The 72089-nt window shown below is 38.3% G+C and overlaps 3 protein-coding genes across 12 annotated transcripts; 2 read left to right on the forward strand and 1 right to left on the reverse strand.

The window, feature by feature from the left end:
- Positions 1 to 1394: 1394 nt before the first annotated feature.
- AANATL7 (Arylalkylamine N-acetyltransferase-like 7) lies at positions 1395 to 31933 on the forward strand. Of its 2 annotated transcripts, none has more exons than XM_067780922.1 (4): positions 1395 to 1479; positions 12510 to 12792; positions 12856 to 13125; positions 29990 to 31933. In XM_067780922.1, the coding sequence occupies exons 2-4, from the start codon at positions 12595 to 12597 to the stop codon at positions 30161 to 30163; spliced, it is 642 nt and encodes a 213-aa protein (XP_067637023.1). In that variant the 5' UTR covers positions 1395 to 1479; positions 12510 to 12594; the 3' UTR covers positions 30164 to 31933. The 2 variants fall into 2 exon arrangements, with proteins under 2 accessions (XP_067637023.1, XP_067637024.1); XM_067780923.1 differs by lacking the exon at positions 29990 to 31933 and adding an exon at positions 13199 to 13350.
- Positions 4103 to 48344, reverse strand: LOC137249437 (protein GUCD1). 9 transcript variants are annotated; one of them, XR_010952377.1, is made up of 9 exons: positions 48198 to 48303; positions 47658 to 48144; positions 47342 to 47475; positions 47171 to 47277; positions 29982 to 30195; positions 29768 to 29918; positions 11712 to 12772; positions 9023 to 9192; positions 4103 to 4426 (listed from the first exon to the last, which is right to left on the reverse strand). XR_010952377.1 is itself a non-coding variant. In XM_067780921.1 (4 exons), the coding sequence occupies exons 1-4, from the start codon at positions 48202 to 48204 to the stop codon at positions 47189 to 47191; spliced, it is 717 nt and encodes a 238-aa protein (XP_067637022.1). In that variant the 5' UTR covers positions 48205 to 48301; the 3' UTR covers positions 47056 to 47188. The 9 variants fall into 9 exon arrangements, 1 of the variants encoding a protein (XP_067637022.1); XR_010952378.1 differs by having other exon boundaries at positions 4114 to 4426; positions 11712 to 11884; XR_010952383.1 differs by lacking the exon at positions 11712 to 12772 and having other exon boundaries at positions 4111 to 4426; positions 47342 to 47427; positions 48198 to 48307.
- Positions 48345 to 56776: 8432 nt separating this feature from the next.
- On the forward strand, positions 56777 to 57264 carry LOC137247749 (uncharacterized). The gene has a single exon (XM_067778706.1). It carries the CDS (start codon positions 56962 to 56964, stop codon positions 57172 to 57174), a length of 213 nt encoding a protein of 70 aa, XP_067634807.1. The 5' UTR covers positions 56777 to 56961; the 3' UTR covers positions 57175 to 57264.
- The last annotated feature ends 14825 nt before the right edge of the window (positions 57265 to 72089 follow it).

Genomic DNA, 72089 nt, shown 5'->3' on the forward strand with positions numbered 1-72089 from the left:
ATACATACATATGTACCTTTGTATATGCATGCATGTATGGAGTACTCGCTATGGACCAAGCGAGTGCTCGAAAATAACCCACAAACAATATGATCCAAATAACATTGCGATGTCCTAGGTCTGAACCATATACTCCAGCTCAGCATTACATCAGAGTAATCCATGGAGTACTACAGTATGACATAAGTGGCCCACATGATCCAACGATTTTTGCAGGGTGGATGCAGCAATACATCATCCGTAAAAACTAGTACTTTTACAAAATAACCGTCATTAAAAGCGCGGATATGTGCGAACTTGTATCCGGGAAAACTAGTTATCGACGCAACTACAAAAGTTTCAGAACTACCCCCAGTATTTTAAACTACACATTCACCTGTCTCATTAAATCGAAGGATGAAATTTGAATTTCAGCGACAATTTAATTGTCACTCATACGACACGTACGCCTCCCAATTTCTTCTGTATGCTACGGGATCTGAGCATATACATTATGTAAATACACCCATATGTATGTAAATTCATATCCAAACCTACATACAAGTGTACAAATTGCAGCATACCAATTCAAATGTTGCTAACAAATATCAGCACAAAGTCGAAAATGTTTGGAGACAACAATTATATACCTGCATACACATATACATATGTATACCTGAGAAATAGAATGGCTACGCCAACAGAAAAAGCGGTAGCAGCAGCAACAGCGACAGCGGAAATCAACAGTTGTGTGGCTGTCGGTTTCTTTCTTTGCTGCTGTCGGTTGACTTTTGAGCTTCGGCACCCAAGGCAATTGGTTAGTGTAAATATGTTAAGGCAATTCGTTGATCCATCTACATGTATATGCATGTATGTGACTTGATTCTACATAGTTGGTGTTAACCATTTATGCCTTAATCGTTTATAGTATTTAAGTGCTCTTAACAACTGCTCTGTTGTTTTCATACGCACGAAGTCATGTGAAAGCGAAATCAAAGGCAGAGTTGATAGCAAATCTTTTAGCATATTTACAGGCACAAAAAAAATGGCGTTGTTTGTGTAAAAGACGAGCAGCATGATGTTTGAACTACTTTAGTAAACAAAATATGCGTGCGCAATATTGTATTTTTCGTTTGTTTTTTGTTTATATTTTGTTGTCAACAGTTAAATGTTAGAAACAAATACACACTATGAAAAGTGGGCTTGTACCGCGACATATACATACAAAATCATCATATGGTACATATAAACAAAATACAAAAGCATTCCATGTGTTGCGTAGCTTAATGTCCTTCAACTGTAACTATCAGCTATCATCATAAGCAACTTTACTCTGCTCTGATGCCACGGCCGCAGCTGCAGCATCATATTCCATTCACTTCATTGAGATTTATAGTTAGTACATTTTTGTAAGTCACTCGTAAACGTTCTCTTACAAAAATCTTTCATATATATCTTGTATTGCAATTCTTTAAAATTTATTGTAGTGTGAAGTAAGAGGTAAGTAAGAAAGTTAAAGTGAAGCTAAGGGGTATTAATTAAAAAAACAATATAGCAGAAAAGCAAAATACATTCAAGATGCAATTTAAATTTGAAGCCTTTAAAGCAACAAGTTATTGCTTTTAAGTTTTTCAACATCGCTGCTACAAACACTCGTTTTAAGAGTGACGCTGTTGATTTTTCTTTGTGAATGTTGTTAGCTGTGCATTACCAACGATTTTTGGCTATCTATCAGTAACTCCAATTGTAGGGAAATTTAAATGGGGTTACACAATTTAACCACTGCTACGACAAAAACAACAGGGGAATTTAACCTTAATTTTGGGACTCGGGGAAAAGGACAGATTGAATGCAGGGAATTATATGCAAATATCTATCATCTTTGTTAAAAAAAAAAACCTCTTTAATCATCTGTATTGAAGAGAAACGCAGCACACCCCATGGATCACATAAAGGTCCTACGCAGCTCTCAAGTAAACGCTTAAGAAATATTTTGATTTATTTCTGTTGCATGGAAATATCAGCAGCCAGAAAATTTTAACGTTTGACGAAGCATGGTGATTCACGCACAGTAGACACAAAATATTGAATTTTAATTGATTTTAATAAATGTTGAACTTAGTTTCTTTGTTTGCCTTCCGAATTATCACTTTTTCCTAAAGAAACAGTGCACCATCAATTACTGCTAAGCAAAACCAGAGTTGCCCGGTGAATTTGGTATTAAAAATGTTTAGAAAATAGTGGTAGAAATTTCTTAAGAGCTGCGTAATGCATAAGAAAATTTGACAAATGAAATTTTTATTAAGCATTTCTTGGGTCTTATTTTGTGTGGAATTTTTGCATTTTTTAAGAACTGCATACGGCTCCATAAGATTTGTGATGCAGCATCGTGAGCGGACAGATGCGTAGATTGCACGTATTTGCATGGTGGGCGAAAAAATAGCAAATCAAAATAGCGCCATCTGACATGCAAAAGTAGCCAACTTTCAATTTTTGTTGCAAGGAAAGCATAAGAAGAATAATTTGGCATTTTATTTGGCTAAGGCCCGGTTTTTCAGTGCGAGTTTAAGCTACAGTGAAAGTTGACTATAGTTTAGCTCTGCCACTTGGGCCGCTTAAGCTGAGATGAGCAGAAACAATTTTATGTTATCGATGGCAAGGTTAAACTCTAGCCAACTTTAACTGGGGTTTAAACTTGTACTGAAAAACTGGGCATAAGGGTGCTTTCACAATTTGCAAATGTATTTATTTTTCCCACTCGCTGGTACTTTTCTAAAAAAAAATAGGGGACAAAATATGTCAATAACTATTTTTCTTGTATCGTGAAAATTTATATAACAGTGATTCGCGAAATTTTTTACATGAGTGTACAAGTCAAAATAAGCTTCACGTGCTAAGTCTGAATTGCTCTTTATATTTACAAACGCAACACCTTACGTGATTGGAACGATGTTCGGTTCTGCATAAAAACTCATGAAAATGAGGAAATTCATTGTGACGTGGCCATAACTATGTAGGCTCTTTTACATAAAATATAGATCTTATGTTTAGTTTTCTGCGCTACATGCAGGCTAAACACAACGTCTACGGCTTCTCAGACTGAGAGAACAATCCTATTGTTTCTATGGATTTATCAATGTTAAATATAATTAATCAGTTTGAATCAGGCATGCTTAACCAACGAACCGATATCATTTCGTTAAGAACGTCAAATTAACGAAATGATTTTGTTTCGTTTTCTGCCATATCAAAACGAAATCAAATCGTTTATGTTGATTATTAATTTCAAACTATGCTGGCAAAGCTGATTGATGACGGAGTCATTAAGGTGAAAGCATTAGCCAAGCTAATTGCAACTTTTCTCATGAATTTTGACAGTACGACCATTTCTCAGAGTATTTTTGACATTACCACCAACGAATTACACAAACAAAGTACATGGAGTTTGTGTGTATGTCCGCTCGCTGTTACCACCTTACGGCTTCACCACGGCTATAGCATTGCCAGCACAATTCAAACATAAAGTATCACGTTTTTGTTAACGTTGCTAACGTTAACGAAAGCTTTTCGTTTCGGTTAAAAACGAGATACAATTTATCTTGATAATTTCTTTGTCGATAATATTTCGAAGTGTTTCAACGGAAACGGTGGAAATTTTTTGATAAACGATTAGCTAAACGTTAAGGTGCATCCCTGGTTTGAATTCAATGACTATAACCGTTTTAGTTAGTAGTTAGCTTGTCATCACCCCATGCAAAAAAGGGTTAAAACTACAACAGTGTAATTTTTTTATCAAAAAAAAAAAAAATAAAATAAAAAATATTGATATAATAAATAAATTGACAAAAAAAAAGTTTATTATACAATGCATGTAAGGATAAAGGAAGCATTTTGCTGTGTAGAAGAAAGCAAGGATTTTTTTGAGGTGCTGTGCAGTTGTTTGAATAAATGTTGGCAACACTGCTACGTATAACAGACTTGATTTATTTTTTTGCTTTTCATACGGATACACACCCAACATGAATACATACATACTTATTTTGACGCACACAATGAATAAAAAAAAATACAAACGAAAAAATCAGACGTTCAAAATAAATAATAATAAAAAATTTCTGGACTTTTTTCAAACACAACAATAAAATAAAATAAAATGCAAGGCGAATTCAGTACCAGGTGTTGTTATCCCAACAGCTGATTGCTTATTTTCCATACAGCGTCTTGTACTTTAATATGTCAGTTAATCGAAAGCAATTAAAATTTTCTTTTCACTGACATCCTTCTACACAGCGAGTTGGTTGAATTCGCTTTGCCACCACCTAGCATCGATTCGCCTTTATACAGCGCCTTGTACTTTAATATGTCAGTTAATCGAAAGCAAATAAAATTTTCTTTTGACTTGACATTCTACTGCACGGCGAATTGGTTGAATTCGCTTTGCCACCAACTGGTATGGATTCGCGTTGATAAAATGAAATAAAATAAAATAAAGCAAAATAAAATAAAATAAAAAATAATATAATAAAGTAAAATATAATAAAGTGTTATACAATTTAAAAATAATAATTAAAAATAATGAAACAAAATAAATAAAATAAAAAAACAAATTTAATTAACGTTTCCTACGCCGATGACTGCACGATAACAATTATCTATCTTGACAGTGTCTTGCCTTGCGAAATTTGGCACTATCAACTACCAAGTCTTCAGCGACGTGGACGGAACAAGTGTTGGAAAAATCTAATATCCACTTCGATGGCATTACTTAACATACACCCAAAAATATTTCCTTGGACTTCCGTTAGGTCATATTGTTGGCGAATTCATTCCCTGGAGTCGTCTTGTAAAAGTCGCGTTGCACAGAGAATTTACTATGAAGTTGCAATGAAATCTGTTATATAGGCACTTCCTTTCAAAAAGATATTCCACGATTAATAATATTTTCCAAAATCTAAAACACTTGAAGATACTATAATTACGAGAATTAAAAAAATTTTTTATCAAAACCCCTGTGAAACATTAAAATTAATCACCTCTAGATATATGTATGTACGTACAGTCATACTCTAGCAACCTCATGCGACCATTTCCTTATTATTTCCTATCCACACTCGTACACATTTGTGAAACAGGCATATGGGCATTGAAACCTCCTTTTTACGTTGCCATTCTAAAATATCCATTAACCATATGCCATATCAATTTCAAGTCACTAAATGTATAAACAAACAAATACCAAAAGCTTTATATCTGTTAACATGAAAGTGGTCCCCCGTACACACAACAACTGTCTCTACTTTACGATAAGGAGCATAGTTACCAAAGCACTTGAATAACATAAATATTCTATTAAAACGCATATGTGTACACGAAAAAAATAACAACCCTGCAAAAAATCGTGCCATTAATCCCTAAAGTAAGTGGTCTGCGATTGTTCTCTCTTGTCTACATTGGGATGTAATTGATCCCCTCTAGACCCTTTTGGGTACAGTTCAGGTAAGTCGGTATGAAATTTATGTAGCCAATTTTAAGAAACAGTAAAAAAGCGGGAACCAAATGAGTAAAATAAAAAAGATTCAATTTGATTGAATCCAATTATTTAAGAAAAATGCGGACCCTTATACCGAAACTAAAATTCTAGGACCAATGTTCCATTATCGTATTTGCTTTTTTTTAATTTTTCTACAATACCACCAAGAAAAAAATTTTAAAATATTGTATAAAAGTTTGGAAAAATAATAAAATCGTCAAGAACTCCCGTGTGAATATAAAAAGGACCCAAACAAAAGCGATCACTCCAACCCATATAAAGAGATCAAAACTGGATATAGTCGCATATTCCTTTGCGACTCATCCCGGATTCATGCTACACTAATCGCATTTTTTCCAGGGAAGTGTTAGCGGAGTGGTTGTATTAGCTTTTGTGTATTACATATTTGACGCACCATCAACATCAACTTACTTCAGCGCCACTTGGCCGTTTTACACTCAAATATGTATGTTTGTATATCCATTGGTCACTTACTCACCACTTCTACATGTACATACATATTGTGGCGAATCTTAGCAAATTCGATGAGTCACTGTGCTACTAGTAAATAAATGCACAGCAACAGCAAAGTAAGCAACCACACATATGTGCATCTTAACATCAAAACAAGCAGCCACACATACGTGCGAACAGCGAAGGGATTATTTCACATACACACATGTAGTCATCACCTAAGAGCAGAAGTTATTACTCACACATGCACACGCATATAATTAGAAGACAAATGTAAATACTAGATACATAAAATAGAAATAAATAATCAGTAGTTGTAGAAGGCTGGTTGTTGAAAATCTAGACCCTTGAAGAGATATGCGAACAAGGTAACAGAAAGAATAAAATCAGCTCCGGCTGAGAAATAATTGCTCACTTTGATTTAAACACGCTATTAGTGAAGTACGCGATAGTTGTAATTGTGAAGCACTACTTCCAAAGTAGTCTAAATAAAGAACGCTTTGTTAAACTGAATATTTGAGTTATTCATTCGACAGTAATTTGAACGTTAACAGAAACTGCAAAATGATCAGAAATTTCACAGAATTCGTTACAATTGGTGTCAGAAGAGGAATCCTTGAATAAATTCCAGAGGACACCAAGGACATGGCCAAGTTGAGTGAATTGAAGACTCAGCAACTAAAAAAGGAGTTGGAAGCCCGTTGATTGAATACCACTGGCAATAAATCTGCGGTACAATAACGACTAAGGGAAGCTATGGAATCGGAAGGAATCGACGTTGATGAACACACTTTTTATCACGTCCACTTATTTTCGCGTCCGAACCGCATCATATGTATATGAATAATAGGTACTTAGAGGTTTAAGGTCCCTAAAATTATTATAGGATGATAATGCTTTGCAAACATTATAATATGCATTAAGTCTGCTGCTAATGTTTTTTTTTGTCCATGTTTAAATATGTGCGAATTTGGCGTCTGTAACCCAAGACTTTACTCATTTGTATCTGTCCTTATACTGTATTCGTCGTACGTAGCGTATACGCAACATTGGAAAAGTCATGTAGTATGTATGTCGAAATATCTTTTGACAGGAATCAATTTGTTGTATAAAGCAATGCAGATGATTGATAACAGTCTCAAGCAAAACAAAAAAGTAAGGGAATCTGAGTTCGGGTTCAACCGAACGCTATATACTCATTGGTGAGCTTTTAACGTGCAGTATATTTGGTTTCAATTTATTGATACTAAGTATTATCAAAAATATGAGCACCAAATTTTGTAACCCTAAATTCGATTTATTATTTTCTACCCGTATTTCTTCGTTTCTATTTTTAATATTTGTTTCGGATAAGTAATAAAGAGTTGCAGAATGCTCAAAGTGCTCAGCATAATACGCTCAAAACAGCTTTGGTTATATCTTTCCCCCATTTTTATACTCAGCTGAGCAGAGCTCACAGAGTATATTAATTTTAATACCTTCAAAATAAATAAACGTTTCTGAATTTTGAGAAAAATTTAAGGTTTTTTCTATCATCTGATTACTGTCCGAGTTTTGACTTCTGAAATTTTATTACTGAATTTTCTCTTTCTGAAAAAAGGGTTCCGACTAATGATTCCTGAAAAAATGTTTCTTAATTTTGGTTGTCTGATTTTGCGTGATGCCAAGTTTAGCATAAGCGGCACTATAGGTACCTTGCAGAAAAGAGTGTCAATAGGTAAAAGCAAACAAACTAGTCGTTGACTGTTTTACGGGAATACCGAAAATACATAGCTCGGTTTTAGCTTATAAATTGTTTTTAAAGAGAGTACTGACTTGCCCTCAAATCGTGTAGAACAATATAAAGTACTTGCAGCCTTACGATTGTACACGATAGACGTCGTTTCGACTTTCTTTATTTATCCACCTTCCTCAACCCTTTCCCACGTTCTTCTTTCTCTCTTATTTGCCCTCCCTCGGCGTCTTTTGAGTTTACCTTAATCGATCCACTAAATTTTCCTATCTCTTTCATTATTCTGTAAATCTTCTCACTTTTCCTCTTACTCTTATGTTGGTATCACGTTCAATATTATTCTTAATTTTATCCCAATGTAATTTTTACTCTCTATCGACCCCTTATTCCCACTGTTTATTCTTGCTTTTACTCTCACTCTTCCTCTTGTTCATTTTCCCTTTTTTTCCGGCTTCAACCGGCGGGGAAGGTTTTCCTTTTTTATTTTGCTCCGTTCTTTCGATTTTCCTTTTTCAACTGTGAATATATATCGAATTTGGCCTTTCACACACATTTCATTACTAAAGTAGTAAAAATTTCGCAAAACAGTACCGAATATTATCCCTTTCTAATACCTTAAAACTCATGACAGGATTATGAGCGCAGTAAAATTTTTATTGATGTACTAATGACTTCACTTGTCAGGGCTCGTATCGTGTTACACGATCACGTACGAAGAAGCAGTTTCAGTCAGACGATAAATTTGAATCTGGCAAACTATTTATAAAAATAGGAGTGAAACATGGATCTTATGAGTACGTTTGGTCACTAGTAAACATATGCCATTCAAAGGATTCGCCTTACTAGAGCAATTGAGATTTAAAAAATAGATTTCGAAGTCAAAAGACTCCTATGTAACCATATTTGAGAAGTTCCTTATCAAAACGCAATAAGTACACATACACTTTTTTCGGATTTCTATATAACTATATTCTAATTTACAATATCTTTCAGACGGTTCATAAAATTTATAGGAATAATTGGTATTACTAACTTCAAATTTCGATAAAAAATTTGGATTTGTACTAAGATCTTAAATTTTTTGATCACGTTTTCTCAATTTTCTCTAAACTTTTCTCTAATTATTGCGTTTTGATTTGGAGCTTCTCATCTCGGATTGGCATATTTTGAATCCATTTCGAGCTCTTTAATTATGAGCGATGCGAGAATATTTGAGGGAATTCGAATATATAATATGAAGTAAATATTGCGGCAGATATATGTATATATAATATATATGTATGTATGTATATTGCATGTAGCCTCACCTTCACTAAAATGCCTCTTCTTCTGTCGTGCACCATAGCTCCACACGAGTAGATTTCTGTATCTTATAGACATTTGACTTGCAACACGCTTATTTCTTGTTTACAAAATGTTTGAAATTAAACGCAAAATAATTCGGATGGAACGGTAGGTACGAGCTTGGAATGTAAACCTAAAAATAAATTTTAAATAATGGTTTTTATAAATGCTTTTTAAACATTTAAAGATATTCGTATTCCTAATAATCTACTTAAAAAACAAACATTTTATCTCCAAACGTACATTCAACGTATTATAATAGCAATTTCGACAAATTGCTAGCAAATTGAAGAAGTGTTATAACTTGTATATAATATAAATCAAAGCTAAAAGAAAACATTTTAAGAATTTTCATCTGTCTCTTCTGCGGAAACGCACATTTTCATATATTATGTCGACTTTAGACGACATCTGCTAAGCCAGATGAACTTTCACTTTAAATAAAACGAAAAAGAAACAAATGAAGAAGTCTAAGTTCGGGCAGAACTGAATATTATATACCCAGCTGTGTGCTCTCACATAAAATTATGCAAACATTTAAAGATATACATATGTACATATATCATGAACATTAAATGATATGAAAACTGACATATGGGATTCAAGGGGTTGATAAGAACAATTCAAAGCTTCCGGTTTTTGAAAAAATTTTGGTTTTGTTTTGAAACAATTTTAAGATTCAAATAAGTTTTAAATTGATACTAAAGAAAATTAAAAAAGACAGTGGTAAATGGAGAGGTTTCCAATTAAGTACAAAAAAGTTTCAAAAATTACTGAAACCGATGAATGGTTTAAAATTTAGGCTAAAATTTCTAACGGTGTAGTTTTTTTGAATTTTCGTGGTTTGACCCACCATATCCCTACTGGTAATGTTATTAGTTGCTTTTTTAATAAAGGGGCATGGTCGTCAGCCGCTTTTACTCAGACTAAATATAATACAAAGAACCATAATTCTGCCAAGTTGCAAAATTACACCCAACGGCTTTGGACGCCATCATGCCCATTTTTCAAAATTTGATTAATAATATATTCGGCACCATAAAATTAATCAATTCGCCAAATTTCACCATTCACAGGACAGCTTTTAAGTTCAGATGAGCTCGTGTACTAAGTTTGGTGCAGATATCTGAATTTTTGTTTTAGTTATCGGCCGTTACCCGTTGAGAACGGAAGAACACGCGGAGGAATAGTTATAAAAAGTGCGCATGGTTTCCAACCGATTTCGCTCATGTTTCGATTTTTATGTTTTATCATAAAGTAAACCCAAGCTTCATTAATCAGATAGTCAATTATCGCACTTTTTCCATTTTTCGTTCCGTTCCCGTTTTTAATGTCATTATATTCTGGGTCCAGATAAGCCAGTATACAAAGTTTCGTAAACATATCTCAATTTTGTCTCAAGTTATAATTTTTATTTTTCTTATCCTGATAATTTTGATATAAGGAGACCCATATCTCTATCTCGATTCCTTTTTACCATTAAGAATCACCGTTATCTAATGAAAGCTATAATGCTCTTGTGTACAAGCAAACGCTGGATATAAAAAATTATTAGAGAGGAAAATCCAAAGGAGAAGGAAGGTGTATGCGAATCTGTAGGAGAATGCAAAGGCATATTTACGAACCAAGAGACATACGGACCAATTAGGACTAATTGAATTAAAAACTTGAAAACCCCATTTATAAACATTATTTCGCTCCACAAAAGTAAAGACTTCAAGTGCTGCACTTTTACGCTATGAAATAATTTTTATATATACAGCAGCCGCTATGTCTGTACACTTAGCCCAGTACATTTTATTATTTATCTATATCAGCGTCAGTTTGTTAATTAAAAAAATTTTACTGCCAGAAATTGAACAGACGAATGGCGGTGACAGCTAGAGAACCTATCACATAAAATATAGAGTTGGAAATGATATTAATACATATGTAATTATAATAAATTATGTCATTATCACTTTAAGTAGTTTGCATAAATATATGTATATTCCAATAATTGTTTGTACGACGGGTGGAGTAAAATATTATTTAACAAATTTAGTTTTTTTCCTCTACGAATTTTTGATCAGTATTTAGCCTTCTTCGAGTCGCATTTACATTAATTTTTCTATCGTTTGTTCTCAGTTAGGTGATTTTTATTTAGTGTACTCAAATGCTAACTGAAATGGACTGATGGATCATGTAAATGTTCCCCTGACTCATGATGCAATAAAACGGGCAGGTGGAAAAGGGAAGGGAAGAGGGAGAGGGAGAGTAAGTATTAGAATAAGGGTAATGGTTTCAGGAACTTTATGAATAAGTGGTTAACAGGAAGAGTAATTTAATAACATGGGGATAAGATTAAGAGTAATAGTCCCTGTGTTCTAATGAACAATGTTTGTTGGGTGTGACTGTATGCCTTCAATCTCGAATTATCGTATAACTAGCCTACCATTTACTCATCCGAATCTTCATGATATTGAAAAGCGCGTAATCTGAAAACATATTCTGAAAAAAGGCGCACTTAAAAAGTTTACTAAGGAAGTGATTTTTAAACTAACAGTTGAAATATGGTGATTTTTCACTTATTTGGTGATATATATGACCTAATGTAAGTTGGAACATCTACTTTATAAACTACTACCACTTTGATGAATGAAGCAGACTTACCGCTTGTTACTTCGCTGCCCAATTTTCGTTAGCTTCAAGGTTTTTAAAACATACGTGCTGTTTCGGCATCATGGGTCATCTAACATCCATGCCCATCCCTAAGACTGTTATGTTTATTAGAACTTATAAACAGACGAGTAATACAAGCGATGTCCGGACTCCTGAAGGCTGTGCTGTAACACCAAGAAACTTCGCTCGAATACATCTTATTGTACTTAAGACTTATTAAAATCGCTTTTAGCAGTATCTTGCTAATAGGCCTTATCCAACTCCAGCATTTACATGGTTGTTTCAGGCCATCGATTGCTGTGCTGAGGAAGACAGCTTATAGTGCGCTAGAGTTCATGTATTTCGGATTTCTCTTGCTGAGCCTGAAACAAACATCCTGTACATCATGCCTAAATCGGGGCATCTGTATTCCACTTCCTTATTCATTTGGATAATATGATCCTAAACTACACACATTCCGATGCATAGCCAAGCTACAAGGTAACAAAAAAATCCTCTCAACCTCCCTGCACTTCCATTCCGAAAACTTTTCGACAACCCCTCGTAGCACACACGTATTTCTATACCCATAAGTGCTCGATGAGTAAGTTCATAAAGTTCGTTAGCTCAAACTTATCAACCACCCTTTATATAACTTAAATTAATTGCAACTAATTATACAAACAATCCGTAGCCCATTAATTTCTAATATCACAAATAAGCGCTAGAAAATATGCAGCTGTCCACACACCTACTCTTCATCCACTACATACAACTAATTTAAACCATTTAATCCACTTTCGCTTGCAGTTGTTATTTGCCAATTCACATTGTCGCAGCGTCTTACCGGTGCATTCAGCGTCTAGCCTCGTCTGCTCAAACTCGACAAGACGTTATGGAATATAAATTGATTACTGAGCCACGTTATGACGATATCATACGACATTTACGTGATAATTTCTTTGCCGATGAGCCACTCAATAAAGCGGCTAGTTTGTGTCAGCGCGGTGAGGGTCATCGTGAATTGGAGCAACTTTGCTATGAGACACTGAAGGATAATTTGAGTTTAATGGCTGTTAATGAAAGAAACGATGTAAGTTGAAAGAGGATATGTAATACACTTTTTTTTTTTTAATTTCTAAATAAAATTCCATAGATTGCCGGTGTCTGTCTCAATGGCGTCGTCTATCCCAATGACATTGTAGATTTTCAAGAACGTGTTGAACTCAGTGAGGATGAGCGTTTCAAGAAGATATTTCGTTTATTAAATGCACACAATTTGAAAGCGAGCATTTTCGGCCATTTCAATGTGGACCGCGCTTTTGAAGTGCGAATGCTGTCAGTGGATGGGCGTTTCCGCGGTCAAGGTATTGCTAAGGAGCTTGTGCAGCGTAGCGAACAAATTGCCAGAGATTTTGAGTTTAAGGTAGGTAAAAGAAAATAAGTACATACATATTGTGAAAGATGATCTCCAAGGGCAGAATAAATGTCAAATTCAGGCTTTCCGATCACTGCAGGGTCTTCCAAGCAGCAGAATGCGGTGGATGAAATGCTAATTAGTGGAAGATCCATAGCCATTCCGAACTCAACAGAGGACGAGGATAGCCTACGGAGGGATCTCATACGCCTCGATTTGAATCCTGGGAAATTATAACATTCCTGTCAATTGCCCACTTGCGTTTTGGACGAGGCTGAACTTTGAAGTTTTGCGGAGAGCTTGCAGTCAGTTCTTGAATGGGTGAGCCCTAAGCTCAACAAACTTTGTGCAGATATCTCTCATCGACGAACACGCCGCTAACTTATTTCGATTCACTATTATTTATCTCTAATCATTCCATGCGGCGTGCTCTGACATAAAGAACACATCATATTGTATTTGGGATAACGAGGTCGGTCACGAAATTACATCTGGTTGGGTACCTCATAGAAAGGAGTTTCAATTTTCAAACCTTACGATACCAAATGGATACGTTTATCATATTATGTTTATATAATTTGTGTTATAATGGATTTTTCGTATACAGTTACATTCAAAACAGAAGTAGGGGCGTCATTCTGACAACTACAGGTGTTTCTAGATATAAGATAACGTATTATTGTACTTAGTTGAGCTTTCTAAGCAGTTGTCAGTTTAGTACTAGATAAGTCGTGACTGGGAGATAACGATGTACATAGGAAGACAGAATCAAATCCCATTGAAACTAAGACTCTTTTCTTAATACCGGCTCCATTATAGTTATCCCGTGTTAATGCTGCACTGTTTTCGGTTATGGGCTTAATCTATTTAATTTGAAGTGTGTCGTTATTGTGCCCGACATGGAAAACTTACCCCAACCATATATGTAAAACTCCTATATTGCTAATAGAAAATGCTCGCAATGTGTTTTGAATTCGAATTCAAAACAAGACAGCCTATACAATTTTTGTGATTGTAGCAGCATAAGTGGGACAAGAAAAAATTTAAATTTAGGTACATTCGATTATTGAATACTAAAACAAAAACGTTTAAACAGCAATATATCAGCACTCTTGGGAATGCACCTAGCTTTTTGTAGCAACATAGGAGTATATATACCCCCAACTTATACCGATTTAACTTTTTGTGAAAATAAATAATAGTTTAAAAAAAACTAAAAAACACGCTTTTATAGCTAACCGAACTAAAAAATATAAAATAATTTTCAATTAAAATGAGTTTATATAACAGTAGTAGAAGGTCAAACAATCATTTATAGTTAATCACCTCAAAATAAAATTATAATAAAATTTAAGTTGTTAACAGAATAATTTAATTCAGAGTAAAAAGCGTGGGGTGCTTGATATTGAATATTACAATCATTCTATTGGCAACTATCTGAGAGGAAAGACATGAAATGTAGTCAAGTGCACCCCACGCTTTTTACTCTGAATTAAATTATTCTGTTAATAACTTAAATTTTATTATAATTTTATTTTGAGGTGATTAACTATAAATGATTGTTTGACCTTCTACTACTGTTATATAAACTCATTTTAATTGAAAATTATTTTATATTTTTTAGTTCGGTTAGCTATAAAAGCGTGTTTTTTAGTTTTTTTAAACTATTATTTATTTTTAATTTTTTTAGTTCAAGTAATTTTAAAAGCGTGCTTTTTTAAACTATTATTTATTTTACATTTTTTAGTTCGATTTACCATCTAGTCTTTTGCGGGCATGTAGTATTTCTTACGGATCATTTCGCAATCTCATCATTTCATTTAAAGCTTCACTGTTTAGGGGTTTTTCCTGTTAACTTAGAGCAATCAAGTTCTTCATTCCGAATACCGTCTAAAGATCTTACACGACTAAGTGCTACATAAGGTTGTCCAGCAGCAAACAGTCGCGAGCCTAAATAAATGACTGCATGGCCGACTGTACAACCTTGCATCTTGTGGACGATCGAAGCCCAACTCAGGATTAATGGCAACATTCGCCTCTCAGCAGTCCCATAGCTGTATTTTGCTGGGAACTGTATCGACATTGGTTGTCCGTTAACCCTATGTCACCCCACCATCACATTATTGCATTGTCATCGAGCCTTGATACGTGTGCAAAGTTTCAATCAAACTTATGGCCATTCAAAGTTATAATAAGGCCAATTGACCTTATGGCCGTTGACCTTATGTCACCACACCATCACATTAATGCATTGTCATCGAGCCTTGATACGTGTGCAAAGTTTCAATCAAACTTATGGGCATTCAAAGTGGTAATAAGGCCAACTGACATTATGGCCGTTGGCCTTATGTCACCACACCATCACATTAATGCATTCTCATCGAGCTTTGATACGTGTGCAAAGTTTCAATCAAACTTATGGCCTTTCAAAGTGGTAATAAGGCCAATTGACCTTATGGCCGTTGACCTTATGTCACCACACCATCGCATTAATGCATTGTCATCGGTCCTTGATACGTATGCAAAGTTTCAAATTAATCAGACTTCTAGAAACCGGTGAAAATTAAGCTCAAAGATTCCATTACATACAGGCCAAGCTAATAAAAGCGTGTTAAAAACATGAATTTTACATTCACCCTCTCTTTAAAGCTTGTGACATCCGCGACCTTAGAGCATGTGATCGTACATACACTAACAGCTTTCAACCGAAACTTCTGTTAGCCCAGATTTTTATACTCAGCGTGATTTGCACACAGAGGATATTAACTTTGATTAGATAACGGTTGGTTGTACAGGTATAAAGGAATCGAGATATATGTATATAGACTTCCATATATCAAAATCATCAGTATCGAAAAAAAATTTGATTGAGCCATGTCCGTCCGTCCGTCTGTTCGTTAACACGATAACTTGAGTAAATATTGAGAAATCTTCACCAAATCGTATGATAACCACGCCCACTTTTTATATATATAACATTTTGGAAAACACAAGAAACCTGATTATTTACTAAATAATACACCTAGAATGTTGAAATTTGACGTGTGAGACTCTTGATAAAAATTTGAAAAAAAAAAAAAATTTAAATGGGCGTGGCACCGCCCACTTGTGATAAACTCAATTTTACAAATATTATTAATCATAAATCAAAAATCGTTAAACCTATCGTTAAAAAATTCGGCAGAGAGGTTGCCTTTACTATATATAAGGAATGCTTTGAAGAAAAATTAACGAAAACGGTTAAAGACTACGCCCACTTTTATATACAAGATTTTTAAAAGGGTCGTAGACGAAAATAATAAGCTATATCTTAGCGAAAAAGAGCTTTATATCTATAGTATTTCATTTCCCATGTGGATTTATAACCATAAATAGGGAAAAACTTCAAATCTAAAAAAATGGGCGTGGCACCGCCCCTTTTATGACTAAAAAATTGTCTATGTTTCGGGGGCCATAACTCTAAGAAAAATTAACGGATCGTAATAAAATTGGGTACACAAATTTTCCATATAGCAGGAAATATTTCTATGAAAAATGGACGAGATCGGTTAAAGACCACGCCCATTTTTATATACAAGATTTTTAAAAGGGTCGTAGACGAAAATAATAAGCTATATCTTAGCGAAAAAGAGCTTTGTATCAGTAGAATTTCACTTTCTAAATTGAATTATTACATTAAATTGGAAAACACAAAAATTTTTGAAAATGGGTGTGGCACCGCCCCTTTTATGACTAAGCAATTTTCTATGTTTCGGGAGCCATAACTCGAAGAAAAATTAACACACCGTAATGAAATTGTGTAAACATATTTTCCTTATAGCAGAAAATATTTCTAGTAAAAATATACGGGATCGGTTAAAGACCACGGCAACTTAGATATAAAACAAGTTTAAAAGGGTCGTATGCTAGAATAATAAGCTATAACTTAGGAAAAAATAGCTTTGAATCAATGATTGATGATGACTTATCAAGTTTTATTGTAAGAGGAAATGGGGAGACATTTTTTTTTTTTAATGGGCGGTGACACGTGTTATGTAGAAAAGTAATTTATCTGAAATTAAATGTACAATTAAAGTTCACGCTGAGTATATAATGTTCGGTTACACCCGAACTTAGACACCTTAACTTGTTGGTTTTTAATTTAAAATTCGCTACGCTACCAGGGTAGTTAAAAGAACCACCAAGTTACCAGACGCCCTAAATCATATTATCTACGCCTTCTTTAATAACAGCAATTTGAGTTTGGAAAACGCTGCAATGATCAGATAGACTGAAAATTAATTAATGAGCTATTCTGGTCACCAACCCATAAACTTCAATAGATGGGTAGGACTCAGTCTGCTTTAAGCTTCAGATTTTCTTGAAATCATACGGTAACTAAAGCTCAGTGTAGCTCTTAAAAGCTACATGAACAGCTTGCTACTATCAGTTGTTTTTATTTTCCTCCATGTAACTCAATCGCTCTGTGGAACTCGATCGCTCTAATTCATGCTGAATAAAATTAAAGGAAAAACACTTTTTTTAAAAATAACCTTTTATTATTGGTTAATAAAATTAACTGAAAAGTAAAAAATAAATTGACTGTAAAGAAATATAACACTTTATAAGTTCATTGTAACCTTTAACGATAATTAGGCATCTTCGTCTGCGACAAAAAAAAATCCATATTTGACATTTCGGGACTTTTCCGGGATCATTTGGGTTCCCTTCCGGCATCATTTCTGAATGGTTTTCGGGATTCGTTCAGGATCCCGTCGGGGTCATTTCAGGACTTTTTCGGGATCATTTGGGGTACCTTCCGGCATCATTTCTAGATGGTTTTCTGGATCCGTCCGGGATCCCGTCGGGGTCATTTCGAGCCTTTTCGCAACTAATACGGGATCACTTGGGGACCCTTTCGCCATCATTTCTGGATAGCTTTCGGGATCCGCCCGGGATCCCGTCAGGGTCATTTCGGCACTATTTTGGGGATCATTTGGGAACCTTTCAGGCATCATTTCTGGATAATTTGCGGGATCAGTCCGGGATCCCGTCGGGGTCATTTCGGGACTTTTTCGGGATCATTTGGCGTCCCTTCCGGGATTACAAAACAAACGTCTGGACAAACATCCAAACATCCAAACTTTCCCATTTATAATATAATATTAGATTAGATTAGATTAGATTAGATTAGATTAGATTAGATTAGATTGTAACCTTTAACGATAATTAGGCATCTTCGTCTGCGACAAAAAAAATCCATATTTGACATAATTATATATTTTTAACATTAAGACTTTACACCTAAATTATTAAATCTTACAGTTTATACCACCTTCCTAATTGTTCTAATAAAAGCGTGTTACATTGTGATAGCAAGAAAAGGAGGTCCTAAATGTTCTTAATTATACCATCAAAATTTAACACGCTTTTATTAGAACAATTAGGACTGTGATATAAACTGTAAGATTTAATAATTTAGGTGTAAAGTTTTAATGTTAAAAATATATAATTATGTACAATATGGAATTTTTTTGTCGCAGACAAAGGAGCCTAATTATCGTTAAAGGTTACAATCTAATCTAATCTAATCTAATCTAATATTATATTATAAATGGGAAAGTTTGGATGTTTGGATGTTTGTCCAGACGTTTGTTTTGTAATCCCGTTAGGGTCATATCGAAACCCTTCCGGGTTCATTTCGGGATGGTTTTCGGGATCCATCCGGGATCCCGCCGGGGTCATTTCGGGACTTTTTCGGGACTATTTCAAGGTCATTTTGGGACCCATCCGGGATCATTTATGTATAGTTTTTGGGATCCGTCCGGGATCCCGTCGGGGTTATTTTGGGACATTTTCGGGACTATTCCGGGATAATTTCGGGACTATTTAGCGCTCATTTGGGGACCCTTCCGGCATCATTTCTGGATTTCGGGATCCGCCCTGCATCCCGTCGGGGTATTTTCGGGATCATTTGCGTACCTTTGAGAGATAAATTCTTGATGGTTTCCGGGATCACTACGGGACTTTTTCGGGGTCATTTTGGGTCCGTTCCGTAATCATTTCTGTATGGTTTTCGGGATCCGTCCGGGAACCCGTCGGGGCCATTTCGGGGCTATTTCGGGATCATTTGGGGTATCTTCCGTCATCATTTCTGGATGTTTTTGGGATCCGTCTGGGATCCAGTCGGGGTTATTTCGGGACTTTTTCTCGACTAAAACGGGATCATTTGGGGACCCTTTCGGCATCATTTCTGGATGGTTTTCGGGATCCGTGCGGGATCCCGTCAGGGTAATTTCGGGACTATTAGGGGATCATTTGAGGACCTTTCCCGCATCATTAAATGATAGTTTTCGGGATCCGTCCGGGATCCCGGCGGGATCATTTGGGGTATCTACCGGCATCATTTCTGGATGGTTTTCGGTATCCGTCCAGGATCCCGTCGGGGTCATTTCGGGATCATTTGGGATCCCTTCCGCTATCATTTGTGGATGGTTTTCGGGATCCCGTCGGGATCATTTCGGGACTTTTTCGGGATCATTTGGGTTCCCTTCCGGCATCATTTCTGGATGGTTTTCGGGATTCGTTCGGGATCCCGTAGGGTCATTTCAGGACTTTTTCGGGATCATTTGGGGTACCTTCCGGCATCATTTCTAGATGATTTTCTGGATCCGTCCGGGATCCCGTCGGGGTCATTTCGAGCCTTTTCGCAACTAATACGAGATCATTTGGGGACCCTTTCGCCATCATTTCTGGATAGCTTTCGGGATCCGCCCGGGATCCCGTCAGGGTCATTTCGGCACTATTTGGGGATCATTTGGAACCTTTCAGGCATCATTTCTGGATAATTTGCGGGATCAGTCCGGGATCCCGTCGGGGTCATTTCGGGACCTTTTCGGGATCATTTGGGGTCCCTTCCGGCATCATTTCTGGATGGTTTTCGGGATCCGTAAAGGACCCCGTCGTGGTCATTTCGGAACTTTTTTCGCGACTAATACGGGATCATTTTTGGACCCTTTCGCCATCATTTCGGGATGGTTTTCGGGAACCCGGGATCCCGTGAGGGTCATTTCGGGACTATTTGGTGATATCGACTAATATGGGATCATTTGAGGACCTTTTCGGCATCAGTTTTGAATAGTTTTCGGGATCCGTCAGGGATCCCGACGGGTCATTTCATTTAATTTTGGGACTATTAGGGGATCATTTGAGGACCTTTCTGGTATCATTTCTGGATAGTTTTCGGGATCCGTCCAGGATCCCGTCGGGGTCATTTCGGGACTTTTTCGGTATCAATTGGGGTCACTTCCGGCATCATTTCTGGATGGTTTTCAAAATTCGTCCGGGTTCCGTCGGGGTCATTTCAGGACTTTTTCGGGATCATTTGGAGTACCTTCCGGCATCATTTCTAGATGGTTTTGGGGATCCGTCCGGGATCCCGTCAGGGTAATGTCGGGACCTTTTCGGGATCATCTGAGTCCTTCCCGGCATCATTTCTGGATGGGTTTCCGGATTCGACCGGGATCCCGTCGGGGTCATTTTGGGACTTTTTCTCGACAAATACGGGATCATTAGGGGACCCTTTCTGTATCATTTCTTGATGGTATTCGGGATCTGTCCGGGATCCCGTAGGGATCATTTCAGAACCTTTTCGGGATCATTTGAGTCCCTTCCGGCATCATTTCTGGATGGCTTTCGGGATTCGACCGGGATCATGTCGGGGTCATTTCGGGACTTTTTCTCGACAAATACGGGATCATTAGGGGACCCTTTCGGTATCATTTCTTGATGGTTTGCGGGATCCATCCGGGATCCCGTCAGGGTCATTTCGGGACTATTATTTGATAATTTTATGTACCTTCCAGCATCATTTCTAGATGGTTTTCGGGATTCGTCCGGGATTCCGTAGGGGTCATTTCGGGACTTTTTCGGGGCTATTTTTTCGGGATCATTTGGGGACCTTTCCGGCATAATTTCTTGATCCAGACGGGGTTATTTCGGGACTATTTCGGGATCATTTGGGGTATTTTCCGTCATCATTTCTAGATGGTTTTGGCGATCCGTCCGGGATCCCGTCGGGGTCATTTCGGGACTTTTCGCGACTAATACGGGATCATTTGGGGACCCTTTCGGCATCATTTCTGGATGGCTTTCGGGATCCGTCTGGGATCCCGTCGGAGTAATTTCGGGACTATTTCGGGATCATTTGGGGACCTTTCCGGCATCATTTCTTGATAGTTTTCGGGATCCGTCCGGGATCCCGTCGGCGACATTTTACAAATTTTTCGGGATCATTTGGGGTACCTTCTGGCATAATTTCTGAATGGTTTTCGGGATTCGTCTGGGATCCAGTCGGGGTTATTTCGGGAATTTTTCTCGACTAAAACGGGATCATTTGGGGACCCTTTCGGCATCATTTCTGGATGGTTTTCGGGATCCGTCCGGGATCCCGTCAGGGTAATTTCGGGACTATTAGGGGATCATTTGAGGACCTTTCCCGCATCATTAAATGATAGTTTTCGGGATTCGTCCGGGATCCAGGCGGGGTCATTTCGGGATCATTTGGGGTATCTACCGGCATCATTTCTGGATGGTTTTCGGTATCCGTCCGGGATCCCGGCGGGGTAATTTCGGGATCATTTGGGGTCCCTTCCGCTATCATTGGTGGATGGTTTTCGGGATCCCGTCGGGATCATTTCGGGACTTTTTCGGGATCATTTGGGTTCCCTTCCGGCATCATTTCTGAATGGTTTTCGGGATTCGTTCAGGATCCCGTCGGGGTCATTTCAGGACTTTTTCGGGATCATTTGGGGTACCTTCCGGCATCATTTCTAGATGGTTTTCTGGATCCGTCCGGGATCCCGTCGGGGTCATTTCGAGCCTTTTCGCAACTAATACGGGATCATTTGGGGACCCTTTCGCCATCATTTCTGGATAGCTTTCGGGATCCGCCCGGGATCCCGTCAGAGTCATTTCGGCACTATTTTGGGGATCATTTGGCGTCCCTTCCGGGGTTACAAAACAAACGTCTGGACAAACATCCAAACTTTCCCATTTATAATATAATATTAGATTAGATTAGATTAGATTAGATTAGATTGTAACCTTTAACGATAATTAGGCATCTTCGTCTGCGACAAAAAAAATCCATATTTGACATAATTATATATTTTTAACATTAAGACTTTACACCTAAATTATTAAATCTTACAGTTTATACCACAGTCCTAATTGTTCTAATAAAAGCGTGTTACATTGTGATAGCAAGAAAAGGAGGTCCTAAATGTTCTTAATTATACCATCAAAATTTAACACGCTTTTATTAGAACAATTAGGACTGTGATATAAACTGTAAGATTTAATAATTTAAGTGTAAAGTTTTAATGTTAAAAATATATAATTATGTACAATATGAAATTTTTTTGTCGCAGACAAGGAGCCTAATTATCGTTAAAGGTTGCAATCTAATCTAATCTAATCTAATCTAATATTATATTATAAATGGGAAAGTTTGGATGTTTGAATGTTTGTCCAGACGTTTGTTTTGTAATCCCGTTAGGGTCATATCGAAACCCTTCCGGGTTCATTTCGGGATGGTTTTCGGGATCCATCCGGGATCCCGCCGGGGTAATTTCGGGACTTTCTCGGGACTATTTCGAGGTCATTTTGGGACCCATCCGGGATCATTTATGTATAGTTTTTGGGATCCGTCCGGGATCCCGTCGGGGTTATTTTGGGACATTTTCGGGACTATTCCGGGATAATTTCGGGACTATTTAGCGATCATTTGGGGACCCTTCCGGCATCATTTCTGGATGAGTTTCGGGATCCGCCCTGCATTCCGTCGGGGTATTTTCGGGATCATTTGCGTACCTTTGAGAGATAAATTCTTGATGGTTTCCGGGATCACTACGGGACTTTTTCGGGGTCATTTTGGGTCCGTTCCGTAATCATTTCTGTATGGTTTTCGGGATCCGTCCGGGAACCCGTCGGGCCATTTCGGGGCTATTTCGGGATCATTTGGGGTATCTTCCGTCATCATTTCTGGATGGTTTTCGGGATCCGTCTGGGATCCAGTCGGGGTTATTTCGGGACTTTTTCTCGACTAAAACGGGATCATTTGGGGACCCTTTCGGCATCATTTCTGGATGGTTTTCGGGATCCGTCCGGGATCCCGTCAGGGTAATTTCGGGACTATTAGGGGATCATTTGAGGACCTTTCCCGCATCATTAAATGATAGTTTTCGGGATCCGTCCGGGATCCCGGCGGGATCATTTGGGGTATCTACCGGCATCATTTCTGGATGGTTTTCGGTATCCGTCCAGGATCCCGTCGGGGTCATTTCGGGATCATTTGGGATCCCTTCCGCTATCATTTGTGGATGGTTTTCGGGATCCCGTCGGGATCATTTCGGGACTTTTTCGGGATCATTTGGGTTCCCTTCCGGCATCATTTCTGGATGGTTTTCGGGATTCGTTCGGGATCCCGTCGGGTCATTTCAGGACTTTTTCGGGATCATTTGGGGTACCTTCCGGCATCATTTCTAGATGATTTTCTGGATCCGTCCGGGATCCCGTCGGGGTCATTTCGAGCCTTTTCGCAACTAATACGAGATCATTTGGGGACCCTTTCGCCATCATTTCTGGATAGCTTTCGGGATCCGCCCGGGATCCCGTCAAGGTCATTTCGGCACTATTTGGGGATCATTTGGAACCTTTCAGGCATCATTTCTGGATAATTTGCGGGATCAGTCCGGGATCTCGTCGGGGTTATTTCGGGACCTTTTCGGGATCATTTGGGGTCCCTTCCGGCATCATTTCTGGATGGTTTTCGGAATCCGTAAAGGACCCCGTCGTGGTCATTTCGGAACTTTTTCGCGACTAATACGGGATCATTTTTGGACCCTTTCGCCATCATTTCGGGATGGTTTTCGGGAACCCGGGATCCCGTGAGGGTCATTTCGGGACTATTTGGTGATATCGACTAATATGGGATCATTTGAGGACCTTTTCGGCATCAGTTTTGAATAGTTTTCGGGATCCGTCAGGGATCCCGACGGGTCATTTCATTTAATTTTGGGACTATTAGGGGATCATTTGAGGACCTTTCTGGTATCATTTCTGGATAGTTTTCGTGATCTGTACGGGAACACATCGGGGTAATTACGAAACTTTTTCGGGATCATTTGGGGACTCTTTAGGGATCATTTCATGACTTTTTCTGTATTATTTCGGTATCATTTGGGGACCCTTCCGGCATCATTTCTTGATGGTTTGCCGGATCCATCAGGGTCACTTCGGGACCATTTTGGGATCATTTGGGGACCCTTCCGAGGTCATTTATGGACCCGTCCGTGATACCGTAGGAGTAATTTCGAGATTTTTTTGTTACTGTTTCGTGGTAGTTTTGGAACCCTTCCGGGATCATTTCTGGATCCGTTTGGGATCCCATCGGGGTCATTTCCGGACTATTTCGGGATCATTTTGGGACCCTTCCGGAATCACTTCTGTATGGATTTCGCGATCCCTCGTGGATCCCGTCGGGGTCATTTCGAAACTTTTTCTGGACTATATCGGGATAATTTTGGAACCCTTCCTGGATATTTTCTGGATGGTTTTTGAGATCCGTCCGGGAGCCCGTCAGGGTCATTTCGGAACTTTTCCGGGACTATTTCGGAATCATTTTTGTACCCCTCAGGGATCATTTCTGTGTGGTTCTCTGAATAAGTCTAGAATCGTGTCGTTGTCATGTCGGGTTTTTTGGGACTATTTCCGGAACTTTTCGAGAGCCTTCCGGGGCATTTCTGGATGGTTTTCGGTATTCGTCCACGATATCGTGGGGGTCATTTCGTGGCTTTTTCTGGATAATTTCAGGATCATTTGGGGTCCTATCAGGTTATCAGCTCATTTAGATCTTTTTTTTACTCGATTACAAAAATAAAATGCATGTTTAAACAGATAACTTGATAAGCAGGCACACGTGAATAGCCCATATATTTAATTTTCTCCTTGCGGGCGTGGCCGCGGGTAAAGGCTAGTATTTATATTATAAATGGGAAAGTTTGGATGTTTGTCCAGACGTTTGTCTTTGTGACTCAATCATGCAAGAATGGCTAGACCGATTTGGATGAAATTTGGCAGACATATAGCCAATAGTCTAGAAGGATCTACTAGCTATATTTTTTTGAAAAGGGGGTAGGTCCCCGCCCCCTACGAACAGTTATAATTTAATTATTGTATTTTTTTGTCTTTGTGACTGAATCACGCCAGAACGGCTACACGGATTTTGATGAAATTTCGGACACAGATAATAGTCTACTAGCGAATTTTTTTTCGAACATGGAAAGTGGGTGGGGTCCCTCGACCCCTTCGAACAATTACTTTTTAATAATTTTTACACATTATAACTTTACTTATACTGGCCTTCACCAATATAACAGCCTCAATGGGTCAAATAAGTCGAGGGCTTACAAAGTGAGCAGTGACACCCTACGCCCCCTACCCCCTTCTCTACCCCTCTGGTGTAAAATCTATAAATTGTTATAACTCAATATAAATTTTTTCCAAAATCAGTAGTTTTTGGTATCTGGCACATACAGATCGAGATCTAAACAATTTGGAAAAACGATAAAAGGTCTCTCCTTCTCCTCCCGCCGTCCGCCCTCCTTCAATTGTTTTTATTAGTACGCTTTTATTAGCTTTACCTGTACGTTTCTATGTAACTCTTCATTCGCTCCAACGCGCATGCTGCCTTATTAACATGGTTTTATAATTAGCTTCACCTTATTTGTAATACCGTTAGGGTCATATCGAAACCCTTCCGGGATCATTTCTGGATGGTTTTCGGGAGTATTTCGGGATTCCGTAATCATTTCTGGATGGTTTTCGGGATCGCGTCGGGCCATCTCGGGGCTATTTCGGGATAATTTGGGGTATCTTCCGTTATCATTTCTGGATGGTTTCCGGGATCCCTTCAGGGTCATTTCGGGATTATTAGAGGATCATTTGAGCACCTTTCCGGCATCATTTCTGGATCCCTTCCGGCATCATTTCTGTATGGTTTTCGGGACTCGTCCGGGATCCCGTCGGGGTCATTTCAGGCCATTTGGGGTATCTTCCGGCATCATTTCTAGATGGTTTTCTGGATCCGTCCGGGATCCTGTCGGAGTCATTGCGAGACTTTCGCCACTAATACTTTTTCGGGATCGTTTGGGGACCCTTTCGCCATCATTTCTAGATGGTTTTCGGGATCTGTCCGGGATCCCGTGAGAGTCATTTCTGGACAATTTCGGGATCACTTGGGGTACCTTCCGTCATCATTTCTAGATTGTTTTCGGGATCCTTCCAGGATCCCGTCGGGGTAATTTCAGGACTTTTTCGGGATCATTTGTGGTCCCTTCCGGCATCATTTCTGTTTGGTTTTCGGGATCCGTCCGGGATCCCGTGAGGGTCATTACGGGACAATTTCGGGATCATTTGTGGTACCTTCCGTCATCATTTCTGGATGGCTTCCGGGATCCGCCCGGGATCCCGTCGGGGTCATTTTAGGACTGTTTCGGGATCATTTGGGGACCTTTCCGGCATCATTTCTGGTCGGGTCATTTCGGGATCATTTGGGGTACCTTCCGGCGTCATTTATGCATGGTTTTCGGTATCCGTTCGGGATCCCGTCGGGGTCATTTGGCACTTTTTTAGTACTAATACGGGATCATTTGGGGAGCCTTTCGGCATCATTTCTGGAGGGTAATTTCGGGACTTTTTCGGGATCATTTAAGGATGGTTTTCAGGATTCGTCCGAGATCCCGTCAGGGTCATTTAGGGATCCGTTCGAGTTCCCGTGAGTGTCATTTCGGGGCTATTTCGGGATTATTTCTGGATGGTTTTCGGAATCCATCCGGGATCCCGTCGGGGTTATTTCGGGACTTTTTCGGGGCTAATACCGGATGAGTTGGGGTCCCTTCCGGCATCACTTCTGGATGGATTTCGAGATCTGTACGGGAACCCATAGGGACCATTTGGGGACACTTTGGGGTCATTTCATGAATTTTTCTGTATTATTTCGGGATCATTGATGGTTTGCCGGATCCATGGAGTCATTTCGGGGCCATGTTGGGATCATTTGGGGACCCTTCCGAAGTCATTTCTGGATCCGTCCGGGATGCCGTAGGAGTCATTTCGAGATTTTGTTTTGTTACTTTTCGGGATAGTTTTGGGACCCTGATGGGATCATTTCTGGATCCCATCGGGGTCATTTCCTTACTAATTCGAGATCATTTTGTGACCCTTACGGAATCATTTCTGTATGGTTTTCGCGATCCGTCGTGGATCCCCTAGGGGTCATTTCGGAACTTTTTTCTGGACTATGTCGGGATAATTTAGGAACCCCTCCTGGATAGTTTTTGATATCCATCCGGGAGCCCGTCAGGGTCATTTCGGAACTTTTTCGGGACTATTTCGGGATCATTTTGGTACCCTTCAGGGATCATTCCTGTGGGGCTCTCTGGATGTCTAAAATCGTGTCGTTGTGATTTCGGGTTTTTTTGGGACTATTCCTGGAACTTTTGGATACCCTTCCGGGGCATTTCTGGATGGTTTTCCTGATCCGTCTGCGATAGCGTCGGGGTCATTTCGTGGCTTTTTATGGATAGTTTCGGGATCGTTTGGGGATCCTATCTCGTTATCAGCTGATTTAGTTCTTTTTTTACTCAATTACAAAAATAAAATGCATTAAAATTTTTTTTTAACAGATATCTTGATAAGCAGTCTAACGTGAATAGCCCGTATAATTCATTTTCTCCTTGCGGACGGGACCGCGGGTAAAGGCTAGTGAACTTATAAAGTGTTATATTTCTTTACAGTAAATTTATTTTTAACTTTTTAGTTAATTTTATTAACCAATAATAAAAGCTTATTTTTAAAAAATAATTTTTAGTAGGGTAAAATATTGTTTAAATTAGTTATGTAATCTTTACTTAGTGATTGGTAACGTTTCTCATCCTATCCATTTCTTTTAATGCATCAACATTACATGGTTTCTTCGAAGTCAACTTTGAACAGTCAAGTTCTTCGATTCGAAGACCTGCTAAAGACCTAACTCGGCTTAAAGTCACATAAGCTTGACCAGCAGCAAATAATTTGCAGCCTAGATAAATAACAGCATGATCTACAGTAGTTCCCTGCATTTTGTGCACAGTTGAAGCCCACGACAAGACAATCGGGAGCATTCTTCTTTCAGCTGTGCCGTGATTAAATTTAGAAGGAAATTGAACTGATTTAGGCTGTATTATGTCCACGCCATCGTTACCAAAGTCTACGCGATGGTATAGTTGAGCACGTCTGTAATATGGCCATATAATATTAGTGATGTACCTATTGCTCCATTTACAAGTCCCTTAGCAACGTCAACGTTAGATCTCAACATAACTTTAGCACCAACAAATATTTCTAGTTCTTTGTTTTGTTAATGCTGAGTGTATTATATTATTAATATCAATCTGATCATTGTTTTTTGTTCCATCAATTAATTGAACTTGATAATAATCAGTTATCAGCTGAGTGAAAGAAAATGTGGTTTTGAAACGATACGTTGAGCCAACTGTCAACAACCAAACGATAAAAACGTTGAGTGAATAGAGCGGAAAATTTTTATGCTCACTAATTTGTCGTAAAGTCGCAACTGTGCGTTCCAAGAAGTTATCACTAATCAACTTCGCCAGCAGTATTGCTTTTGGAATGCGCCCCATGCTTTGTTCAACTCATTCAAATGAATTTGTATATATGTATGTGCATACACATTTGCACGTGTTCTTACAATAACAAAACGTTAAATACATACATACATACATATGAATATACAGATTTTCTAGAAAATATATTGTATGTGTTTGCCAAAAGTGGCTTCACTTCGGATATCAGCATCTTCGGTTGTCAGATCTTTCGCGTTCAGCGCTAACGCGGTTTCAGGATGAAAAAGACTCAACCAAATTACTGATACGAATCGCTACGTTAAAATAACCCTGACTGAGTATGAGTACACGATTTTTTATATCATGATGCGAGTATATTGGGGCATATTCATAATCTAAATAAATGTGACTAAGTTAGTTGAAGCATTTTTGACAGAGAGCACATATAAAATTGTGTCAAACAGTGCTAACTAACTTAAAATCATATTTTAATGTGACTTTGCCTATGTCGCGTTCAGTGTACAACTACTGATTGCAGATCTCTGCTCTGTGGGTTAAATCTGTAAAACAAAATCAAGTGCGCAGAAGAGTATGCAACATTGAGCGATGACAGCCTAACTTCTACATTCGTTGTATACACACACAAACAAAGCGAAGTTACCTCGTTCTTGAGCCGCTGTAGGTTATTCACCATCCCTCTAAACAAAGGACTTAGGCTTTTATTCCCTTGTGAACACAAATCTTTACCGATAACTCTGTTATCGATTAATTTATCGAATTCTCGCAAAGCAATATTGCATTGTCATCGGAGTTATACATGTGTGCAAAATTTCAGCTCAATCGGACACCGGGAAGTGTATCGAATTTAACTTGCAATATTAGATTACAGACAACAGCCAAGTGAAAGTAAATAAAAGCTTATAATTATAAAAAGCAATGATATTTTGAAATTTTCAAACATATTAAGTAAAATCAGGTTGAATTACCTACAAAATAGACTCATTTGCTTCTTTTAAGGGTGGTCAGCGATCCAGTTAAAGCTTCTGTATACGCCATATATTCTTACTTAGCTCAAGCTTGGAAATATTTGCTTCCTATAAGGCAGTAAGGCCAGCTTCAGTACAGATTATTTGTACACTATATTATTGTATTAAGAATGATAGATCAAGGCTTAATAATTAAAATATTCTTTTTACTTACATTTTCAGCTCATGAAAGCCGATGCTACAGGAATTTTCTCACAAAAAATACTTAAATCAAGTGGTTTCAAAGTATTAAGTGAATTTTACTATGACAAATATACAGATGAGTTTGGTAAGCCTTTGCTGTTAGTGGAAGCACCGCATATTAAGTTACAATTATTATACAAATTGTTGGAGTAAGAAGGCTTATGGCACAGATTCTAAGCAAAAATCTATAAGTACATAATAAAGTAAGAGAAAATATGTTATAATAGGTAAATAAGGAAAAATAAAAATTACAATTACTCGATAAGAAAGGGCAAACTGGGAAGTAAAAGCAGATACATATAAATATATATATGTATATATACATATATATATATATACTCAATAAAGTATTCGGGCAAAATTGTTAAAAAATAATAATTTGCTGCATTTTTAAAATTGATGAAATGACTGAGAGATAACAATTTTTAACAATTATGCTCGAATACTTTCTTGAGTCACTGTGGCCGTTTGAGAAGTTGATTCAGATATACATTTTATCACGAAAAGGAAATTTGTAAGTCGTATTATGCATGGTTAACGAGAAATTATATTTTTTACCAAATCCATGAGGTCAGACAAATTTTTTTTAAATAATAACATATAAAATTCTTTAAAATCTGAACAAAATATTGAAAAGGGTTTTCAAAAAAATTAGGTGCAAATATGGTTAATGAAAATTTAAAAAAAAAAAAAAATTAAGAAAATATTAAAAATATTTTGAAACAAAGTTTTTTATCTGAATTAGGTCCACTTTTTCAGTAATTGGCTAAGCTAAGCTTGAAATAGGTTTGCCTAAACTCTAGTAGTCACATTTAAACTGCTGTTAAATTACAGACCAATTTTTCAAACTGAGGTAGGCTTTTTTATACGGCAACATTGGTTTTTCATTGTCTAGATAATTGTAGATGCGGCGGCAGGCAGCTGGATTTTCTTTACGAAAGAAACACACTAAAAAATATTTCTCCAGTCTTCGAGAAATATACAAAGTTAATATTCAACATCATTCGCTAATTATTCTTAAACCTGATAGTTCTCGACTTAATCTGCACCATCATTCTCCCATCACTATCCCACCTTCGAGAATTTTGTAAAATTTATAGTTTTCGAGTAATCTCAAACATCATTCTCAAATTATTCTCCAACCTTGGAGAGATTTTGAGAAATTTATAGAATTAACCCAGCACATTTCTCTAGTTGATATTCTACATTGGATATCGGGTGGAGGTGGAGTTGAAAACAAATATTCTACAAGGTGGCACCACCAAGGCCAACAGATATTTATTGTGAGAAATAAATGAAGCCTTTTTCTCGAAAACTTGTTTTCGCACAATAGGTCCCTTTCAAGATTCCAGGTCACATATATTAAAAATTATTTATACATGTTTTATTTTATTTTCATGAAAATACTGCAGTTTTTAGAATCTCACATTTGAGTTATATTAGAGAATGACCCAGTACAAGTTGAGAACTGTTTTTTCCTTAACTAGAGTACCAGCATTTTTTGCTATATAAAAAAATGCCATTTTCGTTGAGAGCGCTATGATTCTCAAGTTCAGCCACTGTTTAGAAACAACGCTGAAATATTTGCAATTAAATATATATTATATTTAGAAATCAAAACAAACAAGAACGCAAACAATTAAAAGGTTAACTGGAGTAAAACCCTGCCATATCGGCCGCTTCAGGTCAAATTAAACTCCCGTTAAAGGTGAATGAAAAACTGTGTGTGTAGTTTAACTGAGAAACTGAGTTGAACTTGTGTCGAATAACCGGGCCTAATAAACATATTATTAATCAAAAAAAATCTAATGAAAATATTAAAGTTTTAAAATGTCCTTAATTGATTATTATATATTTTATTTCAAATATTAAAATTTACTTTAAATATTCAAAAAGTCTCTGTGGACTTGTAAATTTTCCACTTCTTACAATATATCAACTACAACACAAATTTTTGGAAACATATTGGAAACATATTGGAAATAAAAGAACATACAAAATGTTTTAAGAGTTTTAGAAATAGAACTAGAAAAAATTTGGAAAGAACATTTCCTGCATTCCATGAAAATTTTCTGAATAATAATTAACTAAGTACCTGCCCCGTGCAAACACGAATCTCTAAATTTTACAGTAAACTCTTTCTTTTTTATAAATTTATTTAAATATTTTTTGTTACTGCCGAAGGTAATTTAAAATTTTTTTTTCAAATATTTTTATGGTTTGTTTTATATAAGGACGATAAATGTAAAAAAGGTGTGCCGCGAAGCTCTCTATTTGAACAACTCATTTAAATTTAAACAAACTCGGAAAATAAAATATAAAAAAAGGATAATTTAAAGAAATTCAAAAAAAAAAAAAAAATTACAGAATTAAATTTTAAAATTAAATTGTTAGATTTTTTTGAGCCGGAAGGCTTCGGAAGATGAGTAAAACTTTTATTTTCTGTTTTTATTAATTTATTTTGTATTTATTAATTTTATTTGTAGGAAAAATTAAAAGGAGCACGATGCAACTTGGAAGAGAAGCTCGGCCTTAAATCTCTTCGGAGGTTATCGCGCCTTTCATTTATTTATTTTTTTTTAATATATTATATTTGGTCGAGACTTCCACTTGAAAAGTAAAATATTTTTTTCAAAATTGAAAAATGCACGATTTCCACAAATTAAAAAAACAAGGCCTCATACAAGTTCGTATAGCCAAAATGCCCTTTTAATGCGCGGTTTTAAGCTCCAGTTCAAGTTGACTAAGCTGAGATGAACAGCTTAAGCTGGGATGAACAGCAAAACTTTATGTTATAAAACAAAGTGACAAGGTTAAACTCTGGTCAACTTTTACTTACTTAATTGGCGCTTAACCGTTTAAACGGTTATGGCCGTCCAACGGGGCGCGGCAATCGCTTCTTCTCTCTGCCAACTGGCGCCAATTGGTCACACCAAGGGAGTTTAAATCATTTTTGACCTGGTCCTGCCAAGTAGATTGGGGCCGCCCTGTTTCTCTGCTTCCATAGGCCGGTTCCGATAGAAACACTTTCTTAGCCGGAGCGTCATCTTTCATGCGCATAACATGGCCTAGCCAGCGCAGCTGGACTATGTTGATGTCTGCGTAAAGCTCGTACAGTCAACTTTTACTGGAGCTTAAAGTCGCAAACCTGGAATAAGTCGATAATTGAGATCGAATAGTGAATCAAATATTAAAAAACTGTAAAATTTTTTTATAACAGTTAGATTTTAAATTTTTTTTAATATTTAGTTGAGCGGAAACTCACGCTATAAGGGCTGTAGATTCAAAAACGGTCTATCTCTGATTTAGTTGAACAGCGACCCATCTCAGAACATGTTTTAAAAACGTCTATTTATTACAGCTAATATATAATACATTGATTATACGTTAAAGTAAAAGTATTTGAAAACTAATTCTAAGATAAAATATTCTTCAAATAAATTTGCTTAATCTTTCTCAAGCCAATGGCCACGCGATCCTAATTTATTTATATAGACAAACAACATGTTAAGAAAAAAGAAACACATTGCATACTGCACTAAAATATATTATTTTTATTAATTCATTATTGTATGTCGTTAGACGCAACAAGCAATGCGTATACGCTGTAATTATGTATATAAGTATAATTACTTAATTAGATGTATTGTATATGTGACCAAAAAATATTTTTTACATTTATAACGCAAATAAGCCTGGAAGTTGTTGGCTAAATGTTGATATAAATAATTCTTAATCGCGGCAATATACACATTTTTTATGCGCGTTGTTTATACTTATTATATAAAATTAAAAAACTTTAACAGCAAAACACAAACGAAATATTACCACTCCACAGTGGTCGATCTTATATGAAGTTGGTGCCAACGTGAAACTTTGGTCAACTTTGGGAAACTTTGCTGCCAATACACAGGGCTGTGAATCATTTCGGGTCTATGCCTAAGGATGGTAAACGGGTGTTTATTTTCTCAGACAGCCAGGCCGCATTAAAGGCCCTGGGGCCCTATTCGCTAACTGTGAGTTTTAAAGTGTACCCAAGAAATTGTGTAAACTTTGAAATTCTGATTCTGTAAAGCAAAACTGTGAACAAAAAAACTCACTGATAAAAACTTCGTGAGTTTTCTTGGCAGCCAGTGAACACTATTCTGACATTCAAAACTCATACGCACTGTTGCAGAATGACTTTTTTGTTTTCATGGCGTTTGATGAATATTTTCTCACTGACATAAGACTTTTACATTCAGCGCTCATTCAGCAAAACAATGTACACAATAATTTACAGAATCGCATGAAAATTTAAAGTGTAAATTGTGTGTGCAAATGAGTTTTCAATGAGTGTACATTTTTCAGTTTTTCACAGTTACGTAATTGACCCCCTGGACTCATTCACCGCATGCATACAAAAAGAAAGATGTGGGGGGAAAATTGTTAAGATGTGGCTATCGCAAATACAATGTTTAATACGATTAAATAAGGAAATTAAAGTTATTAAAAGATCTTGCATGTGAGCACAAGTAACATACGACAATAATTTATCAGGGTGACGCTATTAGAAAACTGTCGCAAAACATAGTTAGTGGCAGAAAGTGGCAGCTGATATAAACACTAGGTGTTTTTTTTCCAAGCGAGCTTGAAAAAAACGCTTCAACTAGCTAAACAGTTTCATTATGCCAAAACCATACAGATGGTGGAAGTTTATCAGCTAATTGTTACTTTTTTTTAGCTGCTATGACATTTCTACTTCTAGCGCAGTATGTTTTTGACACTCAACCAGCAAATTACAAAAACAAAATACATGAAATGCGTGTGTATGTTTGTATGTATGTCACCCCACCGCCACGCTGTTATTTTGTTATTTTTGTTTATCTGCACATTCGTATGTTCATTTCATTCGCTCGTTCACAATAGTACTCTACGTTTCTGAAAATGAAATTGAAATATGTGTGCAAATAAACACCATTAAGGCACTGGTGAAATTTTAAATAAAAAAAAACACAACAAGCTAAAGACACTAAAATTATTTCAAAATGAAGTAAATAACTTTGGCTTCAATATTCCTTTTTATTTATGTCGATAAAATGATATTTTATGTATTTTTAAATAGCTTAAACTTGCACTTTATTTTTAGCTTGCTCACACTGCAAAAACCAACTAATACCATAACCTCGACTTTTGAAGATATTCTTAAAGAGTACAGTTCGAATACAATAAAAATAAACATACCTTTTAAAAGGCTGTTTTAATAAGAGATACTAATGACACATTTGGTGAAAAACTTCTTACTTTGATTTTTTTTTATTTTTGGCCTATGGAACCGACCACTGTATTCGTAATACAATTTATACAAAAATAAATATAAAATATATGTAAGTACGAGCAGCTGAACTGTTCAGTGAAAATAAATTAGTCTGTTTTGCAGTAAACAGTTAAATAAAAATTCGTAATTACAATTGCGTGCAGACTGCATTGTCAAATACTCAATACATATTTATGTTGTTATCAAAAAGCTATGTATATTATGAGAATTTATCTATGAATGCAATAATAAAGTAAAAATACAGTTACAAGGCATGTACTTACAATTAGGCGACTGTATATTTTGTACGCCGTATGTTCGAAACTTCAAAAACTGAAAAAAAACGATACCCAAAAAAATAACTTTCGAGCCTGCGAAATTTCATTTTTTATACCTTAACAAGAAGACCCGGCAGACGTTGTCCTGCCCTAAATTTGGCCTATCTGCATAAATTTTAATAAGCTTTTTCCGTCTGAATCTGCCCTCCCCCTCTTCACTTTTTCCTAATCCTTCTATTCACTCCTCCCTCCGTCTTTTTCGCTTCATCTATCTCCATTTTCGTCTCATTCTATCTCTTTCGCAATCTCCTTCTCTCTTCTCTCAATTTCTTCTCATTCTTCTGCATCACTTATTGCCTGTCCCAGAGGGTGGTATGTATTTTATTCCAGTCCCAGTCCCACTCCTTGTCTCAGCCCAGTCCTAATCCTAATCCCAGTCCCAGTCCGTCTCTGGATAATATATTACTCTGTACTAAAGCACTCATCAACAGCTTTCATTTGATATCCTTATTGTATAAACACTGTCTAGGCATTCACTGGCCCACGCTTTGGCCTATATCTCGAGACCCTAGTCACCCAGGGGTATGAAAATTACCCTCTGCTAAAGCACTCATCAACTGCTTTCATTCGATATCCATATTCTATAAACACATTCTAGGGGTACCCGGGTTCACGTTTTGGCCTATATATCGAGACCCTAGTCACCCAGGCGTATGAAAATTACCCTCTAATAAATCACTCATCAACAGCTTTCATTTGATATCCATATTCTATAAACACATTCTAGGGGTACCCGGGTCCACGTTTTGGCCTATATATCGAGACCCTAGTCACCCAGGCGTATGAAAATTACCCTCTAATAAAGCACTCATCAACAGCTTTCATTTGATATCCACATTCTATAAACACATTCTAGGGGTACCCGGGCCCACGTTTTGGCCTATATCTCGAGACCTTTGTCACCCAGGGGTATGAAAATTACCCTCTACTAAAGCACTCATCAACAGCTTTCATTTGATATCCATATTCTATAAACACATTCTACGGGTACCCGGGTCCACGTTTTGGCCTATATCTCGAGACCCGAGACACCCAGGGGTATGAAAATTACCCTCTACTAAAGCACTCATCGACAGCTTTCATTTGATATCCATATTCTATAAACACACTCCAGGGGTACCCGGGTCCACGTTTTGGCCTATTTTTCGAGACCCTAGTCACCCAGGGGTATGAAAATTACCCTCTACTAAAGCACTCATCAACAGCTTTCATTTGATATCCATATTCTATAAACACACTCTAGGGGTACCCGGGCCCACGTTTTGGGCTATATCTCGAGACCCTAGTCACCCAGGGGTATGAAAACTACCCTCTACTAAAGCACTCATCAACAGCTTTCATCTGATATCCATATTATATAAACACATTCTATGGGTACCCGGGTCCACGTTTTGGCCTATATCTCGAGACCCTAGTCACCCAGTCACCTATCCTATATTTCAAGTTATATCAAACTACACACGGGGTGCAAAACAAATTCAAAATCCGTTCAGTAGTTTAGGAGTCCATTGGCTTCAATTCTGTGACACGTGTTTTTTATATATTGTAACGAATGTTAGCAGCACTGAGCGATGCTATCGTCTCTAAGCCGATACTAAGCAGTGACGTGAATGCACATCAATAATTCAATCATTATTTATCTACATAAACGAAACAATAACTGTGTCTACATATATGTACCATGTGAGTATACGAGCACCGGAGCGGCAATGCACAAACACATGCATATATCTTATCTGAGTTGTCACAAGACAGAGCAATAATTTGTGCACGTAGTTGTGGCTGGCGATTTTGTAGCCGAAACAAACTAGTAAGTTCTGGAAATCGAAGAGCCTAGAAGTATGCAGCGTAAACTATAAAAGCGGGGCAGGCGAGTAAGAAGTAATTCAGTTAGAGTTGAGCTATCAATCAGTTTGATTAAGACGCGATCTGGCGGCCAATAGTAGAGTTTCATTTGAGTTATCAATCAGTTTGGTTATTAAGCCAGCGAGTAGCAAAGTATAAGTGTTATTGTGAAGTACTTTAATAAAGGCCATTTTTCCATTATTCAATATTGGAGTTATTTATTCAACAGTTTAGTGATTCGAACTTAGCAGAGGATTGCAAATAAGAGGATTTGCAAGTAAATTCGTTACAATTGATGTCAGAAGAGGAATTGTTGAATAAATTCCAGAAGACAACAAGGACATGGCAAAGTTCAGTGAATTAAAGATCCAGCAACTGAAGAAGGAGTTGGAGAGCCGTGGATTGAATACAAGCGGCGTTAAACTCGAACTTCAGGCACGGCTACGAGAGGCAATGGAAGCAGAAGGAATTGATGTGGAAGAGTCTGTCTTTCACCTTGATGGCGAGGAGACAACAAAAATTGAAGAGAAAAACGAAACATCGCAGACGGTTACCAGCACAGACTTGAACATGATATTGGCTGCAATATCTGCACAAACATCGACAGTAGCATCAATGTCGTCGCAATTGGCATCCCAACTGGAAGCGCAAGAGGCACGTATAACAGAAATGTCATCGCAAATATCCACCAACATGTCATCTCAACTGGAAGAACAGAAGACATATATAGCATCACAATTGGAAGAACAGAAAACACACATGGCGTCACAAATTGCAGAACAATTAAAAGAACAAGAGGCACGCATAACATTACAGCTCGAAGCACAAGAAGAACGTATCTCAACAAAGCTGGAGGCACAGGAAACAAAATTCTCATCGCAGCTGGAGGCTGTTAGTGAACGACAAAATAAAGTTGAGGCCGAGATGGATGCTCTGAAAGATCGGATTCAGGAGTTACAATTGAACCGTCCAATCACTTCAACGTCTACTCTGAAGGTAAAATCCCCAACGTTTGATGGTTCTGTTCCATTCCAGGTATTTAAGCTCCAATTTGAGAAGACGTCGACAGCGAACAACTGGAATGATGAAGATAAAGTTGCAGCTCTGTTCGTGGCATTGAAAGGGCCAGCAGCCGAAATCCTACAGACGATTCCCGAAGGAGAGCGGAACAACTATGAAGCATTGATGGCCGCTGTCGAGAGACGTTACGGAAGCGAGCATAGGAAACAGATATTCCAAATTGAGTTGCAAAACCGCTACCAAAAAGCAAATGAGACATTGCAGGAGTTTGCTTCAGATGTTGAAAGGTTGGCTCATCTCGCAAATGCGGACGCACCCGTGGAATACACCGAGAGGGTAAAAATCCAGAGCTTTATAAATGGCATACGGGACGCCGAAACAAAGCGAGCTAAATACGCAAACCCAAAGCCAACATTCGCAGAAACGGTGTCACAAGCTCTGATTCAGGAAACAGCGTCGCTTCTGTGTAAGCCAGTTTTCAAAGCACACCGTGTGGAAGTAGAAAGGCCACAGTGGGTAGACACAATTTTGGAAGCACTGAAGGGATCTCAACAGAAGAATGCCGGAGTTATTAAATGTTTCAAGTGCGGCAACCCAGGTCACATTGCACGCCATTGCGATCTTGGTGCTAATAGTTCCAACAATGTGGTTGGCCGTAAACGCAAAGCTGGCGGAAATGAGCAAGAGCGTGTCGAATGTAAAGAACGAAAACTTGCCCCGGCTATTGAATGTCCTGTGATATCTGTGTCGCAAATTGGAAGGAAATCAAGCAGTCTTACCGTCAGAGGGAATGTGGATGGTAAAGAGCGCGTACTGACTGTAGATACGGAGCATCTCATTCCTTGATTCGATCTGATTTGGTCTACAGGAGAGTAAAGTCATTACCTGGAGGAAGGTTGCGTACGGTCACAGGCGAATATAATCAAGTCCAAGGCGAAGTGGTATGTGAAGTATTAATTGGGAAAGTCATGGTTCTACACAAATTCGTTGTGGCGGAGATCGTTGATGAAGTAATATTGGGAGTGGACTTCTTGGTTGACCATGACGTCAGGATCGATATGCGGAGAAAAATTATGCGCTATAAGAACCAGGACATACCACTTAACTTTAGTTTGGAAAAAGGGTTCAGCAGTAATCGGGTACTGGTGGAAAAGACTCGACAAAGACCACGAAAGTCAAAGGCAAAAGTTGATAGATCGAATGGGCCAAATAAATCAAAATCAAAAGTACCTGCGAGAGAAACACTTGACAAAACCTAAAAGACGCAGGAAAACGAAGCAACGAATTTCCGGGAAAGAATGCGAGGTTAGTTTCAAGCCGGAGCGCACTACTGTTGTAAAATGTGGAAACGATACCGATTATGCAAAGAAAATTCGTCCAGCGCAAGCTCTACGAAGTGGTTCATTGACCAAACAACAGAGTGTGAGGGAACGATCCAGAATAATGAGTAGTAAGATGGAACACAGGTACGACAAGGAAAATAATTCGGAAGGTTTCCGGGAGGGAGATTTGTTACTGCTATACAACCCTCACCGGCGGAAAGGTGTTCCATCCAAATATCGATGCAGTTGGGAAGGCCCGTACAGAGTTGTGAAGACGATCAGTGATGTCATCTGCCGCATACAAGCAATTGGGAAATCACGAAATAGAAGAGTGGTAAATTTGGCGATGCTAGCAGCGTTTAGATCGAGAGATTTGTCTGATCGGGACGATCAGACTTAGGTGGAGGGCAGTGTAACGAATGTTAGCAGCACTGAGCGATGCTATCGTCTCTAAGCCGATACTAAGCAGTGACGTGAATGCACATCAATAATTCAATCATTATGTATCTACATAAACGAAACAATAACTGCGTCTACATATATGTACTATGTGCGTATACGAGCAACGGAGCGGCAATGCACAAACACATGCATATATCTTATCTGAGTTGTCACAAGAGAGAGCAATAATTTGTGCACGTAGTTGTGGCTGGCGATTTTGTAGCCGAAACAAACTAGTAAGTTCTGGAAATCGAAGAGCCTAGAAGTATGCAGCGTAAACTATAAAAGCGGGGCAGGCGAGTAAGAAGTAATTCAGTTTGAGTTGAGCTATCAATCAGTTTGATTAAGACGCGATCTGGCGGCCAATAGTAGAGTTTCATTTGAGCTATCAATCAGTTTGGTTATTAAGCCAGCGAGTAGCAAAGTATAAGTGTTATTGTGAAGTACTTTAATAAAGGCCATTTTTCCATTATTCAATATTGGAGTTATTTATTCAACAGTTTAGTGATTCGAACTTAGCAGAGGATTGCAAATAAGAGGATTTGCAAGTAAATTCGTTACAATATTAAGATTTTAAATCGCTCTCGTGTTTGTCCCCTCACTTCCATACGAATATTTGACCCACGGAAAAGTATTTTTCGGTAACTTCCCGTTGAGCTAGACACTTGATACTTAGAACATAGTTCAGATCTGAGAGACATTACAATGCAAGTAAAAAAAATCCGCTAGGAGGCGCACGGATCGAGATATACAGAAAATTCATTATAAAATGGAAATTCTGCGTTCGACTTTTAACTAACTTCTCGGTGATCCAGAGACTTGAAACTTAGCACATAGTTTGCGAGTCGATGGCACTACAATTCGTGGAAAAGAAAATGCCGCCAGGTGGCAGACGATTTGAGATAAACGAAAATCCCTGAAAAAACGTAGGGAATCTTGCAATCGATTTTTGAGTAACTTCCCGGTGAGCTGGAGATATGAAACTTGAGCCTTAAGTCAGAACCCCATGACAATGCAATATTTCATCAAAAAAGTTCCTCTAGGTGGCGAGATATTAGGAAAATTAATTTTAATTTGGGAATCTTTCAATCCATTTTGGCGTGCTAATTGAGATAAATACAAATCCCTGGAAAACGAGGGGAATCTTGCGATCGATTTTTGAGCAACTTGCCGGTGAGCTAGAGACTCGAAACTTGGGCTGTGGGTCAGAACCCGGTGACAATGCAACATTTGTTCAAAAAAATGCCACTAGATGGCGCATGGATCGAGATATTAGGAAAATTAATTTTAACTTGGGAATCTTTCAACTCATTTTTAACTAACTTCCCGGTTACCGAGAGACTTGTAGCTTAGCACATAGTTCGAGACCCGGTGACAACACAATTTATAGAAAACAAAGTTCCGCTAGGTGGCGTGCCAATTGAGATAACTAAAAATCCCTGAAAAACGAGGGGAATCTTGCGATCGATTTTTGAGTAATTTCCCGGTGAGCTGGAGTTATGAAACCTGAGCCGTAAGTCAGAACTCGGTGACAATGCAATATTTTATAAAAAAAAAATCCGCTAGGTGGCGCATGGATCGAGATATTAGGAAAATCAGTTTTAATTTGGGTTACAGAGAGACTTGTAGCTTAGCACATAGTTCGAGACCCGGTGACAACACAATTTATAGAAAACAAAGTTCCGCTAGGGGGCGTGCTAATTGAGATAACTACAAATCCCTGAAAAACGAGGGGAATCTTGCGATCGATTTTTGAGTAACTTGCGGTGAGCTAGAAACTTGAAACTTGGGCCGTGGGTCAGAACCGGTGACAATGCAACCTTTAATCAAACAAAATTCGCTAGGTGGCACACGGATCGAGATAGTAAGAAAACAAATTTTAATTTGGGAATCTTTCAATCCATTTTTAACTAACTTCCGGCTTACCTAGAGACTTGAAACTTTGCACTTAGTTAGAGGACTATACAACTTATAGAAAACAAAGTTCCGCTAGGTGGCGCGCTAGTCAAGATAACTGCAAATCCTTTAAAAACGGGGGGAATCTTGCGATCGATTTTCGTGTAACTTCCCGATGAGCTAGAGACATGAAACTTGGGCCGTAAGTCAGAAGCCGGTGACAATGCAATATTTTATCCAAAAAAATTCCGCTAGGTGGCGCTTGGATCGATATTGAGAAAACTAGTTTTAAATTGGGAATCTTGCAATCGACTTTTAACTGACTTCCTGGATATCTAGAGACTTGAAACCTGAAATATAGTTTAAAACTCGGTGACAGTGCAATGTTTGATCAAAAAATTTGAGCTACGTAACGCACAAGTCGAACTATTTAGAAGATTAGGCCATACCTTCATGGCTAGCCTCCTGAGTGTTGCAGGCTTTGTAGAATTCCACCTCGTTGAATGCCCAACTCAATGCACGTCCTCGCATACTTTTAGGCGTACGCGACTTTCACCACGATTTTTTTATACTTTCAAGCGTATGCGAATTTCACCACGATTTTCAGCTGTGCAAATTAAGTAGCTGACAAACGAGGTGGAATTCTCTTGTTATGATGCGAGGTGGAATTCTGTTGTTTTCGCCAGTGTTGTCAGCGAAAATTCCACTAATTCTATTAAATCTTGCTATTTTGAACAAATAAATAAAGATAAGAATTTTTACTTAGGAATTACTTAAATTACTAATCAAAGTTGCAATTGCCTTTTTGTAGGCAGTACTAAAAAATTTAAAATAAAAAGATGATAAAAAAATTTTAGGACTACCTTTATATAAATAGACCAAAAATAGAAGGCAATTTTTCCTTTAATACAGACATAGGCGGCCACCGTGGTGTGATGGTAGCGTGCTCCGCCTACCACACCGTATACCCTGGGTTCACACCCCGGGCAAAGCAACATCAAAATTTTAGAAATAAGGTTTTTCAATTAGAAGAAAATTTTTCTAAGCGGGGTCGCCCCTCGGCAGTGTTTGGCAAGCGCTCCGGGTGTATTTCTGCCATGATAAGCTCTCAGTGAAAACTCATCTGCCTTGCAGATGCCGTTCGGAGTAGGTATAAAACATGTAGGTCCCGTCCGGCCAATTTGTAGGGAAAAGCAAGAGGAGCACGACGCAAATTGGAAGAGAAGCTCGGCCTTAGATCTCTTCGGAGGTTATCGCGCCTTAAATTTATTATTTACAGACATAGTCTTGTTGAATTTTGACTAAAAAACTTTAACAAGAGCTCTTGTAAAAGAATTTTGGCATTTAAAATTATAAAGGTAGAGCGCGTGCTTGAATTTTAAATAATCAATTAGTTAATCCCAAGTACATGGTTTGCCCTAAATTGAAAGATTGCGCTCTACCTTTATAATTTTAAATCCCAAAATTCTTACAAGACCTATTGTTAAAGTTTTTTAGTCAAAATTCAACAAGACTATGTCTGTATTAAAGGAAAAATTGCCTTCTATTTTTTGGTCCATTTATATAAAGGGAGTCCTTAAAATGTTTTTATCATCTTTTTATTTTGACTTTTTTCGACTTTGATTTTTAAGGTTTTTTTCATGACCTATTAATTTTCATTTGATTGTAAATATTTTTTATTATTATTATTATTTTTTTTTTTTTTCAAAAAACTGTCATCGACGTTTTTAGCGGACATTTTTGGGTCGGACAGGGTATACATATGAAATTTTTTTTAGTAGGTCATGAAAAAAACCTTAAAAATCAAAGTCGAAAAAAAGTCAAAAGAAATTTCGCAGGCTCGAAAATTATTTTTTTGGGTATGCGTAGTGGAACTTTGTTTCCTGAGCCCAAATCCTATAGAAAAATCGATGGAGCGATATCGGTTAACTTTCGTCCATACAAATCGACCCACCCTAGTGTATACGATATGTTAACGGGCCAGGTCAGAATTCCGCTATTGTTATATACTATTCCAAATTAACAAACTAATAACTGTGCTTGCGAGTAGAAAAATTAAAGATTGTTGAACATAATTAATTATATGGACAATTTTTAAAGTATCTCTAATTGGATTTTCGAATTTTCGAACACATAAGTACAATATTTAGAAGGTAGTGTTTATAAAGTATACATAAATGCATATACATGTACATTTATATGCCCAAAAACTTAATAAAGTGTTTGTTTATAAATTAACTTTATTTGTTTAAATCTGCGTTAAATTTCAAAATTTCCATTTCATAAATGCAAATAATCCAAGCAGCGTTTTAACTTGTCACTGAGGGTTAATATCACCCTTTTGCATACCGTCGGAGTGCTATCACAGAAATTTAATAAGAAAATAAAAAAAAAATTTAATATTAGATAAACTGTTCATTGCTTTTGGCACAGTTTTGGTAGACAATTTTCATTTTGTTATTTATTTTCATTCGTACTTTAACAATTGCTAAGCTGCCAATAAAAATATTTGCTTATAAATCCCTTACAGTTTGCTTATTTAGTTCAGTTTTTATTTAATACACAAATGTTAGTACAAATTTAATTTACAGAGCGATTATAAATACATTGGCATCTGGATTTAGGGACTTTATAGGAGAAACTTTCTTCATTTAAAAATGAAAAATAATTTTAAGGCTCCTCCAAGCCAAAGACGCATTTATGTACATATTGTATATACACTCCACTTATACCTAAAAGCTAGATACTCTTTAATCATCATCACATCTCTTTTCACTTCTTTTTGCTAATTTCTTTTTTTATCACAATACTTTTCTGATTTTAATTTAAAAAAGAAAGTTCAGTTCAATGCCTGTAAACATTTATAGGTGGGGAGTTTCAGGTAGCCCCCTAATACATACATGAACCTGAGGTTTCATGAATTATTGTTTTGGTATTTATTTTTTTTTAATTCGAGGCGTAGCTAAAATTATGCCATTTTCATCTTAGACTTAAGGAAGCGCACGCATGTGTGTGGGGTTTACTCCTGTAAGTTAAATTTTGAGTTGAATCTCAAAAACTAAGAAATATCTAATATGGTTGATTTGATTCATTTGTTATTACAAACGCAATTTTTCATGCAGACAAAGTTCGGCATAACAATGCCCAACAGAGCAAATAAGCATAAGTTATGGGACATATATATATACAAAAATCAACCGATTTTTCTTATTTTTGGCCAAAGGGATTCTTATTTATAACCAAACTTCATTACTATATCTTTAACCGTTGTCGAGAAATCGCTACCAAAAGTCATGCAAAGAGTTTTAAAAAGGTATGCACAAGGAGGTGCAACAACAATAATTTTTCAAAATTGTTTAATGTTTATTTATATTTAATTTTATTACAATATTTCTTTCGAATCGAGTTACATAATAAGACCCCTGAGGATCTCTCGTCTGATACCCATATTGATCATCTCTATTTTGGCAGCCATATTGTACTAATACCTAATTAGATGATTATTATGTTACTTTAAAAATTGCGACAAAAATTATTTTTCATGTTTCATAGAAGTTTGCGTTACTCATAATTATCCCCTCAAACATTCTCGGCGCGCTCATAATTAAGGAATCCGATATGAGTCGGAAATACGTGAAAAATATGAATCTCAGAAATATGATCATATAAGAATCTTTTGTGACTCAAGAGCGTTGAGCAAACAAAATTCCTGTTTTTCGACCAATATTGAGGATATACTTCCCCATTTTTAATGTCATGCGTCCCAAATCCACCCGGATCTAGCCAATCTAATCCCTTATATGAAGCACAAAAATTACTTCGAAGTCATATAAAAAGCAAATTACGAGCAGTTTATGAGCCTATTAGGAGTTATATCGGACTCTTATTTAGGCTCATATAATGTATGAAATTAAGCTCATATCGGTCGACAATCGCAAGAAAGCAAATACATTCATTCCGAACTCATAAATGAGCTCATAATGAGCGTAAACTATCCGAATGAGGGCTCCTTTCTGACTCTTTTTTGACTCCGAATGTTTGCCGGGATTATACAAAATATTTGTTCATATTGCAAAGTAATAATTTCGTTTCGACTTTTACAAATATTTATTATAATTACTATTCCTCTGAATTTTGTTTTTAAATTTTTTGTATTTCCATAACTTTGTTTTTTTTTTTTTTTTTGTTCTTTAAAAGAAGAGTACATATGTATCTTTAAAAGAAGAGTACATATGTATTACTTTTCATGGAATATTTCCATTTTTTTTTTTTCAAACATTTCCCGTTATATTACTGTTTTGGACCAGTAAAAACACTGATATATATCCGACACGTTCCAGAACCAAGTATATCTTGACTATCTACTTGGCGATTTGATATCTTCTCGTCACCCCTCCCACGCAATGTCACCTATACGAGTTGAATGTTTGAACATGCATATACATATATTCACGTTTATTTGTTAACCGCTTATCTATGCTTTGAGAAAAATCGGTTTTTATATGAAAACACTCATATCACTGATAACGGCGATGAGATATCCAGTTTGTCAAAATAAATCACCCTCATGGTTTTAAACTCCTTACCACGTATCTACTTTTCCTTGTATGTAATACGCAAGCTGTTCAGGTAGTTTGTTTTCGCTTTATCGAAAATGTCTCAATTGTAGATACGAGGCTAACGGATAAACGGGATTGTATATTATACCCGGGATCAACTCGTGAAGGTGAAATTTAAGAGGGCCATCTTGCAATGGATGAAGGTTCCGGGCTGATAACCTGTTCATTCATAATCTCCTGTTATTATTTGCCATCATTCAAAAGAAAAGGATATTTCTAAAGCTAGTCAAATAGCTATTAAAAACTCATAGTTATCAACACATCGTCCTTAAGTCAGCATGAAACGGCCCTATAAATTTATTTATCCGCAAAGCAGCACACGACATACGTGTTCTCAAAGCAACTCTTAACAACTGCTTAATTATAGCTGACAATTATTTTACTTTTTTTCGCTTTCACCACTAATTTCGAAAGATCAGTATCACATCCTCATCCGTGCCATATGCTTTGCGCGCCATATCCATGGCTGAAGTTGTGCAGCGGCAAACATCTGAAAATGTGTTGTATTTATAACACTTCTGATGTACATTTATAACCTTGCGTTAAATACTCACGCTCATCATGCACTTCCGGATTGTGATAATAAATTAATTGCGACTTTAAATCATAGCCACAAAGTACCACATAATGTCCTGCATAACTTTGGGGTGTGCGTGCATTGTCAACGATACAAGAAAGTTGGAAACAACTTTAAATGAGTGAGAAAATAAAATAATGGTAATGAAGCCGTCAAGAACCGAAAAAATTATTATATAAATGGCTAAAGGTATATTATAGCTAAAAATTTTTAGGTATGCAACAAAATTTTAAATGAAACTGCAAAAAATATCCAACCCTACATTTTAAGCCCACTCCAAGCCCTACACCTACCCAAATTTTTCCAAAACATTCTTTTTACATATCTCGCATGTCAGCAGTGAAGCATTGGTGAGCAATATCACAGGTCCACGTTTGCCAAGATGTTGCAGCAATTCATTCATTTCTATTGTACGCTGTTCAACGCGTAGTCCATGTATACGAGCATCTTTAAATTTACGTGTTACACGTTTTTCATCCTTATCGATGATTTTTGTATAGTAACTATGTTCGCTATAGTTTGGATCGATACCTAAAGTTTTAGTATAGTATTCGTGGCGCACTTGGAAGCGTTGCAGTAAATAGCATAAGTCGATTGTCCATGTGCTGGAACCAAATCCTTCTTCGGCACATATTTTATCAAAGTCATGCAGCAGTGTTTGCCGCTGTGTTGTTGTTAGTATCATTATGATGCAGGATATACCACAATCCCAATTGAAACGTTGTTGGTAGTGCGTTAGGTTGTAGTGCTTTTGATCCGGCATAGCTGTAGTGTTTTCGTCTTTGTAAAATTAAGCCCATTTTATTGTGAAATGAAAATAATACCTTACATACCTTCCATGTTGATCTAAGACGTCGAAATTTTATTTAATTCTGAATTTTTGCCGAAAACTTCTCACTGAAATCACTTTATTTTTTTTAATCCAAATGTCAAAGATGATCCAAGCCAAATGTCAATTCCCATTATTTCATTGAATGTGCAGCCCTGTTTAATGATGATGCCAGTGTTGTTTGTTGGGGATGGAACATATGTAAACCAAATTTGCAGCACCCTACAAGAATACTGCCCTTCAAAAAACGCGAGTACTCCATAAATAGTGTAAGGATTACTCCTTTAGGAGTATAGGAGTGTTCCAAAACTAATCTGTATTCATACAAAAAATATGCTCCAATTAACATTGCGATGTCCTAGGAGAGGAGTAGGTGATCCCACACTCGCTTTGTTTGTGAGTATTCCATAGAGTACATACGTGAGAGTACTTTCCAAAGTACTTTCACTGTAGTACTCCATGGAGCACCCACAGAGAATCATATGCCAAAGTACTAAAGAGGAATTGTGTCGGAAAGAATTATCGGAGTGAATTTTATTTTAAATGAAAGTAAATGAAGAGGGGCCATACAACTTTTATATTTTATACCACGAATATTCTTATGTTACTTAGCATTTGCGTGAATAAAGAAATTAATATTTCTCTATACTATAGTACGTGTACATAAAACCAGTGCGCGGTTTCATTTTATCAGAGTTGCCATAGTAAAATTTTATTATCAGTTATTTGTATGCAATATTTTACTTTTGGCAACTCTGTTCGATAGTCATCGTGTCATGATCACGGTCGTTAAAAAACGAGCAATGATCGGCTGATGGTGGTCCGCAAACGCATTGCAAAGGAGTATTGTTAGAGTATTCCAACATGAAGAAAATGGAACACGTAATCCAACAATTTTTGCAGGGTGACTATCATGACTATCATCTGATTGTCAGCAATGTCAACCTAACGATCAGCGCCTCATACAAACTTTCTATCACAAACTTAAGGGGACTTGCGCAAATGTGATGTAAACAACTGTGTACGTGTGAGTTTTTGTCTCCTTCTTATACACCAACATCGCCTACTGATTAAGGATATAGCCGTACTGCTCACTCTCATTCCTTTTCCTGGATCAGTGCTGACACTCTCAAAAAGCGTCCCTACAAGAAACGCTGATAGTTTTACTAATACACTCACACTTGTAATTGACAATGCTTATCCTGCGATCACGTAAACATTGATACTCAAATTTATGTATGTTCCTTTGATCGCTCACGCATGTCCGCATGTTCCCAACGACAGCCTATAATCATGAAAAAGGACTCAAACTGGGAAAGCTTCGGACACCTGGTACAGAACAAAAGAACATACAGCAGATACCATTATGCCTGTGAGACAAATACATAATTCTCAAGGGAATTTTATGTATGCGAGAACAGTTTATCCGATTTAATCATGTTTTCACTACTGACTGTCATATGACAATCAAATGATTATCACGGTTGTTTTGTTATTTTTTAAATTCCGCCATTTTCAACCGACGATAACCATATAAAAAATAAGTCTAAAAAATGAAAAAGAGAGCATTTGAAAGCTCCATGCTAAAAGAAAAAAAAATCGAAAATAATATTAAAAAATGCCAAAAGCTGTCGGAATGTATGGGCCGCACTCAAAAAATTGATACGCGAAAAATAATAGTGGTTAGTGGTAATTAATTTTTAAATGTGTTTCCGCATGAGGAAAGTGCTATTCTGTTGTTTTGTTATTTTCTGAATTTAAATTGAACATTCTGAACTCGAATTCTTATAAAACTATTTATTTTAAAAAAATAAGAAACGCGTATGCTTTTATCATGTACAAAATTAAAAACGTAATGAAATAAAATAAATAAAAAGCAAAAAGCATTGTTTCATTTTTGCGGAATATAACAATTGTCATTTATGAGAGTATAACAGTCAAACCTGATATCTACAGTAAACTATCATTTATGACGCTTTTTGAGAGTGTCAGCACTGATCCAGGAAAAGGAATGAGAGTGAGCAGTACGGCTATATCCTTAATCAGTAGGCGATGTTGGTGTATAAGAAGGAGACAAAAACTCACACGTACACAGTTGTTTACATCACATTTGCGCAAGTCCCCTTAAGTTTGTGATAGAAAGTTTGTATGAGGCGCTGATCGTTAGGTTGACATTGCTGACAATCAGATGATAGTCATATGATAGTCAGTATTCTTGTAGGGGTCATAAATGATAGTTTACTGTAGATATCAGGTTTGACTGTTATACTCTCATAAATGACAATTGTTATATTCCGCCAAAAATGAAACAATGCTTTTTGCTTTTTATTTATTTTATTTCATTACGTTTTTAATTTTGTACATGATAAAAGCATATGCGTTTCTTATTTGTTTAAAATAAAAATAAAAAACCGGGGGTGGGATCCATAGTATTTTTGCGCAGAACACCTTTCTGCGTTGGCGGCCTTTGGCCGCGCTTATAAAAAATAACCCTGGGCTACGCCATGCCAAGTCCGGGTGTGTGGTATAGCCGTGGCTACCGCCACGGTGATGCACAATTTTTGGTAATAGTCTAGTTTAGGGTCGACTGCTAATACGCTACCAAAAATATCGAGAGAGGTGTCAAATGACCCGTCTTGACATCAGTATTAATAATTCGATGGCGGAAAATATAAATTTTAACGCGTTCACAAGATATTAACGAAAAACCGAAAAAAGACCCACGGGTACCTCCGAAACCGGGGGTCGGATCCATAGTATTTTTGCGCAGAACACCTTTCTGCGTTGGCGGCCTTCGGCCGCGCTTATAAAAAATAACCCTGGGCTACGCCATGCCAAGTCCGGGTGTGTGGTATAACCGTGGCTACCGCCACGGTGATGTCCTTCTGCGTAGTACACCCTTCTGCGCAGCACCCCAAATAATATTAGACTTCAAATTATTAAAACTGCTTTACAAAAACAAAATACATTGATAGTGTATGTTTGTTTGCATTTATGTCGACGTGCCACCACCTTATAATGTTCTACCAAGATAAAAAGATATTATTGCGGAGCTGGCAACACTATTCACCACCTTCATTTGTTTTCGTTTGTTTAATTGCAACAACGAAAAAAGCGACAATAGCGCCGACGAGTTTTCCACGAATATCTTTTAAACGAGATAAAAAATAAAGTTTCTGCTTTCGGATTCTGAATCTTGACGCAAATACGCGTCTTTTGATACCGCTATCGACATGTGCGACCTGAATTTTAAGTGCAGGACTTAAGTTGAAATTTTACTAAATTTGGAAATTAAAAAGCTTAGAGCTACGGATGATAATTTTGTGATTTATAGGACCCCTCTACCCCTACAAATCAACAAAAGTTTGAAAATCGTGGCACCTTATATAAAATCCCACTAGTGATGGACGATATGGCTATTTTGACCTATCAGTGAAAATAGATATGGCTATTTTTGAATCACGGCTATTTTTTATAGCGATCGCTTTATTTTAACAAGAGATTCTATACAGAAAATATGATGGGCGATACAGCGATTTTGAGCTATCAGTGAATATAGATATGGCTATTTTTTACAGCTATGGCGATCGCTTTCATTTATCTTTGATAAGCGAATCTGCAATTATTTGTATACTTGGATATAAAAATTGAATGTTTAAGTTTGTTCACCGGAGTAGATTGAATATTATACATTAATTTAATTTAGTATACAGAATATATGAACCAAAATTGTAATAAAAAGACGAAAATATGTACCTTTTATAGTAAACTGATGTAATGTGAAATTCTAATATGTTCAGTCACGTATTACACTCAATGAGCTGAAACTAGCTGAAATAGATGTCTATGCGTCTTTATTTTATAAATTTTGCTAATTGAAAATGCTTTGATTTTTAAATGTAAGATGAATCAACCCGAAATAAATCTGATGATGATTTATTTACTATATTATACTACACCGATGTATTCAGAAATACTCCGTATGAATTTATTCTGAAAGTTGTTTTTGGCTGCATAATATTTGTATAGTAAAGTGAATCAATTTTTAATGAAAAATACAGAGGAAAAATATAGCAAATTCTTCAAACTATTATAAAAATATTCTTTAGCAGAAAATTAGCCACCGACTTCAGTGCCCTAGAAATTAGCCGGAGAATTCAACCAAATACAAACCATATGACAAAGCTTGAATTGCATTCTCCCAAAAAACTTAAATTTTGAGTTAATCTGGTTTATAATAAGACGAGTGATATATGTTTCTATAATTATTTTATTTTTCCAACAAAAACACAAATTTTATACAACTGTTAACGGCTACAGCCTAGAAGTATTAACTTATGAATAACACATGCATTAGTTTCATGTCCGAATCAGTTTAAGCAAGCGTAAAATATGCTATTGTTTCTTTGTTTAGGCCAACGTCCCATCTTATTTCTATACCCTCTTGTGTTTGCGATTCTTTTAAATTTTTATCGTGTTCTGTTTCTAGGCGCACAAGTGGACCAAAAACTATCTCGTATTGATAACCATCTTCATAACGCAATAGCACTTGTGATGGTTCAGTGTCTATACCTGGCTTCTCTAAATCCTGAAATGTTGCATCGATATTTTCCTTCCATAATTCTTCTATCTGATGACATTGATATCATCGGCCTAAACACCCGCGCTGTTAGTTCTGAATGAGGACAAAACGAAGTACCTGCTGTCATCCAGCAAAGAGTCAGCGCATACGCGCCTTGGCAACCACGCTACTGTTGGCAGCCATAATTTCGATATAGTAAAAGACTTCGTTTATTTGGGAACCAGCATCAACTACTATCAATCACTAGCAACAACATCAGCACTGAAATCCAGCGAAGAATCAATCTTGCCAATAAATGCTACTTTGGACTAGGTAGGCAATTGGAAAGTAAAGTCCTCCCTCGGCGAACGAAAATCATACTCTATAATTCACTTATCGTACCCGTCCTGCTATATGGGGCAGAAGCATGGACCATGACAACAGCAGATGAAGCGGCTTTGGGAGTGTTCGAGAGAAAAGTTCTTCGAAAGATTTATGGACCTCTACGCGTTGGCGATGGCGAGTACCGAAGAATATTTAATGATGAGCTGTACGAGCTTTACGCAGACATCATCATAGTCCAGCGAATTAAAACGCAGCGGCTGCGCTGGCTAGGCCATTTAAACTCCCTTGGTGTGACCAATTGGCGCCGGTTGGCGGAGCGAAGAAGCGACTGGCGCACCTTGTTAGACGGCCATAACCGTTTAGACGGTTAAGCGCCAATTAAGTAAGTAATTCCTCCAATCTTTTTATTTGTGCTGCTGATATTTGTCGTGCCCGCCACTGCTCTTGCTCGGTAGGCACCTTAACCAACCACGGCAAAAACGAACGATCAGTTATAAGTGGCTTCCATTGTTCTTGATCCCAATTCATATATATTACGTACGCCACACGAGTAAAATTTTAGTACTGTTTCTCGAAGTGGACCTTCAGAATGTAGGGTGACTTCCCTATGTTTAGCCCTCACCGAAAGTTTAACAATTTGGGATCCAGATGTGCTTCCACGCCCATTGCAAAACCATTTTTTGCAATTACTGCACATCACTTCGTCGTCGAAGTTGTTGTTGCACAAATTTGCTTTGTTCCGTTCGTCGTTTCCAAAATTTCTCTCCACAAAAAGCATACTTTTTTCGCCCTTATTTACCACTATCTGTTGACGAGAAATTTGTTTCGTTGTACAGTTCTTAAGACAACTATCCCCATTTTTCGATAATAGCTGGCAAACTTTTGTAAAAGTATATTTTTTCCAATTTTCGAGAAAATTATTCCTTCTTGTCGCCAATAAACTTTTTTACTCAGTCGGAAAGCAAAGCACACATATGAGTAGTGATGAACGACATTTCACTATCGATGATTGCATCCCCGCTATTAATATTAGTATTAGAATTTCATGCTGAAGGAAAATCGCCAATCGCTATTATAATCGTTATTGGCGATATTCTGCCAGAGGTGATTGCCATTCAAAAGAATCGAATGAAGGAAAATCGCCAATCACTGATATTTTTGGATTGCAATAGCTATAGCTATTAGCGATTTGTCAATAGCGGCGATGTAATCACATATAGCGAAATATCGTTCCATCACTAAATCCCACCCAAAATAGCACTTGCCCGCAACTTGTCCAATAGACACAGTCCGCATAGCACCCTGGATTAGAGTGATAGCTCAGAAAAAAAAAAATACAAAGAAAAATCAGCCAACTGTCTAAATAACAAACTGGCTTGCTTTTTTTTAATCAGCCTATGCCATTTGTTCTTCTTTTTCGTAAATGGCATATAGTTTACACTATTTGCTAAACCATTCCTAAATCCATAATATTGGAGACAGCAAATTCAAGGAAATATACAAAAAGAAAAGACACTAGTACTATATTCCCTACAAGAAACGCTGATAGTTATTTACGCGCACATTTCATTGTGTAAACACGGTAAACTCAAAGGAATGCAACCTTGCAGACATTACAGCAGGCATTTTCATCAGAAATCTCCAACATCAGCAAGTAAAAGCGTTTTAGTTTTGATATTTCACTTAATCTTGGCATTTTTTAATTTGTATAACAATCAAAAAAATTTAATTTGGCAATAATACCGCTGATAAACAATCAAGTTTATCAAGAGTATTACTAGGTGCGTTCATATAACAGCGTGTGTAAATGGATATAATTTTACACCTTATAAGTTTATATGCTTTCATGACTCCCCCTATTGTGTAAACGCGATAAACTCAAAGGAATGCAACCTTGCAGACATTACAGCAGGCATTTTCATCAGAAATCTCCAACATCAGCAAGTCATTTACAAGTATATCTTAGTAAAGACGTTTCAGTTTTGATTTTTTACTTAATCTTGGTATTTTTTAATTTGTATAACAATCAAAAATTGTTTTTTTGGCAATAATACCTCTGATAAACAATCAAGTTTATCAAGAGTATTACTAGGTGCGTTCATATAACAGCGTGTGTAAATGGATATAATTTTACACCTTATAAGTTTATATGCTTTCATGACTCCCCCTATTGTGTAAACGCGATAAACTCAAAGGAATGCAACCTTGCAGACATTACAGCAGGCATTTTCATCAGAAATCTCCAACATCAGCAAGTTATTTACAAGTATATCTTAGTAAAGACGTTTCAGTTTTGATTTTTTACTTAATCTTGGTATTTTTTAATTTGTATAACAATCAAAAATTGTTTTTTTTGGCAATAATACAGCTGATAAACAATTAAGTTTATCAAGAATATTACTACGTGCGTTCATATAACAGCGTGTGTAAATGGATATAATTTTACACCTTATAAGTTTATATGCTTTCATGATTCCCCCTATTGATACTCAAATTTATGTATGTTCCTTTGTTCGCACACGCATGGCCGCATGTACCCAACGACAGCCTATAATCATGAAAAAGGACTCAAACTGGGAAAGCTTCGGCGGGTTCTTGGCCGGAGCATCATCTTTCATTCGCATAACATGGCCTAGCCAGCGCAGCCGCTGCGTTTTAATTCGCTGGACTTATATTGATATACGCAGAGTATAGCTCGTACAGCTCATCATTAAATCTTCTTCGGTACTCGCCATCGCCAATGCGTCGAGGTCCATAAATCTTTCGAAGAACTTTTCTCTCGAACACTCCCAAAGCCGCTTCATCTGCTGTTCTCATGGTCCATGCTTCTGCCCCATATAGCAGGACGGGTACGATAAGTGACTTGTAGAGTATGATTTTCGTTCGCCGAGAGAGGACTTTACTTTTCAATTGCCTACCTGGCCCAAAGTAGCATTTATTGGCAAGATTGATTCTTCGCTGGATTTCAGTGCTGATGTTGTTGCTAGTGTTGATGCTGGTTCCCAAATAAACGAAGTCTTTTACTATTTCGAAATTATGGCTGCCAACAGTAGCGTGGTTGCCAAGGCGCATATGCGCAGACTCTGTTCGATGACAGCAGGTACTTCGTTTTGTCCTCATTCAGTGTACGTATTTTTATGGAGAATGGTAGAATGAGCGACACTGGCGCCATCTGATAATGAAAAGTAGCCAACTCCCCAATTTTGTTCCAAGCAAATCATAAGAAGAAGAATTTGACATTTGCTTTGGTTAAGGGTGTTGGCACACTTTGCAAGTGAAATTATTTTTCCCACTGGTTGGTAAATTTTCTTACATTTTTCACAATTAAAAACTGCAATATAACAATCGAATACGACACAAAATATGTTAGCAAGTATTTTTGTTGTATAGGGAGAATGTTTACAACAGTGCTTCCCGAAATTTTGTATGTGAGTGGGCTAGGTGTAATAAACTTGAACTGCACAGTCTGAAGTTCCTTCATATTTACAAACGCAACATCTTGGTTGATTGTGGCGATGTTATTGGAATGCATAAGCTTGTGTTAAACGAATCTATATGAAAAATGTCATTGTACCGCGGCCTTAAGTTTGTGATAGAAAGTTTGTACGTGGCGCTGATCGTTAGGTTGACATTGCTGACAATCAGATGATAGTCATATGATAGTCAGTATTCTTGTAGGGTTGGTAATAGACGAAAAAATTTTAAGCCGAAAGTTTATAATTTTTAATCGCAGTGTACTTTTAACTTTACATACAAACCCTGGTCAGTTGTCAAAAATCTAAAAACAGCTGCTGCAGGAAAACAATCCGAATTAAGTTTAACAAAATCCATAACCTTTTTTATAATTTATATATGTAAAAATATGCAGAAGAAACGAGTGCTTGTGAACACAGTTTTGGACAAATTGCATCGTGGCGCAGTTTACGCATGTATGGGTGTTACGCTGTATGGAACATTTCTACTGGGCTTAAAAGTGAAACATTACTTCACTGAATCGCGACCACAAATAAAGGCGGAAAAGTTAAAAATGATTGAAGAAGATGTGTTAGATAAATCAAAAATTATAAAAACATAGATCTTATCAATAAATAAGTGTATAAAATGCTAATAATAATGTATTTTGTTATGAAATAAAAATTTTCATGTTTTAGTTTTTTCCATTGAAGTTTTGTAGGTATGTAATTCAGGGGTGCTTATGTAGTAGAATATCACAAATCACTTTTAGAAGATTACGCATTCACGAATTAAAAATTGCTGCGTTCTGCGCACTACGTCACACTTGACTGCTTTAGCGAATGAAAAAAACAAGAGCTAAAGGAAAATGACGTAAAAATTACCCATAAAACAACCGATCTTTTGTTTACATGCGCAATGCACAATCTTGTGTTTGTGATAAAATGTAGGAGGTATGTACTAATGGCCTCTAGTGATGTTCAAGCAACTGCGCTAAGCTTTGTATAAACCTAGCAATTTTTAACTTTAGCTCAGAACTGATACAAGATGACCAAAAATTATCGGAATGTCTGTAAAGAGGGGTTGGATTTTATATAAGGTGCCCCGATTTTCAAACTTTTATTGATTAGTAGTGATAGAGGGGGTCCTACAAATTACCAAAATGGAATCCGCAGCTCTAGGAAACTCTTAGTTTATGAAATATAACCTTTTTTATTTCCAAATTTAGTAAAATTTCAACTTAAGTCCTGCACTTAAAATTCGGGTCGCACATGTCGATAGCGGTATCAAAAGACGCGTATTTGCGTCAAGATTCAGAATCTGAAAGCAGAAGCTATATTTTTTCACCCGTTTAAAAGTTATGCGCGAAAAACTGGTTTGTCTTGTACATATTGTTCCCGCACATTTACAATCTTTTAAGCGCACAAATCACATTCTGTTTTGTTTTTCGGTAGATTAATACAATTTGATATTCACGAATTAGTGAAAAAAAATTTTCTAATTTCTCAAATTAATATGCAATTAGGTAATAAAAATACAGAAAATACACTCTAATCACTTGATTCGTTGTTGAAGAAAAACACCTGATGGTGAAGAGTGCTGCCAGATGAGCAATAATAGAAATTAACTGAACAAGAAATTACTCTTGGTTTTCTTAAGTAATCTGCGTAGAGCACCCTTAACCGATCCAACACCGGCTGCGCCATGCACAGTAATTCTGCGTAGAACACCTTTCTGCATAGGCGGCCTTCGGTCGCGCTTATAAAAAATAACCCTGGGCTACGCCATGCCAAGTCCGGGTGTGTGGTATAACCGTGGCTCCCGCCACGGTGATGTCCTTCTACGCGTATGTATGTCACTCTACATTCGTATGTTCATTTCATTCGCCCGTTCACAATAGGGCCCTATTTTTGAATATGCAACACTATACAACACTATCAATCAGGTCGACAATTACCTAAGCTGTTTCAACTGAAACCGCTTAGCCAACTTAACTCGATTACTTTTTGTTGTTGCTTTCCATGCAATTCGGTAAGCTAGCTAGTGTTTTAATTGTAATAGTTAGCAACGAAATACAGTTAATATGTATCACACAAACCTGTTTTCGCCGATAACTTTTGAACGGGTGAAGAACTTCCGCTTTCGGATTCTTAATCTAGACATAAATGCCCGTCTTTTGATACCCCACTCGAAAATCTTGGGCCAACTTTAGGGTGGGGCCCCTAAACTGCACTACTACCAAATTTTTTTTCTGTCATAAGATATGGTAATTCTTTTCCTTAGCTCACAACTGCTAGAACTCGTCCAGAAATAGAGGTGCCAAAAGACGCGCTTTGGACCAGGAAACTCATGGCCGAACCAAAGAGGATAGATATAATAAGAGCCGTCACTCGTTATTTTTTAGGCATTTACTCGATGTAAACTGTGAGGTAGTCGCTACTTTTTTTTGGGCGAGATGTTTATAAATGTCTTTGTTGCGAATCCTTTGCAGAAGCGGTTGAAATACAACTCCATTTAAAATGCATTTATTTCTGGTTATATGTAAATGTGACAATTACAATTAGTTAATGTATTATAATAAATATTAATAAACTCACCGCAGTTTCCACTTCTGCTTGGGCTGTTTTCTGTCGGTTTTTTATCAAGTTTAAATTTTTCAGCTTCAGTGCTAACAGCTGACAGCTTAGAGAAGACAAAACTGCGGTGTTGCCGTGTGACATCAAAGTGATACAAATGGTGGTGTTACCATGTAGCTTAACGTTGTAGGGTATTTGAGATCTGTTCATAACATCCCCAACCCCGTGAATTCACTATGATTCACTACTAGATATGGCAAGAATTGCCAACTTAGATGCGGGCCTTTGTGTCAATCCTACAGTTGTGCGTACGGTTACTCGTCTCACTTTACCATCTGCTCCAGTAAATACCTCCTCCACACGGCCACGGCGCCAGTCCTTTCTAGGCGCGTTTGAGTCACATATAAAAACTAGGTCGCCCTTCTGTACACTTCTCATGGGATTACACCACTTCGTACGACGAGTAAGAGTTGGAAGGTACTCGGAAACCCATCTTTTCCAGAATCTTTTTCTTAGTTCTCTGGCGATCCTCCATTGCCTACGTATGGCACACAGCTTTACTTCCGGTTCATATGCTCCACCCGCTTGAGCTGTATTGGCACTTCCAAGCAGGAAGTGATTCGGCGTTAGCGGCTCCTCTTGGTCTGGGTCTATGGGAAGATGTGTGAGCGGGCGAGAATTTACTATATTTTCTGCCTCGACTATAATACTGTCACGGATATTACCACCCCTAAGTTATCCCATCACTAAGGCGATGCTAAGGCCATGCCAAGCAGTATTTACGTTAATAATCAAATCAAGTATACACATATATAAGGCAGCCCAGAGAGATGTCACACACAGATGCATTTACTTATACGGCTATGTGCGCGCGAGAGACTGTTAACTACAAACATTCACATCAATAATTCAATCTTTATGTATCTACATAAACGAATAAATAATTGCGTCTACACATATGTACGTATACGAGCAGCGGAGCGGCAATGCACAAACACATGCATATATCTTATCTCAGTGGTCACAAGAGAGGGCAATAATTTGTGCACGTAGTTGTGGCTGGCGATTTTGTAGCCGAAACAACTAGTAACTTCTGGAAATCGAAGAGCCTAGAAGTATGCAGCGTAAACTATAAAAGCAGTGCAGGCGAGTAAGAAGTAATTCAGTTTGATTTGAGTTGATCAGCAATTACGACTAAGAAGATATCTAGCGAGCAATACCAGTATTATTTTGATTAGTGGAGTTTCATTTGAGCTATCAGTTTGGTTATTAAGCTATTCGTTGCACAGTTTGAGTGTTATTGTGAAGCATTTTAATAAAGGCCATTTTTCCATTATTCAATATTGGAGTTATTTATTCAACAGTTTAGCGATACGAACCTAGCAAAAGGGGCAAATAAGAGGATTTGCAGCAAATTCGTTACAATTGGTGTCAGAAGAGGAATTGTTGAATAAATTCCGGAGGACAACAAGGACATGGCAAAGTTAAGTGAATTGAAGATCCCGCAACTGAAGAAGGAGTTGGAGAGCCGTGGATTGAATACAAGCGGCGTTAAACTCGAACTTCAGGCACGGCTACGAGAAGCAATGGAAGCAGAAGGAATTGATGTGGAAGAGCATGTCTTTCATCTTGATGGCGAGGAGACAACAAAAATTGAAGAGAAGAACGAAACACCGCAGACGGTTACCAGTACAGATTTGAACATGATTTTAGCTGCAATATCTGCTCAAACATCGACAGTGTCATCTCAACTGGCAGAACAGAAGACATATATGGCATCACAACTAGAATCGCAGGAGACACTTTTAACATCCAAGATGGAAGCACAAGAGGCACGTATAACAGAAATATCATCACAAATATCCACAAATATGTCATCACAGCTGGAAGAACAAAAGACATATATGGCAACCCAACTGAAAGAACAAGAGGCACGCATAACAGTACAACTAGAAGCACAAGAGGCGCGTATATCATCAAAACTCGAAGCGCGCATGGACGAAAAAATAATGCAGTTTGAAGAAAAATTCGAGGCAGAGGTGGATGCGTTGAGAGGTCGTATACAGGAATTGCAACTTAATCGGCCGGCTGCTTCAGCGAGTAATACAAAGGTAAAAACTCCATCTTTTGACGGTTCTGTTCCTTTTCAGGTCTTTAAGCTACAGTTTGAGAAGACCGCAGCAGTGAACCAATGGAATGCTGAAGATAAAGTTGCTGCACTGTTCGTGGCATTGAAGGGGCCAGCAGCCGAAATCCTACAGACGATTCCCGAAGGAGAGCGGAACAACTATGAAGCATTGATGGCCGCTGTCGAGAGACGTTACGGAAGCGAGCATAGGAAACAGATATTCCAAATTGAGTTGCAAAACCGTCACCAAAGAGCGAATGAGACTTTGCAGGAGTTTGCCTCGGATGTTGAAAGGTTGGCTCATCTCGCAAATGCGGACGCACCCGTGGAATACACCGAGAGGGTAAAAATCCAGAGTTTTATAAATGGCATACGGGACGTGGAAACGAAGCGAGCTACATACGCAAACCCAAAGCTCACATTTGCTGAAACGGTATCACATGCATTGACTCAGGAAACTGCCTCCCTATTAAGTAAACCAGCATATAAGGCTCATCGTGTAGAAGTAGAAAGGCCAGAATGGGTAGACACAATTTTGGAAGCACTGAAGGGATCACAACAGAAAAATGCCGGAGTTATTAAGTGTTTCAAGTGCGGCAACCCAGGTCATATTGCACGACATTGCAGCACCGGTCCGAATAGCTCCAACAATGTGGGTGGCCGTAAACGCAGAGCTGAAGGAGATGAGCAAATCTCCAAGTCCACTCAATCGTTAAACTAAAGCGAGTCAGCCGCAAGGGGCGACAGCTGGCTCCCTCAATTGAATGCCCCATAATCTCTATCTCACAAATTGGAAGAAGGTCAAACAATCTTACTGTCGGAGGACATGTGGATGGAAAGGAACGTTTACTGACTGTAGATACGGGTGCATCTCATTCCATCATTCGAGCGGATTTAGTCAACAAGAAGATAACACCATTGCATGGAACAAGATTGCGTACAGCCACTGGAGAAGACAGCACGGTTCTAGGAGAAGTATCATGTGAAGTCGCAATTGGGAACGTCACGGTAGTACACAATTTTATAGTGGCAGAGATTGTTGATGAAATCATAATTGGAGTGGACTTCTTAATCGACCAGGGCATCAAGATCGACATGCAAAGCAAGACGATGCGATATAAGAACATGGATGTACCACTTAATTTCGGCTACGAGAGAGGCTACAGCAGTAAACGAGTGCTGGTGGAAGAGAGTCAGCGAATACCACCAAAATCCGAAGCAGTCATCTGGGCAAAGGTTGATGGAGATTGTGGGACAAACAAATTGTGGGTTGTCGAAGCAGCAAACAGATCAACACTGAACATACTTGTAGGAAAAACCCTGGCTATGACAAAACAAGATGGACGTGTTCCGGTAAGAGTACTCAATGAGTTCAATTCACCACTCAAACTGACTAAAGGAGCTATTTTGGGAAAATGCCAAGAGGCTGAAGTAATTATTAACTGTGAACAGCTCCAGGAACACGTTTCAGCCAGTAATACTAATCTTTCAAATGACATCACGGCATGGACGCAGGGGCTAGAGGAAGCATATCAGAGTAAGGCAAAACAACTGCTCCTAAAGTACGCGAACATATTTGACCAGGATGGTTCTAAACCAGGCCGCACCAACGTTGTGAAACATCAAATTGACACTGGAGATGCGAGGCCGATCCGTCAAGCTCCACGTAGTGTTCCACTGGCGAAGCGGCAAGTTGTGAGTCAAATTATACAAGAAATGAGCGACAGCGGCGTCATCGAACCATCAGCTAGTCCCTGGAGCTCACCGGTAGTACTTGTAAAGAAGAAGGATGGAAAAATGAGGTTTTGCGTGGACTACCGGAAGTTGAATGACGTTACGAAAAAGGATAGCTACCCATTGCCAAGAATTGACGACACTCTGGACTCGCTCTCTGGTACGAAATGGTTTTCCACACTGGACTTGAAAAGCGGCTACTGGCAAGTGGAGGTAAAGGAAGAAGACAAAGAGAAAACAGCCTTCAGCGTCGGAGATGGTCTTTGGCAATTTACAGTAATGCCCTTTGGACTATGTAATGCACCAGCTACTTTTGAGAGACTCATGGACCAGGTACTGAAAGGACTACATTGGAAAACATGCTTGGTGTACCTGGACGACATCATCGTATTGGGCAAGAACTTTGATGAACATCTTAAGAACTTGGAGGAAGTTTTCCAGAGAATAGCTGGCGCCGGTCTGAAGTTAAGTCCCAAAAAGTGTGCGCTGTTTAAAAAGGAAGTCAATTATTTGGGTCACAAGGTAACGACAGAGGGCATCTGCACTGCGAACGAAAAAATAGAGGCTGTAACGGATTGGCCAAGACCACAGAACCTACATGAATTGAGAAGTTTTCTTGGGCTGTGCACATATTACCGCCGATTTGTACCAAATTTTTCCAGCGTAGCCCATAGCCTCCATGAGCTTACAAGAAAAAACAAAGCTTTTGAATGGAAGAAGGAGCAAGAAGTGGCTTTCCAAACATTGAAGGAGCGTTTGTGCACTGCCCCAATGTTAGCATATCCGATTCCAGGAGCAACATTTATTCTAGATACAGATGCGAGTGGATATGCTATAGGAGGCGTTTTATCACAACTGGCCGATGGACAGGAGAAGGTAGTTGCATATTACAGCCGTTCGATTGGAAAACCAGAGAGGAACTACTGCGTTACGCGGAGAGAGCTGTTGGCATTGGTAGAGTGCGTCAAACATTTTCACAAATACCTCTACGGCCAGCGATTCCGTGTCAGGACAGATCACGCAGCGTTGAAATGGCTTCTGCAGTTCCGTAATCCGGAAGGACAATTGGCACGGTGGATCGAGCGACTACAAAGCTACGACTTTTCCATTGAGCATCGAAAAGGTAGTACCCATGGAAATGCTGATGCAATGTCACGAAGACCATGTAGTTTGGAATGCAAGCACTGTTCAAAAGCCGAGGCTAAAGAAGACATTATAGATGTCCGGCTAATGAATATAACATGTACAGATGAATGGGACAAGGAACAGCTAAGAAAGTGCCAGCTAGAAGATGCAGATCTGTCACGTGTTATGCAAGGGCTCGAACGAAATGAAAGACCAAACAGAGAAGAGATGTCAGCAGAGAGTCCCATTGCGAAGTCATATTGGGCACAGTGGAACAGTCTAGAATTGATATCCGGTTGCCTTCATCGAGTATGGGAGAGTGAGGATGGTAAATACAAGAATAAACTGATAGTTGTTCCCAGAAAGAGGATTCCTGACGTGCTCAGCGAGCTGCATAATGGTCCAAGCGGAGGTCATCTTGGAATCACGAAGACGCTCGAGAAGATTAAACAGAGATTCTATTGGGTTGGTTGCCGTCAGTCGGTCACTGAGTGGATTGCGAACTGCGAGGTTTGCAGCAGAGCGAAAGGGCCCAGAACACGAAGTCATGGCCAGATGAAGCAATATAACTCAGGTGCGCCATTTGAAAGGATCGCCATGGATGTCGCAGGTCCATTTCCTACTAGTAACCGCGGAAACAAATACGTACTGGTGGTTATGGATTATTTCAGTAAATGGCCAGAGGTATACCCAATCCCAAACCAAGAAGCAGAAACAGTAGCAGAAGTGGTTAAAAACGAATGGGTTGCAAGGTATGGTGTACCAATGGAGTTACATTCTGACCAAGGCAGGAATTTCGAATCAGCTGTGTTCCAGGAAATGTGTAAGTCATTGGGCATTCGAAAAACACGGACAACTGCATTGCATCCTCAATCCGATGGTATGGTAGAACGATTCAATAGAACATTGGAGGAGCACTTAAGGAAAGTAGTAGACAAGTACCATAAAGAATGGGATACCCGCATACCATTATTCTTGATGGCTTATCGATCAGCAGTGCATGAGACAACGGGCCAAACCCCTGCAAAAGTAATTTTTGGCAATGACCTTAGACTGCCAGCTGATTTGAAGTTTGGGATAGATGCCAATGCGGAGAGAAATGTCAGGAAATCCACTAGTGATTTGGAAGAAGAGCTAAGAGAAATACATGATCTGATAAGGCAACGAACAAAGATTATGAGTGACAAGATGAAAGCCAGATACGATAAAGCAATTAATTCCGAAGGTTTTCAGGAAGGAGATTTGGTGCTGTTATACAACCCACAACGTAAAAAAGGTTTGTCCCCGAAATTGCAGTGTAATTGGGAAGGCCCATACAAAGTTGTAAAACGGATCAACGATGTAGTGTACCGCATACAAACCATCGGTAAACCACGAACCAAAATGAAAGTGGTCCATTTAGAAAGGCTGGCAACGTTTAGATCGAGAGATTTGTCTGATCGGGACGATCAGACTTAGGTGGAGGGCAGTGTCACGGATATTACCACCCCTAAGTTATCCCATCACTAAGGCGATGCTAAGGCCATGCCAAGCAGTATTTACGTTAATAATCAAATCAAGTATACACATATATAAGGCAGCCCAGAGAGATGTCACACACAGATGCATTTACTTATACGGCTATGTGCGCGCGAGAGACTGTTAACTACAAACATTCACATCAATAATTCAATCTTTATGTATCTACATAAACGAATAAATAATTGCGTCTACACATATGTACGTATACGAGCAGCGGAGCGGCAATGCACAAACACATGCATATATCTTATCTCAGTGGTCACAAGAGAGGGCAATAATTTGTGCACGTAGTTGTGGCTGGCGATTTTGTAGCCGAAACAACTAGTAACTTCTGGAAATCGAAGAGCCTAGAAGTATGCAGCGTAAACTATAAAAGCAGTGCAGGCGAGTAAGAAGTAATTCAGTTTGATTTGAGTTGATCAGCAATTACGACTAAGAAGATATCTAGCGAGCAATACCAGTATTATTTTGATTAGTGGAGTTTCATTTGAGCTATCAGTTTGGTTATTAAGCTATTCGTTGCACAGTTTGAGTGTTATTGTGAAGCATTTTAATAAAGGCCATTTTTCCATTATTCAATATTGGAGTTATTTATTCAACAGTTTAGCGATACGAACCTAGCAAAAGGGGCAAATAAGAGGATTTGCAGCAAATTCGTTACAATACTTTGCAATGTGAACTTTTGGAGCGATCTCCTTCATCGTATGATGCAACACTCGCGCACTGGACCATTCTCTCCCAGACTCCTCCCTCGGATGGATTGGCCGGACAGTTGAATATCCACTCTACGCTTTTTGAAGACAGCTCAGACTGAATCGCTTCACAGTCAAAGACATCAGAAAAACGCTTCACGTCGTTGGCCACCCCTACGAAGTTTTTTCGTTGTCGGATCGGATTCTCTTGGGCACGCCCCTACGGTTCATGAAGTTACGCATGGCCAGGATGCATGCATCAGTGGACAGGTCATGCGCTACTTCGAGATGTATGGCGCGTATTGTAAGGCACATGAAAAGCGCTACCCATCTCTTTTCCACGTGTCGTCCTATAGTTACATTTATTGGCCCAAAATAATCCATTCCCGTAAAGGTGAATGGTCTGACGAATGGCGTAAGTCGATCTTCCGGTAGAGGTCCCATTATTGGCTGCACCTGCTTTGCATTCCTTATCTTGCACAATTGACAAGAAGCGATTACGTTTCGGAGAACTCCTCGTAGTCGAGGTATCAAAAACCTTTGACGTATTTGGCATATCGTGGCTTCGCTGTTTTGATGCATCATTTTCTCATGTTCGTTGGTGACTATGAGTCTTGTCAGTATGTGCCCACTTGGCAAAATTATTGGGCGCTTAATTTCGTGAGGTATCCAGCTTCCAGCGTCTATCCGACCACGAACGCGGAGTATTCCATCATCGTCGAGGTACGGGGAGAGCGAAAAGAGTTCGCTGCCTCTTGGGGGCACGTCTCCCTTACTTAGTAGATGAATTTCATTGGCGAACGCTACTCGCTGAACTTGTCGACAAATCAAACGCTCAGCTGAATTTAACTCCTTCACAGCAAGACCGTATTTTTTCGGATGCGTTGTCTCTCCAGTATTGGGCTTGCATTGATCCATGAAACGAATGATCCAAGCCATGACTCTCTTGAGCTTCGTAAAAGAGGAAAATTTCGCGAAGTCGATTACTGCGGTCGTGTTGATTACCATCACCACCCTTGGTGGAAGCTCCTCTTTATCCTCGGAAGGGTTCAAATCGTGAAACCGCGGCCACCTGCGCTCCTCTTTGGATAGGAAGCTCGGTCCGGTAAGCCACCTGGATGAAGGGCTGAAGTCAGTTTCCGTGTTCAAGCGAGTGCCCCCGTCCGCAACGCCTTCGCTTGTCGGCACCCATCTCCAGTCTGACGGTCTAGTAGAATCCAACATCACGGCGACCCTGTGTGCTACGAAGGGCTTGTATCGCTGTTGCTCATTATTTACCCATTTTATGACCGTGGATGAGTCACTCCAGAAGACGCAACGTTCAATATGGAAGGTATGGTTTTTGACGATTGTTAACATCAGACGGGTGCCCAGCACCGCAGCCTGTAACTCTAGTCGAGGGATCGAAAGCTGCTTCAGAGGAGCACTGCGTGATTTGGCTGACACAAGGGAAATGATTCTATCGTTTAGCGTAGTCTGAGCCCTCCAGTACGCAACTGCTGCAAATGCCTCTTCGCTAGCGTCGACGAATATGTGGAGCTGAAGAGTTTGCATGGAGCCTCCCACAAAGTAATGACGTGGAATTCTACATGAGACGACGCTGGACAACTGCTGCCTAAACAAATTCCATATAGCGTTGACGTCGCTTGGGATAGGTTCATCCCAGCCGAGTTTCTTCTTCCAGAGTTGTCGCAACATCCATTTAGCTGTGACAGTGAAGTTGCATAAGAATCCCAGTGGGTCAAATATGGACATCGTTATACTTAGTAGTTCTCGTTTTGTTGGAGGACGACGGCCTTCCACGACGGACGCATCGACGCCATGAAATGTTAAGCTATACGTGAATTTATCGCTTGACGGTTGCCACATCATTCCGAGTACCTTTTCTGATCCTGGACCGTCCTTACATTGGATGGGCAGCTCATTGTAGCTTCCATCGAGGTATTCAACGACCTCTCGGGAGTTAGAAACGAATTTATGAAGTTCGAAGCCAGCATCTTTATGTATGTCCCTGACCTGTTCCGACACGCGTATTGCTTCGACACTATTCTGGAAGCTATCGACGAAATCGTCAACATAATGATAGCCGGTGATGGCCTCGATTGCACGAGCGTCTTTCTCAATATGACTCAAAGCATTGATGTTTTTTACATAGTGGGCGGAACTAGGGGAGCAGGCTGCTCCGAAGATCATCGCTGACATTTCATAGATGCCTGGGGTTGTATCGGACTGTCCTTCCCGCCAGAGGAATCTTTGAGCGCACCTATCTTCGGAACGAATGGCGATCTGATGAAACATTTCCTTAATATCTACACAGACTCCCACTACGCCTTCCCTAAGGTGAAATAACACTGACACTAGCGGTTGACTCTTTAAAAGGCAGGAGTTTAACGAAACTCCATTAACTTCTGCGGCAGCATCGAAGACCAGTCTGATCTTTCCTGGTTTACGGAAATTATACACAGCGAAATGTGGTAGATACCAAGTTCTTCGACTCGACTGTGAGGCTTCTTGTGGCGATAGTTTTCGTGCATAATTTTTAGTGACGTAGCTCTGTATTATATTTTTATAAGCCGTAGCGAATTCCGGGTTTTTTCTCATTTTTCGTTCGATGCCAATTAAGCGTTGTAATGTCATGTCGTAGCTTTCCGGCATTTCTATCTGTTCTGATCTCCCCAGCAAGCCCGTTTGAAAGCGTTCACCAACTTTCGACGTTGTCTCTTCGAGAATGCGGCGAGCACGTATATCATCAGAGCTCTCGACAAGCGGCAGCGGCGTTACTCCGAATGACTCAGTGGAGAAGTACTCCGACACTATCTCCTGTATTTGTGTATCTGCGGTAGGTCTAGCATGCAGACATATTTGACCTCTGCCCGCGGCTTCTACTGGTCCGAATACTACCCAACTCAGTTCGGTATGCGCGGCGTAGGGTGCTTGTTTGTTGGGATTTGTTGAACGCGTGGGCAAACCCAGATGACCATGATCCAGTCCAATCAACACGGTGGGTACAGCGTTGGTTTCATCGGTAGTTTATTTCTGTATCGTGCGACGTCGGGAATGTCGCTCTCGCGTAAGGTCTGGGTGGGCAGCATGAGGTTGGAGATTCCATAAACGTTATGGAGCATGTGACGTCTTCTAATTCCCAGTCCGCTGATCTCGACGTTCGCTACAGCGACCGTTTGCCTGGCGGCCTTTCCGCCAAAACATTGAATGTCCACATCTCGACGATGGGCATTGACGCCCAGCTCTTCCATTAGTGAGTTCTCCATTAGCGTTATCGATGACCCCTCCTCCAGTAACGCATATGTGTTGACGCTTTTCCCGGGTCCATGTAAGGTCACTGGCAGCACTCGAAACAATATATTGGGGTTAGTCGTAGAAGAACAGTTCAGCACTGACTTATTGGTCGCCTTTGTATCTGATGCGCTCGGAGTCGGAGCCGTGAGATCTCTTTCGGCCGTGCTTTGCGTTCGACGAGGAGGCTCAGCACTATGTAGTAGTCGATGATGAGTGCGTTTGCAGTTGTCGATCGAGCATACTTGACGATGTCGACATTCCCGCGTAGCGTGACCAACTTTCAAACAACCGAAACATAACCGAAACTCTTTGGCTTTATTCCACCTCTCCGAAATGGTGGCATCTTTAAAACGTCGGCGCTCTGATGCATGATGCTCGTCTTGGCAAATTGGGCATCTATATCGTCGCTGTTCTCCGTCGTGCTCGTTGGCTGCAGCATGTAACACTGGGCGACGCCTAACGTCCTGTCTTTCAGAGTCTATGACTAGTTGCACGTAGTTTGACACGTCAGTCAGCCTGACAGCTTAGAGAAGACAAAACTGCGGTGTTGCCGTGTGACATCAAAGTGATACAAATGGTGGTGCTGCCATGTAACATAACGTTGCAGGGTATTTGAGATCTCTTCATAACGGTCTTCTATACATTTTCATGGTGTATTTGTGTTACTTTTTTCGACTGTATTTAATTAATTATTTAATTCTCCTTCCAAAAATCACGTTTGCATAAAGTTTCAACACCGCATGGATAAATAGGAGGCAATTCAAAAATGTCCCTTGTCGCAGAACGTCTCATCTACCCTATACCACAATACGCTCACACGCTCTATAATCTATTGCGACCTATCAGGGCCGTTCCATTGGTTTATCGAGCTCTGGATCTGGCTCAAATCTCATTGGAACGATCTGGATCAACTTTATGAGAGCTGGCAGCATTAATAAAAAACATCTGTTTTGTTGAAAATAAGTAGAAACGTACATAAAATTTTAAGATACTGATAGAATTATTAACATTTAAATAGTTTTGCACGTAAGCAAATTATTTATTTTCCTTACATCATCTTCAAGTTGTTTACTCTGTCATTGTTTTTGCTTTTAAATATGGCGAAATCTTGTATGTATACACAAATGTACACATATTTAGTTCAGGCTACAATGGCTCAACTATATGGTTCGCTCATCTCACCAGCTGATTTTATTTTTTTCATTTCACTGGAGTAGGGATTGTCAGAAGGAGATGGCAAACTTAAAATGAAACCAACGAATTTACAACATTTTCTTACTACATACAAATGCTGCTAAGTTTTATGTTTTCACTCCATTCCATTCGTCTAACACCTACATGCTGATTTTGGCAATGTGAACAAAGGTGTGTTGTTGCTGTAGAGATGAGCCAACCATATAGTTGAGCCATGAGTGCTACCAACTCAAAAGTGGTTAGCTGTCAAAAAATCTATTACAGAAAACGAAACGAACAGAACTGCCATACGTATCAGAAATTGAACCAGATAAATATGAGGTTCACAACGTTGTTGTTGCATTTGCATGTTAAATTTCTATCCGTATCTCGCTCAAGTCTCAATGGAACGTAACTATCATTTTGCATTCTTACATTCCATCATTCGCTTTTTGTGGTATCAACGTACCTATACATACATGAACATAGTACGTATACATTTATAATTCATTTGAAGTTTACTCATACATTCATATATCCGTTTATGTAAATACATAATTCGCTTATTCTATTATATTTTATTTGTTTCCACAATGTAAAATTGAACTCAGAAAAACATACACATATGTACTTTCCCGTTACTTTGAATTCATGTGAAAATATAATATACAATTTTTGACGCTGTGAGCTTGCTCTGTTTGTACATGACTAATTCGAATTAATCGTCGGTCAGCAACCAGAGAAGACACAGCAAAATAAACGCTCAGTACACGACGCATATCCATTGAAACGGAGTTTTTTATTGTACGCGTTAAATTTGCAAAGTTAAGGACCAACGATTGCAATTTTATTTTGCTGTTAAAGTACAATTTTATTTTGCTTGTATAAGTTCGCCAATTTTATTTTGCTGTATAAGTTCGCCAATTTGATTTTGCTTGTATAAGTTCGCCAATTTTATTTTGCTTGTATAAGTTCGCCAATTTTATTTTGCTTGTTAAAATAAGTCTGCCAACTTTATTTTGCTATACTTGCCAAGTTTATTTCGCTTTGGATTTAACGAGTTTGCATACATTTTGCTGAAGTTTGCGGTCGAATTTGTTTCTTCAAATTACGCAACGCCATACATTTGGTCTTATTGGAAGTTCGTGTTAAAGTAAACCAATGTTACGTACTCCAAAAAGGAGGAGTCCTCGCCTGAATTACCAATATACCAGCCCAATCACGTTCAGAACTAATTCTGTTCCTTTCCAGGCAATTACAGAGGAATCAGGAGAAATTATAAGTGTTTCTG

Source organism: Eurosta solidaginis, chromosome 4 (genome assembly GCF_040869045.1).
Source record: "Eurosta solidaginis isolate ZX-2024a chromosome 4, ASM4086904v1, whole genome shotgun sequence".
NCBI lineage: Eukaryota > Metazoa > Arthropoda > Insecta > Diptera > Tephritidae > Eurosta > Eurosta solidaginis.

Excerpts from the sequence above, each read along its gene's own strand:
- AANATL7 (XM_067780922.1), top strand. The coding sequence starts at position 12,595 with ATGGAATATAAATTGATTACTGAGCCACGTTATGACGATATCATACGA. Across the intron at positions 12,793-12,855 it reads CTGTTAATGAAAGAAACGAT|ATTGCCGGTGTCTGTCTCAA; the intron begins GTAAGTTGAAAG and ends AAAATTCCATAG. Across the intron at positions 13,126-29,989 it reads CCAGAGATTTTGAGTTTAAG|CTCATGAAAGCCGATGCTAC; the intron begins GTAGGTAAAAGA and ends TTACATTTTCAG.
- LOC137249437 (XM_067780921.1), bottom strand. Across the intron at positions 47,476-47,657 it reads AATGTTTTGGAAAAATTTGG|TTGTTTCCAACTTTCTTGTA; the intron begins GTAGGTGTAGGG and ends ACTCATTTAAAG. Across the intron at positions 47,278-47,341 it reads TCCGGAAGTGCATGATGAGC|ATGTTTGCCGCTGCACAACT; the intron begins GTGAGTATTTAA and ends ACACATTTTCAG.
- LOC137247749 (XM_067778706.1), top strand. The coding sequence starts at position 56,962 with ATGCAGAAGAAACGAGTGCTTGTGAACACAGTTTTGGACAAATTGCAT.